This window comes from Bombina bombina, chromosome 4 (genome assembly GCF_027579735.1).
Source record: "Bombina bombina isolate aBomBom1 chromosome 4, aBomBom1.pri, whole genome shotgun sequence".
Taxonomy (NCBI): domain Eukaryota; kingdom Metazoa; phylum Chordata; class Amphibia; order Anura; family Bombinatoridae; genus Bombina; species Bombina bombina.
The window spans coordinates 453,091,638-453,163,726 of record NC_069502.1 but is presented as its reverse complement, the minus strand read 5'-3'; the positions used below and the strand labels follow the sequence as shown (position 1 = coordinate 453,163,726).

Genomic DNA, 72,089 nt, shown 5'->3' with positions numbered 1-72,089 from the left:
TAGACAGTAAGCAAAGTCTTTACATGGAGACCAAGTCCTTTGTTAGAACTGTTAGACAAATTAACCGGTCTTACCGGTCAGCTGACTGTGAATATGGTACGATACCTCTGCCCCTTTTGGTCGGTCCTCAGGAGGCGTCTGGAAGGCGATCCACTTTTTGCACTTCTGTGTTTTCCAGATACCAGCCTCTTCCGACCTCTATCTGCTCCCTCACTTCGACCACGGGCTGCAGCTGATGACGTCACACGTGATTTGTGCGTTCAGTCTCCCTCTTTCTCTCGCTGTGCTTTTCTCTGTCTTTCAGGTAAAGGCAATGACGAAATTGTTTTCCTTTAGTCTGGCTCCACTTACAAAGTCTGTGCTCACTAGCCCCAATCGAATGTACAGCAAGAAAATGAATTAAGGAGCACCAGACAATGGTTGTGAAAAATAAAACTTAGCTTTTATTCCGCTTCAAGCAGTTTGCAACAAATTTGCAATAAAACAAATAGATCCAAAGTTAGCATAGCATTGTGTATCAAAGGTAGCGTCCCAGCTTACGCGTTTCGGCGATAGCCGTAATCATAGATTGTCAATTCTATGATTACGGCTATCGCCGAAACGCGTAAGCTGGGACGCTACCTTTGATACACAATGCTATGCTAACTTTGAATCTATTTGTTTTATTGCAAATTTGTTGCAAACTGCTTGAAGCGGAATAAAAGCTAAGTTTTATTTTTCACAACCATTGTCTGGTGCTCCTTAATTCGTTTTCTTGCTGTACATACCACTGTATCCTCCCTGAAGTGCTGTGTTGGATATCAAAACTTTTTTTTTTTTTCTGGGGAATGCAGCAGGAATGTGAAGCAAGAACAGAGGAAATTAACACAGGCTTTCTGGCTAGTAAGGACATTGGGTTATCAAGGAATTTCCCCCCTCTTATGTATTCAATTCAATGGAATATTTTTCTATGTACAATCCTATTAACCTATTGAATGTCTTTGATACAGTTAATTTCAACAGCAGTGAAATGGTTAATGCTCTTAAGGCTACTACAATCTTTAGAGCAAGGGTGTCCAGCTTTTTTTATGGTAACTTTTTTTTTTAACAATTTTTGGTCACTTATTAGTGCCCTTGGTGCATTAGAAATGTGTATGTTTTAATGAATTATCATGGCAAGTAAGGTGTGCAGTACTCATGGAACCTTATTTGTGATGCTCACGTTTGTTAAACATCCAAATATATATGCAAATGAGTGATAGCACCAGGACGCTCCCAGAGGAAGAGGCACTTATTGCCCATGGTTTAGGTTGGATTCTCACTTAGGTCCTGATTCTCTAAAGCTCTCTCATCTGCCAAGATTATATAAGTAGTCTTGGAAGTACTGTGAGGTCCCTCAATTAAATTTAGAAAAGCAAATTTTAGGTTGAGAGCTGTTTATCTGAAAAAGGGCCAGATAATCTAAAGATCTCCTATTTGGCAAGATTAACTAAGGAGTCTCGTAAGTACTGTGATGTAAAAGGTACATTTTATCTTCAGACCTGTTTTCTCGCTATGCAGGGTTATGGATGTGAAGCAGAGACACCTACATTACAATAGAATGCTAAAAAAAAGCCCCCAAAGATTTGTGTGCTTTCTTTCTATGATTGCAAATGTTCATCAGACCTCAAGTATGGTTCATGGTGAAGCAGAGACACATATACTATTATATAATGCTCAAAAGAGAATGCCAGGAATTTGTTCTTTCAAATTAATTTCTATGCATTTTGACTGCTGCACTTGAAAGTCAGAGGGGCTTTAAGAAACATGTTTCCTCCCCATTTGACTTAGGGGGTCAGAGGCCCCTTTCTGAAAGGGATGAAACCCCTCTTATCTCTCTAGGATGGAGGTGAGAATTGATGATCACATGCCTTACTAGATGTGATTTTGTATGAAGGAGACTATAAGGAAACCCCTATGTGCAGGATTTTCAAGAAGGTTGTGCAAAGATTTCCATAGGCACGACCAAAGCAAGAATAAAAGATGATGTCTAATTATTTCAAGATTGGTGTAAGGCAAGATAAAAAGATGGCAGTTAATTAATTCAAGGTTGATAAAGCAAGAACAACTTATCTTAACATTATCTTACTTGTTATGTTTATTAATTTTATTGCATTTTCTCACAAAAGTGAGTACACCCCTCACATTTTTGTAAATATTTTATTATATCTAATCTTTTCATATGACAAAACTGAATAAATGACACTTTGCTACAATGTAAAGTAGTGAGTGTACAGTGTATAACAGTGTAAATTTGCTGTCCCCTCAAAATAATAACACACAGCCATTAATGTCTAAACTGTTGGCAACAAAAGTGAGTACACCCCTAAGTGGAAATGTCCAAATTGGGTCCAAAGTGTCAATATTTTGTGTGGACATCATTATTTTTCAGCACTGCCTTAACCCTCTTGGGCATGGAGTTCACCAGAGCTTCACAGGTTGCCACTGAAGTCCTCTTCCACTCCTCCATGACGACTTCACAAAGCTGGTGAATGTTAGAGACCTTGCACACCCCCACCTTCCGTTTGAGGATGCCCCACAGATGCTCAATAGGGTTTAGGTCTGGAGACATGCTTGACCAGTCCATCACCTTTACCTTCAGATTCTTTAGCAAGGCAGTGGTCATCTTGGAGGTGTGTGTTGGGGTCGTTATCATGTTGGAATACTGCCCTGCGGCCCAGTCTCTGAAAGGAGGAGATCATGCTCTGCTTCAGTATGTCACAGTACATGTTGGCATTCATGGTTCCCTCAATTAACTGTAGCTCCCCATTCCTGGCAGCACTCATGCAGGCCCAGACCATGACACTCCACCACCATGCTTGACTGTAGGCAAGACATTCTTGTCTTTGTATGCATCATCTGGTTGCTGCCACACACGGTTGACACCATCTAAACCAAATAAGTTTATCTTGGTCTCATCGGATCACAGGACATGGTTCCAGTAATCCATGTCCTTAGTCTGCTTGTCTTCAGCAACTGTTTGTGGGCTTTCTTGTGCATCATCTTTAAAAGAGGCTTCCTTCAGGAACGACAGCCATGCAAACCAATTTGATGCAGTGTGTGGCGTATGGTCTAAGCACTGACAGGCTGACCCCCACCCCTTCAACCTCCTCAGCAATGCTGACAGTGGCAGCACTCATACGTCTATTTCCCAAATACAACCTTTGGATATGATGCTGAGCATGTGCACTCAACTTCTTTGGTGAACCATGGAAAAGCCTGTTCTGAGTGGAACCTGTCCTGTGAAACCTCTGTGTGGTCTTGCCCACCGTGCTGCAGCTCAGTTTCAGGGTCTTGGCAATCTTCTTATAGCCTAGGCCATCTTTATGTAGAACAACAATTCTTTTTTTCAGATCCTCAGAGTTCTTTGCCATGACGTGCCATGTTGAACTTACAGTGACCAGTATGAGAGAGTGTGAGAGCGATAACACCAAATTTAACACACCTGCTCCCCATTCACACCTTAGACTTTGTAACACTAACGACACCAGGGAGGGAAAATGGCTAATTGGGTCCAAATATATGTGTATATGTATGAGTGCAAACTTATCTTTTAATATATTTGTTGTATTTGGTGCAACTTTTTATATAGTCCTAACCCTTTACACTAGGACTTAAATTTTGCGCTAAATGTAGCCACCAATAAGCAAGTGCTATTCAGGGTGCTGAACCTAAAATGGGCCGGCTGCTAAAGCTTCCTGCTTTTTTAATAAAGATAGCAAGAGAACAAATAAAAATTGATAGTAGGAGTAAATTGGAAAGTTGCTTAAAATTTCTTGTTCTATCTCAATCATAAAAGAAAAAAATTGAGTCAGTACAGAGAGAAATATACAATAGCTGTGGCTGTCCCTCTGGGCTCCAACATCTCCATTTCACAGCAAACCAAATATTTATCTTCCACTGCTACATGTTCTGCAAGTGGACATGCTACAAGAATATGGACTGCTGGTCTTCACAATAGTGAAGATTTACAGATGTCTGTAGAGGGCCAGTGTTCTCATGAGTAGTCTTTCCTACACCGGTTAACATTCCATATCAAGCCATCATCTCCCCAAGGCAGCAGGACTTAGCTTTTCAGATGTACCATAAATCTCAGATGTCCAGGTCTTATCTTAATTCCTCTCTGTTATGGCTTGTAGCTTATGACTGGTCTAACTGGTACCCTCCATCTTCGGTGAAGCTATTCATCCAGAAATTGCTTCCACTGCGTACAGTGAGGCCTATTTAACAAAGGTCTGTCGGACCTGATCCGACACTGCGGATTATGTCTGACAGACCTTGCTGAATGTGCTCTCTGTATTCAGCATTGCACCAGCAGTTCTTGTGAGCTGCTGGTGCAACGCCGCCCCCTGCAGACTCACGGCCAATCGGCAGCCAGCAGGGGGTGTCAATCAACCCGATCATACTCGATCGGGTTGAATTGTAGCGATCTCTGTCCGCGTTATCAGAGCAGGTGGACAGGTTATGGAGCAGCGGTCTTTATCCGGAGCTTGATAAATGGGCCTCTATGGCTCAAAGTGAAGTGAAGTTGAGACGTCAAGCAAACTTCCTCATTCTGCCTCCAATTGTATGCAGAACTGCTTATTGTAGTTATCCAGCAGGCTCTCTATTGTACTTAATAGAGAATGAAAGGCAGCCGCCATCTTTGAATTAAACTCCTCATTCTTTCAGCATTCCATTTGTCAAGTTTTGCTTGATTAGCCAGGAACTTAAAAATGTGTCTTATCTTTGTGTTAAGCTGCATTCATTTAGTTGTAACTATCGAAATACAAAACCATTTATTGAGAGTTTCCATACATAAATAATTAATGAAACAAACAGTTAATGTTTTAGCAGTTAATATTAAAACTTCGCTTTTAGACAACATATATACAGTATGCGTATATATACCCTTAGAATGTAAGCCTATGAGTCTAGCTGTTTGTAGATCGCCTTCATAAGAGCCGACTACAACAGTGCAACTCTCTGCAGGACCCTCTACCCATTTGATCCCTATATTTGCTACCTTGTATACCGCCTATGTTTATAGCACTGCGGAATCTGTTGGCACTCTACAAATACCTGATAATAATAATAAAATACACATATAACACATATATGCCTTTAAGAGTATTGCCTTTAAGAAATAAGTTACACTGTTTCACTATGCCTGTCTGTTCTCGTAGCATTGTTCTTATCTAGAAAGAGGGGGACCGCATTCCAATGTGAGGCACTACTGTTAGAATTTTCGTTTGTTTTGAGAACACTTATTTTGCTACACGCTTGCTACAAAATAATATGAGTGACATAACTTTAGCCATGCCTACTAAACTGTACTTTAATTAGTAAGGGGGGCAGAAGAGAATTTAGGCGAAATTACCTTTGAGAATCTGCTGCATGGTTTCAACTGAGTGATGAGGCTGTATATAGCTGTGATGATCTGCCTGTGCACTCTTGTACACTGATATTAATGCCTTATTCGAAACCCAAAGATAAGTAATGTGTTTATAGGTTAATCACAGCCTTGCTTATAAGCTGATTACTAATTTATGTAAATGAAATAAGTTCATAATAAACATGCATCCTTGTGTGCCATGTCATATTCCCTTTTTCAATACTTTAGTGAGACCTCATTTGCCTCATTTTTTACCTGAAAAGGATCCCCTCTGTTAAGTTGTTTTCTCTTATATGTTTCCTTGACTATATTTAAGATATTTTGAGAAATCTACTGAAAATAGGCAATTGTATATGTACTCTTGGGCCCAATTATAACTTTTGGCGCATATGTAAAGCACATGAAACAACATATAAAATTGTCAAGATCCTAAGATAGGCGTGTGTGTTTAAAAGATATTCTAGTAAAACACACCTTTTTTGCCTTGGAAAGGCACATAAAAAGTGCATCCAGCACAATTGAAAGTGCAAAGGTTCTATTGGAGTATTGTACCTTAGTATGTGCCCTCTTTTCTGTGTAAATTCTTTAAATTTTAAGGGAAACAAAACCCAGACTGTATATCCTAGTTCGGTTTACCACTAATCATAAATTGTTTAAATGGTGTATTTATGCTGAGGTTCCGGGAGATTCCTTTGTGTCTTTTTGTTCCTGAACTACATTTGTGAAACATGTTCATAGTTTGTTACAACATAATTTAGTGTTAATTACATGTGAAAAGGATATACTGTATAAGTATCTTTGTTGATAACATCAATTTACTGGGGTTAGCTAATGAGACAAAGTATAGTTGGTGATGCTTATTAAGTCGTACTAATTAAGATATATACCACCCAGTGACACCCTGAACCTAACTAGTTGTTTGGCTGATTTTTATTCTTTCCCAAGCTCTGATAGTAGACTAAGATAGATAGATAAGGAGGTATATAGCTTATCTTTTATAAGAGCTTAGGTGTGAGCTGTAAATTTATTTTGTGGTGTGTTTTTTGTTTCTCGCACTTTTTTGCACTTTTTTATTACCCTAGAAAGTAATTTTTGATAATTACACTGTAAATTACATTAGGAACTTTGGGTATCCAATTTTTTAATCACACAGATCACAAGAGAGTTTGTTGTAGGTGAGAATAATCACCCTTAATTTGAGCTTCCTCTTGGGGGGCCATTATGCGTAGTTAAAATAATTTACTGCCCTTGTAAATATTCACTTGATGCACACAGTGGAGGGGGTGTGGTACAGCCACCAGAGTTCTGTTCATCTGATAGAAATCCTCCTCTTCAATGGAAAGGTATATATCACAAAGTAAAAATAATTCACCCAGCATGCCGGCTAAACAGCGAGAAAACCCCCCCACAAAACATAAGTCATCATAATTTAGAAACGTATGGATTTAAATATGACTAACATAGATATGCAGGAATTAGTTTCACAAATTTCTAAAAGTATGGTTCCGCAACTTGAGAATATGAAATTGGAAATAAAATAAGATATAAACAGTTTAACAAACAAACGGCTAGATTTAGAGTTGGGCGGTAGCCATCAAAACCAGCGTTAGAGGCTCCTAACGCTGGTTTTTACCGCCCGCTGGTATTTGGAGTCAGTCAGGAAAGGGTCTAACGCTCATTTTGCAGCTGCGACTTTTCCATACCGCAGATCCCCCTATGCCATTTGCGTATCCTATCTTTTCAATGGGATCTTTCTAATGCCGGTATTTAGAGTCTTGGCTGAAGTGAGCGTTAGAAATCTAACGACAAAACTCCAGCCGCAGAAAAACGTCAGTAGTTAAGAGCTTTCTGGGCTAACGCCGGTTTATAAATCTCTTAACTACTGTGCTTTAAAGTACACTAACACCCATAAACTACCTATGTACCCCTAAACCGAGGTCCCCCCACATCGCCGCCACTCTATTAAAATTTTTTAAACCCTAATCTGCCGCTCCGTACACCGCCGCCAGCTACGTTATCCCTATGTACCCCTAATCTGCTGCCCCTAACATCGCCGACCCCTATATTATATTTATTAACCCCTAATCTGCCGCCCCCGCTATCGCTGACACCTGCATATTTTTTTAACCCCTAATCTGCCGCTCCGTACACCGCCGCAACCTACATTATCCCTATGTACCCCTAATCTGCTGCCCCTAACACAGCTGACCCCTATATTATATTTATTAACCCCTAATCTGCTGCCCCCAACGCCGCCTCCACCTACCTACAATAATTAACCCCTAATCTGCCGACCGGACCACACCGCTACTATAATAAATGTATTAACCCCTAAAGCTAAGGGGCTTAGTGTTAGGTTTATTTAAGGGGGGTTTGGGTTAGATTAGGGGTATGTGGGTGGTGGGTTGTAATGTTGGGGGGGTATTGTATGTTTTTTTTACAGGCAAAAGAGCTGAATTCTTTGGGGCATGCCCCGCAAAGGGCCTTTTTCAGGGCTGGTAAGGTAAAAGAGCTTTGAACTTTTTTAATTTAGAATAGGGTAGGGCATTTTTTTATTTTGGGGGTCTTTGTTATTTTATTAGGGGGCTTAGAGTAGGTGTAATTAGTTTAAAATTGTTGTAATATTTTTCTAATGTTTGAAAATATTTTTTATTTTTTGTAACTTAGTTCTTTTTTATTTTTTGTACTTTAGTTAGTTTATTTAATTGTAGTTATTTGTAGGTATTGTATTTAATTAATTTATTGATAGTGTAGTGTTAGGTTTAATTGTAGGTAATTGTAGGTAGTTTATTTATTTAATTTATTTATTAATAGTGTAGTGTTAGGTTTAATTGTAACTTAGGTTAGGATTTATTTTACAGGTAATTTTGTAATTATTTTAACTATTTTAGCTATTAAATAGTTCTTAACTATTTAATAGCTATTGTACCTGGTTAAAATAATTACAAAGTTGCCTGTAAAATAAATATTATTCCTAAAATAGCTACAATATAATTATTATAATTATTATAGCTATATTAGGGTTTATTTTACAGGTAAGTATTTAGCTTTAAATAGGAATAATTTATATAATAAGAGTTAATTTATTTCGTTAGATTTAAATTATATTTAACTTAGGGGGGTGTTAAGGGTTAGACTTAGCTTTAGGGGTTAATCCATTTATTAGAGTAGCGGCGAGATCCGGTTGGCAGATTAGGGGTTAATTATTGTAGGTAGCTGGCAGCGACGTTGTGGGGGGCAGATTAGGGGTTAATACATATAATATAGGCGTCGGCGGTGTTAGGGGCAGCAGATTAGGGGTACAAAGGTATAATGTAGGTTGCGGCGGTGTATGGAGCGGCAGATTAGGGGTTAAAAAAATATGCAGTTGTCAGCGATAGCGGGGGCGGCAGATTAGGGGTTAATAAGTGTAAGGTTAGGGGTGTTTAGACTCGGGGTACATGTTAGAGTGTTAGGTGCAGACGTAGGAAGTGTTTCCTCATAGAAAACAATGGGGCTGCGTTAGGAGCTGAACGCTGTTTTTTTTTCAGCTCAAACTGCCCCATTGTCTTCTATGGGGGAATCGTGCACGAGCACGTTTTTGAAGCTGGCCGCGTCCGTAAGCAACGGCGGTATTTAGAGTTGCAGTGTCGGTAAATATGCTCTACGCTCCCTTTTTTGGAGCCTAACGCAGCCCTTCTGTGAACTCTAAATACCAGCGGTATTTAAAAGGTGCGGGAGAAAAAAAGCATGCGTAGCTAACGCACCCCTTTGGCCGCAGAACTCTAAATCTAGCCGAAAGTCAGGCAATTCGCTGCTAGAATTTTGGAAGTTGAGTCAAGAGTCTCTGAGGTCAAAGATAGAATTAACCATTATGACCAGATAAATTCAGCCCACCATAATATATTGACCACTCTACAGGCTAGGGTAAAAGACCTAGAGGATTGCTCTAGGAGGAATAATATTAGAATAATTGGTTTGCCAAAAAGTCTGGAGTTTCAGGATCTTATGCAATTTGTGACTTCTAAACTGCCACAATTACTTGGGATGCAACCTGGGCATCAACAATATATGGTAGAACATGTACATATGATAAGCCCTATAAAGCAAAACCCTGATGGATCTATTAAAGCAAGACCAGTTATATTGAAATTTAAAAATTTCCAGGATAAGGTTATATATCTTCAACAATATAGAAAATAATAATTTTAATTTTTAATAGGTCTACAGAGGGTCCTGATTTTCCAAGACTTCTCAATGGAAACGTTAAATAAAAGACGAGGGATATCCCCATTTTGTTCAAAATTCATTAAGGCTAACATTGACGTGAGAATGATTTACCCTGCAAATCTAATGCTTAAAATAGACGTAGCAACAAGAATATTAAGTAATGTGGAAGAGGCTCAAATTTCTCTTGTAAGGTGTATCTAGTCCACGGGTTCATCCATTACTTGTGGGATATTCTCCTTCCCAACAGGAAGTTGCAAGAGGACACCCACAGCAGAGCTGTCTATATAGCTCCTCCCCTAACTGCCACTCCCAGTCATTCTCTTGCAACTCTCGACAAGAAAGGAAGTATCAAGAGATATGTGGTGACTTAGTGTAGTTTTACCTTCAATCAAGAGTTTATTTTTAAACGGTACCGGCGTTGTACTGTTTTACTCTCAGGCAGAAATTAGAAGAAGAATTCTGCCTGGAGGTTTGATGATCTTAGCGGTTTGTAACTAAGGTCCATTGCTGTTCTCACACATAACTGAAGAATATGGGAAATCTTCAGTTGGGGGAACGGTCTGCAGATTACCTGCTTTGAGGTATGTTCAGTATTTTTATTTCTAGAGAGATGAATAAGTTCTAGAAAATGCTGACAGAGCCTTGTGTATTTGAGGTAAGCCTGATGCAGTGATTTAACAGCGACTGGGATCATGCTTACAAAACAGGGTAATACTCATGTTAATAATCATATTACTTAGTGACAAAACGTTTACATGATTTCATAAATAGGAAGTTTTTTCTCTGAGGGAGATAAGTCTTTATTTGGGGCCTAGTTTCCACATGGCTAGTCAGATACTCCTAGGAGTATTTTCTTAAGGCGCTCTGGCATCCAGTAAATGGTGGGAGGGGCCTATTTTAGTGTTCTAACTGCGCAGTTTTAATTCAGACTGAGACATCCAGCTTCCCTAGAGGAGTCCTCTGGCATCTGAGGACCATTTCAAAGGGGTTATTTCTGCACAAAATCGTTTTTGAGGGCAGGTAGGAGCATCAGCAGAGCTGTGGCAAGGTGCTCAATTGACTTTTAACGTTTTTTTTAACGTTTTTCAATCCGGTTTGGGGCCTAAGGGGTTAATCATCCATTTGCAAGTGGGTGCAATGTTGCTTTAGTACCTTACACACACTGTAAAAATTTCAAAGACTTTACTGTATTTTTACACTGTTTTTCGTTCCTTTTGAAACTTCAAGAGTGGCGCAGCTTCAGTTTCCTCTAATGCAAAACAAGAGGGAAATTTCGCCCAGTCCAAACCAGTCTGGAGACCTAACCAGGCTTGGAACAAGGGAAAGCAGGCCAAGAAACCTGCGGCTGCCTCTAAGACAGCATGAAGGAGTAGCCCCCGATCCGGGACCGGATCTAGTAGGGGGCAGACTTTCCCTCTTCGCCCAGGCTTGGGCAAGAGACATCCAGGATCCCTGGGCATTAGAGATTGTTTCCCAGGGATATCTTCTGGACTTCAAAGCTTCATCTCCCAAGGGGAGATTTCATCTCTCACAATTATCTGTAAACCAGATAAAGAGAGAGGCATTCTTACGTTGTGTTCAAGACCTACTGGTTATGGGAGTGATCCACCCAGTCCCAAGGGAGCAACAGGGGCAGGGCTTCTATTCAAATCTGTTTATAGTTCTCAAAAAAGAGGGAACTTTCAGACCAATCTTGGATCTCAAGATCCTAAACAAATTTCTCAGGGTCCCATCCTTCAAGATGGAGACTATCCAAACCATCCTTCCTATGATCCAGGAGGGTCAATATATGACTACCGTGGACTTAAAGGATGCTTATCTCCACATTCCGATTCACAAAGATCATCATCAGTTCCTCAGGTTCATCTTCTTAGACAGGCATTACCAGTTTGTGGCTTTTCCCTTCGGGTTAGCCACGGCACCAAGAATCTTTACGAAGGTTCTATGGTCTTTACTGGCGGTTCTAAGACCACGGGGCATAGCAGTGGCTCCTTACCTAGACGACATTCTGATACAGGCGTCGACTTTTCAAATCGCCAAGTCCCATACGGACATTGTTCTGGCCTTTCTGAGGTATCACGGGTGAAAGGTGAACGAAGAAAAGAGTTCTCTCTCCCCTCTCACAAGAGTTTCCTTCCTAGGAACACTGATAGATTCAGTAGAAATAAAAAAATTTCTGACAGAGGTCAGATTATCAAAGCTTCTAACTTCCTGCCGTGCTCTTCATTCCACCTCTCGCCCGTCAGTGGCTCAGTGTATGGAAGTAATCAGCCTAATGGTAGCGGCAATGGACATAGTTCCGTTTGCCCGCCTACATCTCAGATTACTGCAACTTTGCATGCTCAATCAGTGGAATGGGGACTACACAGATTTGTCCCCTCTGCTAAATCTGGATCAAGAGACCAGGGATTCTCTTTTCTGGTGGTTATCTCTGGTCCATCTGTCCAGGGGAATGAGTTTCCGCAGGCCAGAGTGGACTATAGTGACGACAGATGCCAGCCTTCTGGGCTGGGGCGCAGTCTGGAACTCCCTGAAGGCTCAGGGTACATGGACTCAGGAGGAAGCCCTCCTTCCAATAAACATTCTGGAACTGAGAGCGATATTCAATGCTTTTCAGGCTTGGCCTCAACTAGCTGCGGTCAGGTTCATCAGTTTTCAGTCGGACAATATCACGACTGTAGCCTATATCAACCATCAGGGGGAACAAGAAGCCCCCTGGCAATGTTGGAGGTTTCAAAGATAATTTTATGGGCAGAGGTTCACTCTTGCCATCTCTCAGCTATCCATATCCCAGGAGTAGAGAACTGGGAGGCGGATTTTATAAGTCGGCAGACATTTCATCCGGGGGAGTGGGAGCTCCATCCGGAGGTATTTGCCCAGCTAATTCAACTATGGGGCAAACCAGAACTGGATCTGATGGCGTCTCGTCAGAACGCCAAGCTTCCTTGTTACGGGTCCAGGTCAAGGGATCCCCAGGCAGCGCTGATAGATGCTCTAGCAGCGCTCTGGTCCTTCAGCCTGGCTTATGTGTTCCCACCATTTCCTCTCCTCCCTCAAGCAGGAGAGAGCTTCAGTGAATTTGATAGCACCTGCGTGGCCACACAGGACTTGGTATGCAGATCTGGTGGACATGTCATCCCTTCCACCATGGTCTCTGCCGCTGAGGCAGGACCTTCTACTCCAAGGTCCATTCAAACATCCAAATCTAATTTCTCTGCGGCTGACTGCTTGGAGATTGAACGCTTGATTTTGTCAAAACGTGGTTTCTCCGAGTCGGTCATTGATACCTTAATTCAGGCTCGAAAGCCTGTCACCAGGAAAATCTATCATAAGATATGGTGTAAATATCTTCATTGGTGTGAATCCAAGGGTTACTCATGGAGTAAAGTCAGGATTCCTAGGATATTATCCTTTCTCCAAGAAGGATTGGAGAAGGGATTGTCAGCTAGTTCCTTAAAGGGACAGATTTCTGCTCTGTCTATTCTTCTACACAAGCGTCTGGCAGATGTTCCAGACATTCAGGTGTTTTGTCAGGCTTTAGTTAGAATCAAGCCTGTGTTTAAACCTGTTGCTCCACCATGGAGTTTAAATTTAGTTCTTAAAGTTCTTCAAGGGGTTCCGTTTGAACCTCTGCATTCCATAGATATCAAGCTTTTATCTTGGAAAGTTCTGTTTTTGGTAGCTATCTCTTTAGCTCGTAGAGTTTCAGAGTTATCTGCCTTACAGTGCGATTCCCCTTATCTGATCTTCCATGCAGATAAGGTAGTTTTGCGTCCCAAACCTGGGTTTCTTCCTAAGGTGGTATCTAATCAGAATATCAATCAGGAGATTGTTCTTCCATCACTGTGTCCTAATCCTTCTTCAAAGAAGGAATGTCTATTACACAATCTTGACGTAGTTCGTGCTTAAAAGTTTTATTTACAAGCTACTAAGGATTTTCGTCAAACATCTGCATTGTTTGTTGTCTACTCTGGACAGAGGAGAGGCCAAAAGGCTTCGGCATCTTCTCTTTCTTTTTGGCTGAGGCCAGCAGCCTCCTGAAAGAATTACAGCTCATTCCACTAGAGCAGTAGCTTCCACATGGGCTTTTAAAAATGAGGCCTCTGTTGAACAGATTTGTAAGATGGCGACTTGGTCTTCGCTTCATACTTTCTAAATTCTACAAATTTGATACTTTTCTTCCTCTGAGGCTATTTTTGGGAGAAAGGTCTTGCAGGCAGTGGTGCCTTCTGCTTAAGTTACTGCCTTGTCCCTCCCTTCATCCGTGTCCTAAAGCTTTGGTATTGGTATCCCACAAGTAATGGATGAACCCGTGGACTGGATACACCTTACAAGAGAAAACAAAATTTATGCTTACCTGATAAATTTCTTTCTCTTGTGGTGTATCCAGTCCATGGCCCGCCCTGTCACTTTAAGGCAGGTGTTTTTTTATTTTTAAACTACAGTCACCACTGCACCCTATAGTTTCTCATTTTTTCTTGCTTGTCTTCGGTCGAATGACTGGGAGTGGCAGTTAGGGGAGGAGATATATAGAAAGCTCTGCTGTGGGTGTCCTCTTGCAACTTCCTGTTGGGAAGAAGAATATCCCACAAGTAATGGATGAACCCATGGACTGGATACACCACAAGAGAAAGAAATTTATCAGCTAAGCATAAATTTTGTTTTTGTAAGAGCTTTGGAATTGTTTAACCTCAAGGGGTACTTAAGCTTTACAGGTCAGATAGGATAGGGTGAGATCATTGGTAACAATTCAAATATGATTTTAAGGCAACTTTTACATGATTAACACATGGATTCACTCACCAACACTCACAACCACTTTGTGCTCGGCCAGGGAATCTAAATAGTATACACTGAAGTAGGACAGGATCCGGTGTTGATCCGTGGTATCCAACAACAAAAACAGCCAACAGCAGAGATGAGATAAATCACCAGTTTAATGCAAAACAAGCATAACGTTTCAGCCCCTCACAGGAGCCTTGGTCACATGCAGCAGGTCAAACAAAGACAGGCATAAAATATGACCCAGAGAAAGTGCCTTAAATACCCCCACCCTCCAATCAGATACGTAACACAGAACCACCAAATCATATATACCAAAACACAGCTAAAGTGCATAACAATCTAAGCTGACCACGAACGGCCACTCGTAACTTAGACTACAGTGTGTCAGCAAACAGCAGTGCACAACGTATAACCCATGCACATGCGTACGTGATGGTGCCTTTTCGCAAATCGTGTATTGCCAGTGAGATCAAAATACAAAGGCCTCAAGCCACTATGCAAAGTCGCATCTGACCAATCATAGCTGAGCAAACAGCTCAACCAGTAGCTATGCATCAAATAACCATGGCAACACAACGGAGCGCAATACATATTAGATGGCTGTTGAAAACATGGAAACTTAGACACCAATATGGCAAAAAATTAAAATCAAAAGAGATAGCATGTTAGCACATACATAGATAATAGTTAAAAGTATACATAAAAAATTGCATATCAATATCATGTAATCATGACAATCGATCTGTTGGTTCTGTGTTAATAAACCCGTATCTGATCCTATTATATTTTAAGTTAAAAATTAAAACAATGAACTGGCATGATAGAACGACACAGGCATGAGATCAACAAAAATATTTGAGAAGCCAATAACAATTACATTGTATAAATTAAACCAATCAAACATATGTATAATGAGGCATCAACACCTAGTGTCATGTTATAACAGCCAGTTAGCCATAGTACACAATAATCAGCAACATGCTCAGGGACCATGGTAGAAACTGGTCTCCTAGATGAGAGGAAGCCCACAGTCACTTATAGAAACAACTATAATCGATGATCACATTAAGGCCTCTAGGAGTGATGGTATCAAGGCGATGAATCCAACGTGACTCCATCTTCAAAAGGGCCTTAGCCCGATCGCCCCTACGTCTAGATTTGGGAATGTGGTCAATAAGAATTGTCCTCAGGGTAGAGATGGGATGACCCGCTTGTTGAAAGTGGCGTTCCACTGGTTGGTCAGAAGACCCCTTATCAAGAGCTACTCTGATAGCTGTTTTATGGTTCGCCAACCTCTCTCTGATGGAGGTAATGGTCTTCCCCACATTGTATAAAGAACAAGGACAAATGATCATGTAGATCACATAATCTGAAGTGCAGGTCAGCCGATGTCGTATATTGAAGGTCTTGTTCGTATGGGGGTGATGAAACCTGTTACTAACGATCATACCATTGCAGGTGATGCAATTGCCACATCTGTAACACTCCTTCTTTCCTGGGGGTAACCAAGTGTGGTTCTGATAGCTTGCAATGGGATCAGTCCTCACCAGGAGGTCTCTCAGGTTCTGCGCCCTCTTGTACACCAATCTCGGGGGAGGCAAATCGCCAAATGGTAATGAAGTATCAGTTGTTACAATGGGCCAGTGTTGCTTAATCGCTTCTGACCAACCGGTGGCACGCCACTTTCAACAAGCGGGTCATCCATTCTCTACCCTGAGGACAATTCTTACTGACCACATTTCCAAATCTAGACGTGGGGGCAATCGGGCTAAGACCCTTCTGAAGATGGAGTCACGTTGGATTCATCGCCTTGATACCATCACTCCTAGAGGCCTTAATGTGATGATCGATTATAGTTGTTTCTATAAGTGACTGTGGGCTTCCTCTCATCTAGGAGACTAGTTAATACCATGTTCCCTGAGCACATTGCTGATTATTGTGTACTATGGCTAACTGGCTGTTATAACATGACACTAGGTGTTGATGCTTCATTAAACATATGTTTGATTGGTTTAATTTATACCATGAAATTGTTATTGGCTTCTCAAATATTTTTGTTGATCTCATGCCTGTGTCATTCTCTCATGCCAGTTCATTGTTTTAATTTTTAACTTAAAATATAATAGGATCAGATACGGGTTTATTAACACAGAACCAACAGATTGATTGTCATGATTACATGATATTGATATGCCATTTTTTATGTATACTTTTAACTATTATCTATGTACATGCTAACATGCTATCTCTTATGTATTGCGCTCCATGGTGTTGCCATGGTTATTTGATGCATAGCTACTGGTTGAGCTGTTTGCTCAGCTATGATTGGTCAGATGCGACTTTGCGTAGCGGCTTGAGGCCTTTGTATTTTGATCTCCATGGCGATACACAATTTGCGCAATGACATCATCACGTACGCATCCGCATGGGTTATACGTTGTGCATTGCTGTTTGTTGACACACTGTAGTCTAGATTACGAGTGGCCGTTCGCGGTCAGCTTAGATTGTTATGCGCTTCAGCTGTGTTTTGGTATATATGATTTGGCGGTTCTGTGTTACGTATCTGATTGGAGGGTGGGGGTATTTAAGGCACTTTCTCTGGGTCATATTTTATGCCTGTCTTTGTTTGACCTGCTGCATGTGACCAAGGCTTCTGTGAGGGGCTGAAACATTATATATATATATATATATATATATATATATATATATATATATTATTTAAAAAGAATTCTGCCTCCCTCTTTCTTCTTTCCTCCCTCTCGCTCTCTCCTCCTTGTCTGTCGAGCCCTACTATTGGTATTGAGCTAGTTTCTGAGTTTATATCCTAATGGAAACAACGCTTAAATTACTATCTTGGAATGTGGGAGGCATAAATTCACCAATTAAGAGAAAGACCATTATTAACCAGCTGGGAATACATAAACCAGATATAGTAATGCTACAGGAGACCCACTTAAATGGAAGTGAAATAAGTAAATTAAAAATAAAATGGGTAGGGGAGGTCATAGCGGCTCCTAGTGATGGGAAGAAGAAGGGTGTAGCAATTCTTTTGAATAAAAGTTTGATTTCTTATATAATAGCTAAATCAATAGACCCGGGTAGTAGATATTTAATTATCGAGAATAAAATCGATAACAGGTTCTTCAATTTATGTAATATTTATGGACCAAATTTAGTTGATAGGGAATTCTGGAATTAATTGTCACTTTAATTGTTTAAATATATTGGGAAGAACTTAACAATTGCAGGAAATTTAAATCTGATTACTATGCCTAATCTAGATAGACGGGGTAAACACCCTATAACCCGGACAGATAGGAAAACATGGATACTCAAAAAGTTCTGTAAGAAACTTGAGCTACAGGACTTATGGTAAATCCAGAACCCGGATGTGAAAGCATTTACGTGTGTTTCTAAGTTCCATTAAATGTTATCTAGAATAGACATGTTCTTGGTGTCAGAGACTTTAATTGGGTTAAAGATGAAGACTGATATTCTTGATATTACAATTTCAGATCACACGATCATATCACTCGAATTTAAAACTAAAAATCTATAAGCGCCCAATAATAACGGTCTGTTTTTAAAAAAAATATTTGAAAATTTGATATTTCAAAACTGGCTAAAAGGGAAATGGGAGGAATTCTTTGCTTTTATTTCTGGGTACTTAGATAAAATTGAGATATTTTGGGAGACAGCCAAAGCTGTTATGGGAGGTGAGATTAAGGCCTACCTCTGTCGGTTGAAGAGGAAGCACAAACAAATAGAAACACACTTGCATGTAGTGTTAGGAACAAATATAATGCTTATGTCGCTAATACAACTAGAGTATGCTGGGACAGATACGTTTATACAAAGTCTCAAAGAGATACATTCTTAAAACAACAAACAGCCCAAGAGTAGATAAGACTCAAAGCTATTTACGGGGGATTTACAGGTAGATCAGCTAAATATTTAGCTAGGATAACTAAGCAGAGGACAAAAAATGTTGCTATTCCTGGTGAGTCTGGAAACGGGCATCAAGCTCCATTCGGAGCTTGATAATTTGGCCCCTCAGTCTGAACTTCAAATGAATAGTAGATTTATTTTCAGACAAATGTCAAAGTTATGTCTATTTCCACTCCTACTGTCCAGCCATCAGCCAATCACAAATGCATATATACGTATATTCTATAAATTCTTGCACATGCTCAGTAGGAGCTGGTGACTCAAAAAGTTTAAATATAAAAAGTCTGTGCACATTTTTTTAATGGAAGCAAATTGGAAAGTTGTTTAAAATTGAACACTCTATCTGAATCCCAAAAGTTTAAAGGGACATGAAACCCAATTTTTTTCTTTCATGATTTAGAAATAACATGCAATTTTAAATAACTTTCTAATTTACTTCTATTATCTAATCTGCTTCCTTCTCTAGATATTCGTTGCTGAAAAGCATATCTAGATAGGCTCAGAAGCTGCTGGTTGGTGGCTGCACATAGATGTCTCGTGGGATTGGCTTACCCATGTGCATTGCTATTTTTTCAACAAATGATATCTAAAGAATGAAGCAAATTAAATAATAGAAGTAAATTTGAATGTTGTTGAAAATTGTATTCTCTGTCTGAATATTGAAAGAAAAAATGTGGGTTTAATGTTCCTTTAATTTTGACTTGAGTGTTCCTTAGTAATAGTAAATAAGCTCATGTTACTATAGAAGTAAAGCTAGGCAAACCTTCCTGTAGAGACACAAGTCTCCGTGTAGCGCTGCAACAGCAAGCAATACTTAATGCACTAAAGAAGTTTAAAAAATAAATAAAAGGTAAATCCATTTAAAATGATGAATAATACATATTGCAATGATTTCTATAAAGTACAAGCCACTGCTGTGTTTTTTGTTTATTACAGCAATGAAACATATTATTTCATATCCCTTTAACATTTCATTTAGGTGATATATGTGTAAGATATGTCAGCAAACACTTCATTTCACAATCTGAGTACAAAAACTTTATTTAATAGATGTTACAAGTCGTTTTTTTTTTAGCAAAATGTGTAGTGTTTTTTTTTTTTAGAATCAAAGATTTTTATTGAGGCAATACGAGAAAAAGAAAGAACATGTACAGAATATACTTTTTGCATTACTTTGGTAAATTTTGCATACAAGACATTGTTTATCCATTGAACAATGAAACCTTTTCATGTAAAAGAATAAAGAAATCTTAATTCAGATATCATACATGTATCTCACCAAAAGAACGTAATGAAAATGAAGGGCATTGTATGCGAATACAAAATCAAATACATATAATCAAGCATTACCTCTTTTTTTCTTTTTGTTTCTTATATAAACGCATAATCAAGTGATAGAATTTAAACAGCCTGAAAATCTTATACTTCTTATAGGATGGTAGATTAATTATAATATGGATGTATTAATTATCTGGAAATGGACAAATTATAGGGTGTCACAACAAGTTGCTCCTACTAAATACACGTTATTGGAGGGCAAATTGCCTCATTTTCTTTGTAGACAAAAGCATAAGAGCAACTTATAACAGTACAATATCAATAGCGGGTAAATACCGCTTGTTTGTCCACCTAAAATAAGGGTGGACGGTAGCTAAATATATGGGAGATGCATTAGAGAGTTGGGAAGGGGAATGGGCCGTTATAAACTAATATTAGGGGCAGGATGGAGTGTTTTCTAGCAGACACAACAAAAAAAAACCCGCAGGGGTGCATGTGCGTTACTGTCCCAGTTAACTAGCTTGGTAAGAGGTAAGCTTATTAGGAAAAACATTGAGCTAGAAGAGCAAATAGACTAATATAATTCTGGAAGAGATTGGATCTGTCTGAGGGAAGTAGTATAATGTAGAACAGGAATAGAACATCAACAGTAAGCAGAAGAAAACAGCATTAAACCAAATTACAGTATACAGGCATCCTGCATCTCTAACATGTCACAGTCCCATAGATCCTGAACTTGGGCATAAGTTATTCATATAGCTAATATGTAAAGTGGAAGGCCTAGCATTGTTGCTAAGGTATTAGGTATAATGGGTGATTAAAGTCTATAGGTGTGTTTTGTCTGAGTTATTATAAAATGTCTTAAGATGAGAGGGTCTATTGGCAGGAGGGATGTATAAGGTCACAAAATGTAAAAGTTATTAGGAGTTAGCACTAGGAATTAGAGCAAAACAGAAAAGTTAGGTGTCCATTCAGGACGCACTAAAGCATAAATTGGGCTATATGAGTTCCCAGTTAAATAACAGGAATAGAAGTCTATGGGGGGGGTATATGGGAGTTTAAGAGGTGAAAGGGGACTTCACTAATTTCAACTAATGGTGATTAAAAAGAAAGCTAACCACTCCGGCTATAAGTCCTATCACATTATAAGTATGTGTGTGCTGTAAACAACCGGCTCTGTAAATTATTTTCACTAAAGACATCTCTATTGCTGCTATACGTATTTATATATTCATATATATAAGGGCTGACCACTAACTACCCAGCCGCCACCAAATATATACATGTAAGTCCCAAAACCAACAGATAGGTATCCTATGTTATGACATAGTCCAGAGCAGATATTAATGACCAGATATGCGAACAAGTGGATAGGGAGTATATAATAGCATGAACCTAAACTTGGACATAGGCTATTCATACAGCTAATAGGTAAAGCAAAAGGCATGGCATTTTTGATAAGGTGTTAGGTATAAAGGGTGATTAAAGTCTATAAGTGTATTTTGCCTTTATTATAAAATGTCTTAAAAGGAGAGGGTCTATTGGCTGGAGGGATGTATAAGGACACACAAAGTAAAAGTTATTAGGAGTTAGCACTAAGAATTAGATCAAAACAGAAAAGTTAGGTGTCCATTTAGGACGTGCTAAAGTATATATTGGGCTATATAAGTTCTCAATTAATTAATTAATGGGATCAGAGATCTAAGGGGGAGTATATGGTAGTTTAAGAGGTGATAGGGGACTTCATAAATTTTGTCAAATGGTGAGTAAATAGGAAACTGAACACTCTGGCTATAAGTACTATCACATTGTAAGTGTGTGTGTGCTGTAAATAACCGGCTCTGTAAATTATCCACACTATAGACATCTCTAGCGCTGCTATACATATTTGTGTATTCATTTATAAAGGCTAATTGCTAATTACCCAGTCGCCACCAAGCATATATATGTAGATCCCAAAACCAAGAAATAGGAATCGTATATTATGATATAGTCTAGTACAGATATTAATGACCAAAAATGCAAACTAGTGAATAGGAAACATATAGAAACATGAAAACATATGCAGAAATTAAATTTCAGCAGTTAGCCCATAGTTTTATACCTATGGTGCATGATATCTCCTATTTTAAGTCTAACCAACACCCAAGCGGTTCAGTTCCGAAGGATCGCCACACATGTCCCAGACTTTGGCGGTTATTATGAAGAAGGCAAAAGAGGACATCCAGGATGGCTCTGCTTTAAGTTCATGCAGGGGTATAAGTGCTGAAGGCTCTAACCTCTCCTCTGACAACTTTAGGGCAGCATAATCCAGAGGATCTCCCGTATGCCCCAAGCAGGAGCCGGCCGCATCCCCCGACCGGGGCACCAGGGGTGAGGAGAAGAGAAACATTTCCCCAAAAAGGGCTGATGCAGAGATGGGTAGCTGAGGGTGAGGTAAGCACATCATCTCAGGGATCAAGATAGTGCGCAAACTGTCGGAGCTTCGTGGGGTTGCACCGGAGCAAAGTGAGTGAGTCTCTCCAGGAGCCTCTGGGCAACGTACCAAAATTCCTGTGCTGGGATCCGGAGACTGTCCAAGTACTTCTTGTATGCCGGTTGAGGTCTGCTGTGCAGGTGGTTGAAGTGCAGCTGCGTTAGTGGACTCATACGCATCTCGGGGTGAACGGGCGCCATTTTCCAAACGGGCCTCTATGAGACAAGCCTTGAGTCCGGCGTATCCAATGTCCATCCTCCGCCCTAGCTCAAAGAGTGCAGCTTCCAGAGTTAGTTGAGAGTCCTCCATCCTGCGGATCGGTATGTAATCAGGCCCGTTATACCCGGTAAACCGGGGGGGGGGGGTTAGATGATGATTTATAGGCCGCCTCCTCACTCGATTCGTTGGGAAGAGTCCTAGGTGTGCAAATTTTTCAAAAGTAGAGTTCTCAGTTCGAGAGTGTTATTGTTTTACACACCCGGGTTGTCTGTACTAATACTTTAATGGTCAAGTGAGCTGTAGGAGATCGTGCAGGATCAAGTGCTGATGGCGGCCCAAAGTAGTTATTGGCTAATTCAGGTCCTAGGTAATATTATGTGGTCGTCTGAATCCATTTCAGTAACACAAGATAAGGAGCAATAGATTGCTATAGGAAGGATAAAAAACTAGATCCACATAATCTGTTAATCTTATGAATTAAATTGATAACCTCAGGAGCTTCATAAAAAGTGACCGATCATGGCCTCCTCTTAGCCACGCCCCAAATGTGTAGTGTTTTGATCTGTAATTACCGGTAAATTTATTTATCCTTTGCTATAACTGTTTGCAAGAGACTGAAGTGTGCATGTTATATACAGGCAGGCTAATGAGCTTACCAAACTCTTTCAAGAAAAAGAGGTACATTTCAAAACAGATATATATATATATATATATATATATATATATATATTAAATTACTGAATAATTAAAGCTTAATTTTGACTTTCATGTCACTTTAAATATTTTTTATATTTCCTCTGATATGGCGGATTGAGTTACCTGAACAAATGCTGGGACAAAATTATATTTTTAAATGCTTTATAACAAGTAATTTGTATGCAGAACTTTAGCAAAGTTTGTACTTAGTTGCTGATTTATACTATGCAGACATAAAAATATTCAAAAGGACCACTCAAGGGGGGGGGGGGGGGGGCGATAGCTGAAGCGGCTGGACGTGTGGTCTCTGGGCTCCTGACTTTATGCTTTAATAATTGGGGTTTTACAGCATCTATATGAATAATCGTTATTTGAAAACATTCATAGCCTGAACTGTATTGCCCACCACTACTAGAGTATGGATTTCTGCCCTGGGATCGGAGACCCAGCCTATGCCTTTCAGCGCAGCAACATGGAGAGTGGCCATGTGGTATCTAAGATTGCTTAAATTGCCTACAGACCTGACTGGAACAGTGGTTATGGTCTGAAGTGGTCCTGCACAAATTATACAAGCTGCAACTCTACAGAATGTAAAACCTGCAGGGCACCAAAGCGTGGTCTACAACTTATAGTGCTTATGTGGCATAATACCCCCCCGGGTAACCGGGTTACTGAGCTGACAAGTAACGCTGCTACGAGTTTCTTTATCTATAATTTACTCACTACTTCACCCTACACACTATCTAGGCTGAAACATGTAAAGTTGACTTTACTTGAGAATTGTGCTTCTTCCACCCTCATCAGAGGACTTTAAATAAAGCATCTGACATATCAGCTTTGTCTGCTGGCTTGAAGTTCCTTTAAAATGGCAAAGGCTGAACCTTTTCTACAAGAAGTCGAAGCACTTCTGGACGCTCACTTCTCAAAACTTAGGACAGCGATAAGGGAGGAATGGTACTCATTGAGAGATATTTGCAGACCCTTCATAAAAAGGACACTGCCATCGACCGAGCCTCTACTTGCCCCCTATTCACACAGTACGGGGGACGCTGCAGTGGTAACTTCCTTGGTCTTGCAAGCTACAGGAGTCTATATAGATCTAGGGGGAGACTCTCACCTCGAACGGATCTGTCAGGGATTTATCTCTTCTCACACTGTGCCTTTAAGAATGTGAGCTCACTACCCCTATTTAAGGCTCCTCCCAACAGAACTCATTGCTTGGTAATTTGTTGCTCAGTGTCAAGCTGCTTCAGAAGAGACCTAGCCGTTTATACAACTTTGTATTTTCAACTTATTGCTCACCCTGAGTTTCTGCCTACTCGAATCAACCTGCAGATTCTCTTTTGTGCTTGAAGTTTTGCTCCGTTTGTTCACTAAGAGATTTCTCAGTCTCTCTCCTGTATTGAGGTTGTTCCCTGCAGCGTGTGACGTCACGCCCGACATTCTCCCGCCGCGGTTCTCAGCCAGGCTCTCTGTGATACCGCTGGGACTTGTTGCTGTCTGGTAACTGTATCGCTCTGTGCTAATATCATCTCCAATATTACTGGTCTGTATATATTGCATTGTATGAACTGTGTGTATTGCTGCAACCTCATTACACTTACGCTTGCTATATATTAATTGTGAAACTCTCACTTGCTGGATATTCATATTCGCTTCAGATATCAAATATGCACTAAACCTCTTACTGCTACTTACCAAATTACAAACAAATAACTGTGACAAAGATTATTACAACTACCATTATTCATTATCGGACTGCCTAAGCATATTTCAAACTTTACAACAATTAACCTCTATTGTGCTTGAAATGAACTGTTTGCTTTAACTTAAACTTTATCTGTTTCATCAGTTAAACACAGCATATATTACTCTGATTGAACAACTCTGGAAATTACTAATATTCATTATCAAAGTATGGTTTACAAAATGACCAGAGGTTGATTTATTCACTTATCAAAGTACTGTGTGAATTTAAGTGTGTTTGCTAAAGCCTGCTGCATAAACTATTTTCACTGCTAGACTGTTTGAATTAAGGCACCTGCACTAATTAACTCTTTCACTACTGCTGTAGTCATTCCTATAAGACTTACTCTCTTTTCTGCTACAAGCAGTTATTGTTGCGTGAAGGTTCCGTTTTCACTCAGCTACCCTGCTGTAGTGACCCTCAGATCAATGAGCATATCAGGGTTCCCTTAAGTTAAATCTGTGGGAATCCGAGGTAAGGTGTGAGACTGAGTGGTCCTGCATAAAGCAGTAAGCTGTAATTGTAGTGTTCTCTAAAACAACTAAACATATCCTAACATATTACCAAGCCTTAAAAAAAAAAGGAATACTACTAACAGCTAAAATCATGGATGTAAGTGAACTGTCCAGGAGAGTTGGATCTTTAGCTCAGAGTATGGATCACATGATTCAAGGCTTAAGGGATATACAACTAGAGAATCAGAGTATAAATTTTTTTATTAATGATCATCTTGCTAACAAAACTCCTAATGTTGAGTCAACTCCAGAACCCATTGTTAGTCCACCTGAAAAGTTCTCTGGGGACAGAGCTATGTTTAGGGATTTCAGGAATTCCTGCACTCTGCTTTTTACTTTGAAACCTAAGTCATACCCAACTGACAGGATTAGAGTTCTAACTGTAATTTCATTTCTCAGAGGTGAGGCCAGGTCTTGGGTCAATGCTTTTTATGAAAAAAATGATCCTATCCTAAATTCCCTAGAAGATTTTTTTTCTGCTATGTCTCTTTTATATGAAGATCACAATAGAAAAAATACTGCTGAAACTGCCATTAGGTCTCTAAGGCAGGGCAAAAGAATGGTAGAAGACTACATTACTGAATTTAAAAGATGGGCTCCTGACACCCTGTGGAATATTCCTGCTCTACGCAATCAGTTCCGTCTGGGACTCAATGATGCAGTTAAGGATGAGTTGGCAAGGGGTGTGATTCCAGAGGACTTGGATGAATTGATGACTCTCTCTATTGGCATAGATTGTCGACTTAGGGAAAGGAAGTCAGAGAGATCTTATTCAGAGACTACCCCCAGAAGAACCCCCAATTATCATCACTCAACTCCTTCCAAAGCATTCACTAGACCCATAGAAGAACCCATGGATGTTGCAGTCATTAGGGGACCCTTGAGACCTGAGGAGAAAGCTAGGCGTAAGCTACTAAACTTATGTCTATACTGTGCTGAAAAGAACCATGCAGTTAGGGACTGTCCCTCTCTGATTCGACAAAAGAAGGGTAAGACTTCATTCAATAACCATACAGTTAATTTGGTTGACAGCATAAAATCTCATCTATCTATTTATGTCTCCTTACAGTGGTCCCATCAGAAGATAAACGTTCAGGCCATAATTGACTCTGGGGCTTCTGGGAATTTTGCTGATAACACTTTTGTTGTTAATAATCACATCCCACTAATAAAGAAGAGTGTTGCATTAGCTATTCGTCTGGTTGACGGTTCATTCTTTAGCTCTGGTCCCATAACTCACCACACTATCCCACTCAAAGTGGTTACCCCTTCCGGACACACAGAGCTTATTTGTTTTGATGTTCTTCCATCTTCTGTTTATCCACTAATCCTTGGACTGAATTGGTTAATAAAGCATAATCCCACTATATCATGGTCCACAGCATCAGTAGTTTTTGATTCAAACCACTGTAAACAATCCTGTTTTGGGGTACACACACTTTGTCATATCACTGAACATAAGTTACCAGAATGTTATAGTGAATTTGCTGATGTTTTTGACAAAAAGGAGGCTGAGTCTTTACCTCCACACAGAGACTATGACTGTCCTATTGATCTTATACCTGGAAGCTCCATACCATATGGACATATATATCCATTGTCACAGCCAGAATTAAATCATTTAAAAGAATATTTAGATGATAACCTGAAAAAAGGCTTTATTAGACCTTCCACATCCTCTGCGGCTGCAGCAATGTTCTTTGTAAAAAACAAGGATGGCAGTCTCAGACCCATCATCGATTATAGGCAGTTGAACAAATGCACAAAAAAGAACAGATACCCCCTGCCCCTCATACCTGAACTTATTGAACGTTTACAAGGTGCCACAGTTTTTACTAAACTTGACCTCAGAGGTGCTTACAATCTGATTAGGATGAGGGCAGGGGATGAATGGTTAACTGCATTTCGTACTAGATACGGTTTGTATGAATACACTGTAATGCCCTTTGGGTTGTGCAATGCCCCAGCGACTTTTCAATGTTTTATAAATGATGTCTTTCATGATTTGTTAGATATTTGTATTGTCGTATACTTGGATGACATCTTGGTTTACTCAAATTCTCTACAGGCTCACATTGTACATTTCAAACAAGTATTGACACGTTTAAGGGCACACCATCTATATGCAAAGCTTGAAAAGTGTATTTTTAATACAAACACCATATCATTCCTTGGTTATTGCATCTCACCAGCTGGAATTTCAATGGAGTCAAGCAAAGTAGAAGCTATCACTAATTGGCCTATTCCACGTAATAAAAAAGATGTTCAAAGATTCCTTGGCTTTGCGAACTTTTATAGAAAGTTCATTAAAGATTTTTCTCTTATTGTCAGACCTCTCACTACACTTACACGTAAGCAAGTTAAGTTTGTATGGAATCAAGATGCTGATCATTCCTTTAATACTCTAAAAACTAAATTTGTTTCAGCCCCTATTTTACAGTTTCCAGATCCCACATGTCAATTTACGCTAGAAGTCGATGCTTCTGAGTTTGCTGTGGGGGCTCTGAAAAAGAACCTTTACATCCTGTCTCCTACTATTCTAGAACTATGAGTTCAGCAGAGATTAATTATGGAATCGGTGATAAGGAACTTCTTGCAATCAAATCAGCTTTGGAGTTTTGGCGACACCTCCTAGAGGGTGCAACATATCCAATCACCATCTATACTGATCACCGTAATTTAGAATATTTAAAATCAAACAAGACCCTTACTGCTCGCCAGGTTCGATGGAGTTTGTTCTTTTCTCGTTTTGATTACGTCATTACTTATAGACCAGGATCCAAAAATATGAAAGCTGATGCTCTTTCTAGAAAAGACCCTCGTCCTACTGATGTGGTTTCTCCTTCATCTATCATACCTCCGGATAGAATTATTTGTTTAACAACTGAGTTTAAAACCATCTTACAAGAACATCTGAAGGATGATTCATCTTTGGGTCATTTGGATGTACTAAAACATTCAGACAACTTATACTACCATGGCACTCTATTATATATACCTCCTTCTCTCAGGAATGAGATACTTACCTCTGCTCACGACTCTTTATTGGCTGGTCATCCTGGAGTTCATAGAACTGCTCATTTGATTAAAAGGAATTACTGGTGGCCAAAGATGAATGATACTATTAAACAGTATATTGATTCCTGTATGGTATGTACAACTAAGAAACATCAGCATAAGAGTCCCTATGGTTACCTTCTCTCTTTACCAGTACCAGACAGACCTTGGGCAGCGATTGCTATGGATTTTATTGTTGATCCACCTTCATCAGCTAATTATAACACCATATTAGTAGTAGTGGACTTATTCTCTAAAATGGCACATTTCCTACCACATAGAGGATTGCCTACATCTTCAGAAACTGCTTCACTATTTTTGAATCAAATTGTAAAACTACATGGTCTACCTGAAACAATTACCACAGATAGAGGTAAGCAATTCACCTCAAGGTTTTGGAATCAACTGTGCTCCTCTCTTAACATTACTAAACGTTTGAGTACCGCTTATCATCCACAAACCAATGGTCAAACAGAAAGAACAAATCAAACATTAGAGCAGTACCTTCGTTGCTACTGCACTCAACAACAAGATAACTGGCATTCTCTACTTGCTACTGCGGAATTTGCCCATAATAATGCCGTAAATTCATCATCTAAAATGACACCATTTTACATCAACTACGGATTTCATCCCTCATACTACCCAAATCGGATCAACAATTCCGACATGCCTATAGTTAATGATCTTGTTAACACCATTGCCACCAATTTCACAACATTGAAACAAGTTTTACTAGAAGCTCAGGCTGTTCAGAAACACCATTACGATCTACGTAGATCCAAGCCTCCAGCTTACAAGATTGGTGACAAAGTCTGGTTAAGCACTAAACATTTACGCTTACAAGTTCCATCTAAAAAACTCGCTTCTCTATATTTAGGGCCTTATCCAATACAAAAGGTCATCAATGTTAATGCTGTAACACTTAAACTACCAGACTCTCTAAAAATACATCCCACATTCCACGTTTCTCTTTTGAAACCGTACAGTACAATCAGAGACACGACTCAGAATGACACGGTGGATCCTTCAGTCATTGATGGCATGGAATATGAGATTGAGTCTATCCTAGACTCTCGTTACCATCGTAATCAACTTCAATATCTTGTCAGTTGGAAAGGGTTTGGTCCTGAGGAGGACTCTTGGGAGCCTTCTAATAATGTCTCTGCACCACGTCTTGTCTCCTTGTTTCATCGTAGAAATCCTGATCGTCCTGGTCCTTGATCCGCGGAGCGGCTCCTTGGGGGGGGGGGGGGTGTCCTGTCAGGGATTTATCTCTTCTCACACTGTGCCTTTAAGAATGTGAGCTCACTACCCCTATTTAAGGCTCCTCCCAACAGAACTCATTGCTTGGTAATTTGTTGCTCAGTGTCAAGCTGCTTCAGAAGAGACCTAGCCGTTTATACAACTTTGTATTTTCAACTTATTGCTCACCCTGAGTTTCTGCCTACTCGAATCAACCTGCAGATTCTCTTTTGTGCTTGAAGTTTTGCTCCGTTTGTTCACTAAGAGATTTCTCAGTCTCTCTCCTGTATTGAGGTTGTTCCCTGCAGCGTGTGACGTCACGCCCGACATTCTCCCGCCGCGGTTCTCAGCCAGGCTCTCTGTGATACCGCTGGGACTTGTTGCTGTCTGGTAACTGTATCGCTCTGTGCTAATATCATCTCCAATATTACTGGTCTGTATATATTGCATTGTATGAACTGTGTGTATTGCTGCAACCTCATTACACTTACGCTTGCTATATATTAATTGTGAAACTCTCACTTGCTGGATATTCATATTCGCTTCAGATATCAAATATGCACTAAACCTCTTACTGCTACTTACCAAATTACAAACAAATAACTGTGACAAAGATTATTACAACTACCATTATTCATTATCGGACTGCCTAAGCATATTTCAAACTTTACAACAATTAACCTCTATTGTGCTTGAAATGAACTGTTTGCTTTAACTTAAACTTTATCTGTTTCATCAGTTAAACACAGCATATATTACTCTGATTGAACAACTCTGGAAATTACTAATATTCATTATCAAAGTATGGTTTACAAAATGACCAGAGGTTGATTTATTCACTTATCAAAGTACTGTGTGAATTTAAGTGTGTTTGCTAAAGCCTGCTGCATAAACTATTTTCACTGCTAGACTGTTTGAATTAAGGCACCTGCACTAATTAACTCTTTCACTACTGCTGTAGTCATTCCTATAAGACTTACTCTCTTTTCTGCTACAAGCAGTTATTGTTGCGTGAAGGTTCCGTTTTCACTCAGCTACCCTGCTGTAGTGACCCTCAGATCAATGAGCATATCAGGGTTCCCTTAAGTTAAATCTGTGGGAATCCGAGGTAAGGTGTGAGACTGAGTGGTCCTGCATAAAGCAGTAAGCTGTAATTGTAGTGTTCTCTAAAACAACTAAACATATCCTAACAGGATCACAGCCACCGTGGATATGAGAGCCGATCTCGCCAACACTGCTGTTGTGCGGCAACCTGAGACACGAGAAGCGCATACTCCTTTACTAAATGGAGGCCGCAAAAACAGGATCTTCCTCATCCCAGCTGCCGTTAAGAAGACCCTACAGCCTGACAGATGGGACCTGAGAGGGGGACAGTTTGCGGTGCTGCTTGATTCCACCAGGGGCATTACTGGCATCTACAGAGCCGTCTCATTGAATATGCTGCGGTCCGCTATTTGTGCGCAACACCGTCCACTGAGTGACCTAGTTGACATGGCCTACACTCAGATCACAAAGGTAGGAGTGGGTTAATGAATTTGCCCATGCTGACAGACATCCGCAGTACGTATATTGTGGGAACTCTAATGTAAGTTGCGGACATGAACTGCTACCCATTCCACTACCATCTGGCTACCAGACATGTCACCTTACTCTTTGAGGACAATTTACTCCTCCTGAAATCCACGTATTTAGACTCTAACTATATCCTTATAAAGGCAATTGAGCCGGATGCTGGGGAGACTGTCTTATTACATTTCAAAGCTAGATCCCCAGTCACATGTATCGCTTGCACCATTTCAGGCAGTAGTGATGTATTTACTTGTAATTGTCTAGATAGATTACATTTACTCTTATTACATGTTCGCCAGTATAGCAACAATCAAAGGTTTAAGGGGTCTCCAGTTCTTATAATCAAATTGAATTGTCAATGGGTATTGAGTATATAAGCCATTTTACCGTGTCCCTCCTTGTTGTTTTATTTTTTGCTGTGCTGCCGGCGGCCGAGGTGGCATGGCATCCACATTGTATATCATGCATAAGGAGGTCTATCTTATATATTAATAAGACCTAGATAAGTTCAGTTGAGATGCCAATTAATAGAATTTCTTTGTATATATCTGTACTCTGTAGTGGACCATCCTCTTATGTTTTGTGAAAATAACAGCATCTTCAGTCTCCACAGGTTTGACAAATAGAAGAAAAGGGTCTGTTAATACTAAAGTCTACAGAACTAGTGGGGTGGAGTTTAGTGATTAACACGGATATCATGTTAAACCAGAAACTCATTTTACCTATTTGTGTTGAAGCATTTTACATAATCTGTTGTTGTTATATATATATTTAATGTTTTTTGCTATACCAAGCCCAAAAGTGGCTATAGACTCAACTTACTACTCAAGTTATAAATTATACCACGTGGCCCAAGGTAGCTACCATTTTACATGATTTTAGTATATCAGTTGGTCCAAATGTGGCCGGTTAAGTAGTTACCACATATCTAGATTATATTTAAAAAAGAGATACCATATGTCCATGTGTGTTCATTTTGAAGGTGTATTTAACAGGATCGAAACTAGAGCAATGTTCTTGACTAAGATTTATTTGAGTCCCTCCCTGATTGCAGCTTTATAAAGATGTTATGTCAACCTAGCAATATAATATTGACATTCTGTGTTTATGTACACTTTGCTTATAAATGAGGTTGAAAAGTTCAAAGTGTACATGTTCAGGACTTAATTGGGGACTGTACTGCATCCTATTTTAAACAGCCTATTTTTGGTTAGTTCATTGTATCACACATGTACACTGTATCCGCCTTTTTCTTCCTGCTTTGTATTGTACATCCATTATTGTATGTATTTGATGATTATCTCAATAAAAATTATTTTTTTTTTAAAAAAAAGGACCACTCAAGTCAAAATAAAACATTCATGATTTAGCTGGAGCGCACAATTTAAAACAGGTCCTTTTAAAAAGGTTTCCACAGAACCTAATATTTAATGTCCCTTAAGCAAAATACAGTATAAACATTATTTAACCTGTAGACGCTGATAAGACGTTCCATGCTGTCCAAACAGCATTGGCCTTTAACGCCATTAGGACAGCATGGAACGTCCTACCTTTTTTGGCGCCTCACACCCTCCTCCTTTTAGTCTATACATTGAAGATTGCGTGATCTTGTTTCTCAAGCAAGTGTTAACATTGGAACCCTGTTCAATCTTAAACACTTACCCCTGGTATGAAGGGGTTAACAAAGAAAGAATGGGAGTAAAACGTTTTGCCATAAATCTCAACTTCTCAATGCATGTAGAATTTCTTGACCCTTGGACTAGCCATTAGGTCTCATTCATCCACAAAGTGGCATAACTAAAAAAAATGTGTGAAATCACAAAAAGACATGTATTATTTTAATAATTTAAGTAAATTTCCTCAGAAACACACACACACACACACACACACACACACACACATATATATATATATATATATATATATATATATATATATGTATTTATTTTTGCATTCAGATAGTACAGGGGACCCAGTCCAGAAAACTTATCATCAGAATGTGTTTATAAATATGCATGTATATGTTGGTGTTGTACCTACACACCAATGCCAGGTTATTCTCACAAAGCACAGTTGATTCCTGTATCCCCTTCCCTCCTCCTGGCCAGCATTTCACTGCCTCCTCAGGAGAAAGACGCCTTTCATTACAAAACCCCATTTAATTGCCTTGAAACTGAAGAGGCTTTTCTGTAAATGTAAACGTGCTTGATAGAGTGTGTGAGGGGCGTCCAAAAGGTGTTGAAAAGTGGGCATTTTAACCCCTTTGTGTCTCTTCATATACTGTACATTGCTTCTTACTAAGTTGTTGCCTTCCCTAGTATTTAACTGGTTAATGTGTGTGTATGGATAGATAGAAAGATGGATAGATACAGATAAATATACATAGAGATATATAAATAGATATAGATAATTGGCAGATGCATTACAGCTTGCTGATATTAATAGCAACAGCAACAAGTGTTAATTTTTATGGGAGTTGTAGAACAATAATATTGAGCACATCTAATTTTTTTTACTTTAGGCCAGATTACAAGTGGCGCACTAACAGTTGCGCACAAGCGATATCAGGTGTATTGCGGCTGTTTGCATGCATCGGAAGTAGAGCATTTATTACATCGCTTGAGCACAATAGAAGTTAATGTGCGCCGGGTTAGCATGACCTCAGAGCTCTGGTTAACTGTTATGCTTGAATAAACAGTTGCACAAAACACATCATAAATACATTGTACAGTTACACTTATAATAGCACCATCTAATAAAAATTAGTTAAACAAATATTGCACAAAAAAGTTTGAAAGGCTCAAAGATATGAGGTGTTAGAAAAAAAAAAAAGAACTGCAAAGGGCTTTAGATAGAGATACATACATAAACATGTCTAAATATGTGCATGTATGTATATAAATATGTTAATATGTGTGCACATATGTATTTATATGTGTATATATGTATTTACAGACATATATACACATATGTACACATATATATAAGTGCATTGGAGCAAGTAGATGAAAACATGAAAATATTTATGCAATATTCATATTTATTAAAGGTTTTAACTATATATTGTACCAAAATACCATCAGATATATGTAGAAATATGTATTTACGAATAAATAGAACATATTCTGCTATGTGAAGAATATTGGAATGTGAAATATTTATATTTTCATGTTGGGTTAGCACACTTGAGAATATGCGATCGGGTTAGGGTGCGAGTAGGTTTTTTTCACTTTTTTTGCTCCATTGACTTATATGGGCGAACACGTTAACGCATGTGCATCATCCAAAATTCAATACGTTCTCCGTATTCAGCATTGCACCAGCAGCTCACAAGAGCTGCTGGTGCAACGCCGCCCCCTGCAGACTCGCGGCCAATGGGCCGCCAGCAGGGAGGTGTCAATAAACCCGATCGTACTCGATCAGGTTGATTTCCGGTGATATCTGTCTGCCTGCTCAGAGCAGGCGGACAGGTTATGGAGCAGTGGTCTTTGTGACCGCTGCTTCATAACTGCTTTTTCTGGCGAGTCTGAAGGCTCGCCAGAAACACGTGCCCAGAAGCTCACTACGGAGCTTGTTAAATGGGCGCCTATGACTCCATTTTTAGGAAGAATATTATTATTTTTGTGTTTAATAACCATAAATTATATATATGTCCCTTAATGCTACTAAAATATTGAACTGCGGCCCCCATGCGTTAGGTATTTGGCTATCACAGCTTTATAGTGAAATTGAGTGTGGGTCATATTGCGCTAAGCCAGCATTAAGTCATCTTTCCATATCGTGCTTAGTTGGGCACCAGGGAACACACAGAGCTAGATTACAAGCTTGCTAAAGTTAGTGCATGCAGAAAGAGTATGCTATGGAAAGAGCGCTACAATACCCTCGTAAGGTATGTGTGGCTTAAGGTGGTGTCCACAAAGTGTATATAAAAAATGTTATAAAGTACGTTCTTATAGGTGTGTATGAAAATATTATTTAATAAACTATTTCTAAAATACAAAAATTTCTGTTTTACAATTCTAAAAAATGTTATATTTTCTAAAAAACAATGTGGCACATTCTAAAAAACAATGATGAATCTTTCTTACAATTTAAAAGTATGGATAGTTGACTTCTAAAATGCAATCAGTAAGTATACAAATGCAATAAATAGATGATCATCTATGAATATAAACAATACTTATAATACATGGATTTAAAATATATAAAAAAAATGATGCGCTATCTATGTCTTGAAAACAGTAATTAAATGTTTACAAATTGAATTGGTACATGTCAAAACATTCAATAATAACCATTAGCTTTATCTAAAATTACAAGATAAAGCACATGTTGGTGATATACTCACCCTGGACTGAATAACTCCTTCAGACCAAGACAGGTTAAAAAGAGTTTGTTTATTGATTACACACTGCAGTATGGAGAGAAACAATACAAAGTTTTCTCTGAGGGGGTCAGTCCCCTTCCCTACACTCATTTTTTTCTTTGCATAAATGTTTTGTAGATTATCTATTTATAGCCCATAAAGTTGTTGTTTTTTTTTTTTTTTTTTTTTTAAATGTATAGGTTTGCTTATTTGCAAATAACACTGCTCTGACTTTCAGACTCCCCACAGTTTTATGGGAATACCATCAGTTACATACTCCAACTTGCTCCTGTTTATGTCCTTTTCAACAGAGCAAACTGAGAGCTCTGTGTAAGTTTTTAAACAGTTTTATACTTGATTTTTATACCAGTATCTGCATCTTATTCTTTATAGTAGTGTCTATTACATGCAGTTATATGAAAATGAGTATATATGAGTGTATACTGTCCCCTTAAATGACTGCTGCAGTCTTACGTCTACCCAGGATAGCCCCTTCCTAAGATTAACAATATTTTCTTCACTGGGAATACTATCAGTGCTCACACAAAAAATAAAGCTGTCTAATCAGGACTTATCCAAGAGATTTTCCTAAACATATAATCAGAACAGGTAACTATGTGTCCTTTTAGGGTGTCTGCCAGGTCACAGTTTCGGATATAGGTTTGTCACAGTTCCCCTTGCATTCAAACACTGACTGGTTAATGTCTGGTGGGACTTGCAGTCAGGTTGGGGCGGCTAGAACTGTAAACCCAGTTTCCTAATCCCAGTTGCCTTTAAATAGACACCCTCCTAGGTCACAAGTTTTAACTTTTTTACAAAAACAATTTACACAATACAACACATAACATTAATAAATCAATAAACAAAGCCTCTAAGGATAGCGTCACCCTGAACGCCAAACAGCTCTGACCCCTTACCCAGAGACACTCAATTACTGTTAAACTAAAAACAAAAATGTTCTTACCATTCAGAAGACCGATCTAAATTGAGTGTCCCTAGAGCAGAAAGTCTTTGCCACTTGGACTGCTGTCTGAGATTTTGCTATCCGGCCGACTACGCCATGTGTTGGTGATATACTCACCCTGGACTGAATAACTCCTTCAGACCAAGACAGGTTAAAAAGAGTTTGTTTATTGATTACACACTGCAGTATGGAGAGAAACAATACAAAGTTTTCTCTGAGGGGGTCAGTCCCCTTCCCAGGTATTTATACATTCCACATCTAGGCTATTTACAGTTTATGATTAGCTAGCTAAAAAAATGCAAGGGTTTTAACAAATATGGTTACATCATAAGTAAATAACAGTTACACATCAGAATTGTGTTTGACAATACATAAAAAAAAACAAAGGTCAGGGATACATTCCCAATGTTTACAATGAGTTGTGTACATACATTCATATATTTGGCCTATCAAGATAACCAGGATTTAAAGGGACCCTTAACACTTGTCTTCTAATAATCCCCAAAACCTACTTTTTCTTATAAATAAAAATAAAATAATCACTGCAGTTTATTTTATCTGTTCCTCTTACCCCAAACTTTTCAAATGGATTGTTTTGAAATACAGTGTTGAGCCAGTGCCACATTTCCTATGTAAGCTGCCATATTGTAGCGTGCGTTACAGGGCTCATTAGTCACATGACACAGCATATTGGCTGTTACAGTACTTAGAGAATATAACATTTGCCTGCAGTGTGTGAGCTGCAGTGAGACACATTTATTTCTCAGTTAGGCTGTAAATAGATTTCATTTGCCAGTCTATTGTATATAATACACATTAAGCAGCAAATGCTAAGTGCATTACCTATTTTTTTTAACTTCCCCCTACAGTTTTACTTTTTCAAACTCCACAAGTTTTCTGCTCTAAGCAGAGCGTTCAGTCACTGTTGTTGTCAATTACTGACATCTAGGGATGGGCGAATGTTTCGCAACATTCGAAAAACGGCACGAATTTTAACACATTCGTTCGTTCGAATCGAATTTCGAATGTTTACATAACATTCTAACATTCGAAATTCGAATGTTCGGTTTCGAATTTTACGATTACATTCGAAAATATTCGAATTCGAAAAATTCGAATTTAGATTGTAATAGTATTTCTAATGCTTTTTCTTTAAATGTAATATTCGAATTATGCAATATTCGAATTCGAAAAATTCGAATTTAGATTGTAATAGTATTTCTAATGCTTTTTCTTTAAACGTAATATTCGAATTATGCAATATTCGAATTCGAAAAATTCGAATTTCGATTGTAATAGTATTTCTAATGCTTTTTCTTTAAATGTAATATTCGAATTATGCAATACGTGTATTCGAATTCGAAAAAAATCGAATTTAGATTGTAATAGTATTTCTAATGCTTTTTCTTTAAATGTAATATTCGAATTATGCAATATTCGAATTCGAAAAATTCGAATTTAGATTGTAATAGTATTTCTAATGCTTTTTCTTTAAATGTAATATTCGAATTATGCAATATTCGAATTCGAAAAATTCGAATTTAGATTGTAATAGTATTTCTAATGCTTTTTCCTTAAATGTAATATTCGAATTATGCAATATTCGAATTCGAAAAATTCGAATTTAGATTGTAATAGTATTTCTAATGCTTTTTCTTTAAATGTAATATTCGAATTATGCAATACGTGTATTCGAATTCGAAAAATTCGAATTTAGATTGTAATAGTATTTCTAATGCTTTTTCTTTAAATGTAATATTCGAATTATGCAATATTCGAATTCGAAAAATTCGAATTTAGATTGTAATAGTATTTCTAATGCTTTTTCCTTAAATGTAATATTCGAATTATGCAATATTCGAATTCGAAAAATTCGAATTTAGATTGTAATAGTATTTCTAATGCTTTTTCTTTAAATTTAATATTCGAATTATGCAATACGTGTATTCGAATTCGAAAAATTCGAATTTAGATTGTAATAGTATTTCTAATGCTTTTTCTTTAAATGTAATATTCGAATTATGCAATACGTGTATTCGAATTCGAAAAATTCGAATTTAGATTGTAATAGTATTTCTAATGCTTTTTCTTTAAATGTAATATTCGAATTATGCAATATTCGAATTCGAAAAATTCGAATTTAGATTGTAATAGTATTTCTAATGCTTTTTCTTTAAATGTAATATTCGAATTATGCAATACGTGTATTCGAATTCGAAAAATTCGAATTTAGATTGTAATAGTATTTCTAATGCTTTTTCTTTAAATGTAATATTCGAATTATGCAATACGTGTATTCGAATTCGAAAAATTCGAATTTAGATTGTAATAGTATTTCTAATGCTTTTAAATGTAATATTCGAATTATGCAATATTCGAATTCGAAAAATTCGAATTTATATTCGAATTCGAAAAATTCGAATTTATATTCGAAAAATTTGAATTTATATTCGAATTCGAAAAATTCGAATTTATATTCGAATTCGAAAAATTCGAATTTCGAATGTAGACATTCGATATAATTATAAACATTCGAATTCGAAAGTGACATTCGAAAACTGTAAATAACATTCGATTTTTGAATTTTTAAGAATATTCGTTCTTATCGACATTCGAATTTAGAATTCGAATTTCGGTAATAACATTCGTTCTACATTCGAAATTCGAAAATTTGCACATTCGCCCATCCCTACTGACATCATGCTCCAGGAGGGGGGAGAGGGAGGGGGAAACTATAACGGAACGGAGTGTAGTTTGTGGAGATGATTTCTGCCTTTCATGACGTTTGATCCTGGTAATGTGAATCACTAAGGGCTGACAGCTTAGTGTTCGTTTAGCAAGGATCGTTCGTATGCATTATTTATCAGTGTGATCTACTCCCCCTCCCTCTCCCCCCTCCTGGAGCATGATGTCAGTAATTGACAACAACAGTGACTGAACGCTCTGCTTAGAGCAGAAAACTTGTGGAGTTTGAAAAAGTAAAACTGTAGGGGGAAGTTAAAAAAAATAGGTAATGCACTTAGCATTTGCTGCTTAATGTGTATTATATACAATAGACTGGCAAATGAAATCTATTTACAACCTAACTGAGAAATAAATGTGTCTCACTGCAGCTCACACACTGCAGGCAAATGTTATATTCTCTAAGTACTGTAACAGCCAATATGCTGTGTCATGTGACTAATGAGCCCTGTAACGCACTATACAATATGGCAGCTTACATAGGAAATTTGGCACTGGCTCAACACTGTATTTCAAAACAATCCCTTTGAAAAGTTTGGGGTAAGAGGAACAGATAAAATAAACAGCAGTGATTATTTTATTTTTATTTATAAGAAAAAGTAGGTTTCAGCCATTTTCATTAGGTGTTTAATGTCCCTTTAAGTATTTACTGATACTAGCTGAAATGCAAGGAGAAAGAGATTAGATTTAGAAAAAATAAACAGACACTCTCAGAACTAGCTATATTTTATGGTCTCATTAACCAGAGTTGCCCTCCTGACTAATAATGCCCACATACAAATTAACCCATTCAGACCTCACAAGGCACTGCAAAAAACAGAGACAGATATTGCTTATTATTTTCAACACACAGTTCGTGTGGTTCCACTAAATACTGGTTGTTAGTTGTGTGAAAATCCAGAATATCCAAACAAAAAATTAAAAACTGAAAATTGAAATCCAAAATGTCCAAATGTTGAAAAAATGTGAAAAATGTAAAAAAAATTGTGAAAAATGTGTCTCAAAACTGTAAGTGGATCTTCAAGGGTTAGTTTTAGTTTTTTTTTTTAAGGGTTTATTGGGTGGGTTTTATTTTTAGATTAAGGTTTGGGCACTTGAAAAAGAGCTAAATGCCCTTTTAAGGGCAATGCCCATCCAAATGCCCTTTTCAGGGCAATGGGGAACTTAGGTTATTTTAGTTAGGATTTTATTTGGGGGGTTGGTTGGTTGGGTGGTGGGTTTTGCTGTTGGTGGGATGTTTGTATATTATTTTTACAGGTAAAAGAGCTGATTTCTTTGGGGCAATGCCCCACAAAAGGCCCTTTTAAGGGCTATTGGTAGTTTAGTTTAGGCTAGGTTTTTTTTTGGGGGGGTGGGGCTTTTTTATTTTGATAGGGCTATTAGATTAGGTGTAATTAGTTTAAATATCTGATAATTTCTTTTTTTTATTTTGTGTAATTTAGTGTTTGTATTTTTTTGTAATTTAGGTAATTGTATTTAATTTAGGTAATTTATTTAATTGTAGTGTAAGGTTAGGTGGTAGTGTAACTCAGATTAGGTTTTATTTTACAGGTAAATTTGTATTTATTTTAGCTAGGTAATAAGTAAATAGTTAATAACTATTAAGTAACTATTCTACCTAGTTAAAATAAATACAAACTTACCTGTAAAATAAAAATAAACCCTAAGCTAGCTACAATGTAACTATTAGTTATATTGTAGCTAGCTTAGGGTTTATTTTATAGGTAAGTATTTAGTTTTAAATAGGAATAATTTAGGTAATGATAGTAGGTTTTATTTAGATTTATTTTAATTTTATTTAAGTTAGGGGGTGTTAGGGTTAGACATAGGTTTAGGGGTTAATAAATTTAGTATAGTGGCGGCGACGTTGGGGGCGGCAGATTAGGGATTAATAAATGTAGGTAGGTTGCAGCGATGTTAGGGGTGGCAGATTAGGGGTTAATAATATTTAACTAGTGTTTGTGATGCGGGAGTGCGGCGGTTTAGGGGTAATATGTTTATTATAGTAGCGGTGATGTACGGAGCGGCAGATTAGGGGTTAATACATTTATTTTAGTTTTTGCAATGCGGGAGGGCCTCAGTTTAGGGGTCAATAGGTAGTTTATTGGTGTTAGTGTACTTTTTAGCACTTTAGTTATGAGTTTTATGTTATAGCTTTGTAGCGTACAACTCATAACTACTGACTTTCAGTTTACGGTATTGATCTTGGCGGTATAGTGTGTACTGCTCACTTTTTGGCCTCCTAAGCAGACTCGTAATACCGGCGCTATGGAAGTCCCATTGAAAAAGGACTTTTTGAAAGCTGCTGTAATTACGTTGCGTTACGGCCAAAAAAGTGTGCGGTGCCCCTAAACCTGCAAGACTCATAATACCAGTGGTAGTGAAAAGGCAGCGTTATGAGCCTTAACGCTGCTTTTTCACTCATACCGCAAAACTCGTAATCTAGCCGAAAGTGTTTTAGTGTGTGAATGCTGTAAATATTTTACATTCCAATGTTCTTCATATAGGGGAAAATGTTCTAAGTATTTCTGAATAGATATTCCTATATATATATATATATATATATATATATATATATATATATATATATATATATATATATATATATATAGAGGTATATATATTTTACAAAAAATCAATTATATATATATATATATATATATATATATATTTAAAATGAACTAAACAGTAAAATATGCATAATTCATGTTGAGTATAGTGCACTTGGTTAAACATGGTCAGGGTAGCACACATGTAAAAGGTGTTGTGTTTTTTAATTTTCGACCTCCATTGAAGTCTATGAGGAGAAAAAGTTAGTGATATCTGAAGTCCTCAAGTTAGCCCACATCGGCTTTTGCTTACGCCCAAACATTTTTACTTTCAACTTGTAATTCACGCATGTTAAAAGTTTACTTCTGCTGGTGTTTGCGTGAGAGTGAAAGTGCTAAATAGGGCACCACTTGTAATCTGGCCCAATGTATTTTTTTAATAAGAATACCATTTTATTGGTTTTAGAGTAGAATATTGATGAACATTGAGACATTACAGCTTCCTTTGATAAAGCTATTCCTAGTAATTAAATTATTTGAAAACTTAAATGTCAAGAAGTCACTGAAATGATTACTAGTTATAAACAATCTAAGAAAAAAAATATCTGTGCCATAGCCATATTCTGTGTATGCCTCTAGTGATTGTTTTATTTTTCCAGTAATTTAAAATATTATGATAAAAAAAATAACATTGTGTTTTGTGTCCATAGGAGGAAAATCGTTTATAAAAGTTTATGCCTCTCCTTCTGCCTAGTGATTGCACTGACTGTCCTGCAGAGAGGGACAGCTCCAGGACTATTCATGGAGGGATCACTAAAGTTTTCCGGATCCGGATCACAGGAGCTTATGAATGCTCAAAAGAGGGACACCCATCCAATCCCTAGTAGTTTTTGGGCAAACAAGGTGAAGAAACAGGTTGCACATGATCTTCTGAGCACTGAGAGCAGCACTGTAGAGTGGGATGTAAACTCTATCAACTGCACAACAAACTGGAACCTCACACATTTGGATTGGTTCAAGACAATAGAACCAAACTTCCAGCAGTTCTTGCTTTATCGACATTGTAGATATTTCCCTATCATTATTAACAATCCACAGAAATGCAGTGATGATGTCGAGCTTCTCATTGTGGTGAAATCAATTATCACACAACACGACCGCAGGGAGGCTATCCGCAAGACCTGGGGGAAGGAAAAGGAGGTGGATGGCAAGAAAGTGAGAACTTTATTCCTTTTAGGAACAGCCATGAAGGAAGAGGAGCGGGCCAATTATCAGAAACTCCTTGAGTTTGAGAACTTGATATATCGGGATATTTTGCAATGGAACTTCCTTGATTCTTTCTTTAATCTGACCCTCAAAGAGGTTCACTTCCTTAAGTGGATGACCATCTACTGTCATGGGGTGAAATACATCTTCAAAGGGGATGATGATGTTTTTGTTAGCCCAGATAACATCCTGGAATATCTTAGCATCAACGAAACACCTGACCTATTTGTGGGAGATGTTCTTTTCAAAGCTTATCCCATCCGCAAGAAGGAGAACAAGTATTATATTCCCACTGCTCTTTATAACAAAACCAGCTACCCACCATATGCTGGAGGTGGGGGTTTCCTTATGGCAGGTCCATTAGTGAAGAGGTTGTATAAAGCATCAGAGAGCCTAGAGCTGTACCCCATTGATGATGTATTTCTCGGGATGTGTTTGGAGGTTATCAAAGTCAGTCCAATTAAGCATGAAGGGTTCAGAACTTTTGGCATTGTAAAAAACAAGAGCAGTAAGATGAACAGGGAGCCATGTTTCTTCAAGAGCATGATGGTGGTACACAAACTTTTACCAGATGATTTAATGCATATGTGGAAACTTGTTCATAGTAATTTGACCTGTTCAAGAAAATTAAACATCCTTTAGTGTCTGTGCCAGTTAAAGTTCAGAGTGGACATGTGTAACTTATTTCATTGTACTGTAATCAGGAATTTCCCTGGCAGGTATAGGGAAAAGCCTTATATAATTGAACTGTTTTATTTGTAAAGCTCATATGGTTTTATAGGACTTCAGACCTTGTGTGCCTTATTTGAAGAGATCTCATGGAATCTTCTTCAGGGACCGAGATGTGCACATTAGCCAACTATAGGGCCATGGAATATTCACACAAGTGCTACGTTTGTGGAGAAGGCCTAATTATGGACAGGAGCACAAATGGGACCATGAATCTATAACTCTGAGTTACCCTGACAGAAATAACCAAGAACAAAACTCTGAACTAGCATATGTCAGGAGTCATATGTGCTCTAGTTTCTTGGGTCAGAATGAAGTAATGGAGAAAGTGACCCAATGACTTTGATCCCTATGCGGTTTGCAGTGAAGCATAATCTCTAAACTGATGCCAAAACCATAAAAAAAACTCTTGTCAAAAGAGACCTCACAGAAACTTTTATTTGATTATTTGACTTTAACCTTGATTGGTTTGTTGAAGTAAATGGTAAAAATACGTATTAATTTATGAAAGTAAAATTTAAATTAAATGAATGAATATGAAAATCTCCATGGATTTCAGTGAATTGTTATTTGGTAAATAGTAATCACATTAACTCTTTCAGTTAGTGTTTCTCAACTATTTAATTCTGTGCATCGAAAGTCACTGTGGCCACGGTGCAACTTTGAAACCTTTCTTCCCTCATTCTCTTTCTGTGATTAAGGACATGATTCCAGTTTGTCTTCTGAGCTTATATCTTTGAGTTTATTTGTAATGCGTCGAGAGGATCAGTCAGTGCTTTGTTTCTATTTACAGGGACAGAAAGGACAAAAATATAATGTGCATGGGCACATTTCAATTTGAAATATAAACATTTTTGCAATATACTTTCAGCAGGAAAAATGCTTCAGGTAAAGGTTGTTATTGTTTCTGTGGCATACGCACATATCCTGCGAGGGCCCCACATGCACCAGTATTCAAACATGATGCCTGCTCACAGAGCTGGTGGTGTTGTGTATTGCTTCTGTAGACTTAATTTGTGTTGTACAAGTCACTGCTGACTTTCAGAGAAGATGTGGTGTTCACTACTACTAGTGCATGGGCCTTCACAGGATATGTGAGTATGCCACTGAAATCCAGTAATAACTTTTACTAGAATCATTTTTGCTAATGAAATTATATTGCAAAAATGCTTATGTTTAAATTTGAAGTGCACCCATGCACATTTCATTTTTAACCTTTCTAGCCCTTTTATGTATTGTAACCTCTTGAGTGCATATTATTAAAATAGGATTGCATTAGAATTTATTATAAAGTGATTTTGGGTAAGGAGTGTATACTTCAGAGATTTGATCAACTTTAGAGTGGAACCTTAAAGGGACATTGTTTCTAAAACAGAATATTTCAAAATGCATTAGAGGTTTTTTTTTATTATTATTATTATTTTTATTTTTTTGACAAATTAATATTTCTGTCTTGAATAAACTAACAGATGCTTGCAATTCTGTGGGAGTTTCCTTAACAGTCAGCGATCATTAGCAGGAAGTACAAAATTGATACTAAAGTATTAGATTTAATTAAAATTTGAACAATTTTTAATTAAAGCTTTGTCAAGCAAATACTACATTTTTAACATGTATAAATGCTGCTCTTTTATATGTATGGAAGAAATGTTTGGTATACAATGTCCCTTTAAATTAAAGGGATAGTAAACCCACATTTTTTAATTCATGTTTCAGATAGAGCATGCAATTTTAAGCAACTTTCTAATTTACTCCTATTATCAAATTTTCTTCTTTCTCTTGGTATCTTTATTTGAAAAAGTAGTAATATAAGCTAAGGAGCAGGTCCAATTTTGGTTTCAGCACCCTGGCTAGCGCTTGTGATTAGTGGCTACATTTAGCAAACCAATAAGCAAGTGCAACCCAGGTTCTCAACCACAAATGGGCCGGCTCTTAAGCTTACATTTCTGCTTTTCAAATAAAGATACCAATAGAATGAAGAAAAATTCATAATAGGAGTAAATTAGAAAGTTGCTTAAAATTGCATGCTCTATCTGAATCATGAAAGAAAATAATTGGGTTTACTATCCCTTTAAGGTGACCAGATTTTTAAAATGAAATCCGGGGACATTTTTAAACCCCTTACAGTAAATTATATTTTGCCCCTACAATCATCACTTGCAAAACTAACCAGCCAGGTCAAATCCCACTTATGTGTTTAATCCCTGCTTTGTTCCCCACAAAAAAAAAATAAAAAAAAATAAAAGGTCTAGTAAAATTTAGAATGCTGGGGGGGTTCCCACATTGCTTCCCTATCTTCTACCACCAGTCCAAACAGCGTGATCCATTAATCAAGGTTGAGGATTCCAGGCCTGTATAGGACCAGCTCAAACACCTACATAAAAAAAGTAATTTTTTTGATAATCTTATTCTTTGATAGAGAACTAGAATTCCTTTTTTTCCCAATAACACAAGTAAAAATGTCAAACTAATACTATAACATACCCCTACAAGCAACGCAGTACCCTTTCGGTTTTTAACAAATACGCATTACTCAAAGCCAAAGATACACATCTCTTTTACATGTTTTAGTAATAATGCCTCATGATAGGCCACTAGTAAAATCAATCACCAGAAGATACTCCTACTTTGTTATTTTTGACCAATCAAAATCTTAGAAAGATTACGTACTTCTAAACATTACAATTAAACATACTAGACCTACCTAACAAGGGCTCAGCCTCTCGATTCCATTGCGCCTGCACATATATAACATGCTTCCATTATTAACTAAACACTAACGACCAATGATAACTTATCTTGCACCTTTGAGCCCTTTGCAAAGCGGGGCTGGCAACCCCATGCAGCACCTCACAATCTATAAAGAGAGGGGTCTGAAGCTTTTAGCTTTAGTTGCGCTGTGAGCGCCAGCTGTGAAGTATCCAGGGGAAGCGGAGCCACTGCTGTAGCTCTACGCAACTAACCAGTGTCTAAAACAGATTACTCTATCAACTTCCCACAAACACATCTAACATGCACGGGGCTCCAACCGTCTTTCCGGGGACATAATTTGTCTGGGGACAGTCTCCTCAATCTAGGGACTGTCCCCTAAAATTGGGGACATCTGGTCACCCTACTTTAAATACTGTTTTAATATCAGGACAGGTAGCATAGTCAAACAATTTTTCTAGGGATGGATCAAAAAATATGAGCCAACCATATTAATATCTATATAGACAAATACAATACATAGTGTCACCTTTAAGGCCTACCAGTTTTATAATTGTAAAATAGGTTGTCCAGCTAGAAGCAACTAGATGCTATAGCCACAGGCCCGAGGGAGTAAAGCTCCAAATGTATCATAGGACCTTTTATATAAAAAAAATATATATCTCATCCTAACAAAATGTCAGTATGTCAGCAGAACATATGCAGTTATTTTCCAGTGGTGGTAGCCATTTTGGAAAGGTTGCCTGCAGGATGGATAAATATATATATATATTTCTCTTGTTAAGTGTATCCAGTCCACGGATCATCCATTACTTATGGGATATTAACTCCTCCCCAACAGGAAGTGCAAGAGGATTCACCCAGCAGAGCTGCTATATAGCTCCTCCCCTAACTGCCATTACCAGTCATTCTCTTGCACCCAACGAATAGATAGGATGTGTGAGAGGACTGTGGTGATTATACTTAGTTTCATACCTTCAATCAAAAGTTTGTTATTTTATAATAGCACCGGAGTGTGTTATTCCTTCTCTGGTAGAATTTGAAGAAGAATCTACCTGAGTTTTTCTATGATTTTAGCCGGAGTAGTTAAGATCATATTGCTGTTTCTCGGCCATCTGAGGAGAGGTAAACTTCAGATCAGGGGACAGCGGGCAGATTAATCTGCAAAGAGGTATGTAGCAGCTTATTATTTTCTGACAATGGAATTGATGAGAAAATTCTGCCATACCGATATAATGTAAACTCAGCCTTAAATGCAGTAGCAGCAACTGGTATCAGGGGTTACCTTAAGAAAATGTTTGTTCAACAAGGTTTTATATTGCAACCTCTTGCATGCATTGCGCCTGTCACGGCTGCAGCAGCATTTTGGTTTGAGTCTCTGGAAGAGACACTTGAATCAGCTCCATTAGATGAGATTACACACAAGCTTAAAGCCCTTAAGTTAGATAACTCATTTTTTTCAGATGCCGTAGTACATTTAACTAAACTTACGGCTAAGAATTCCGGATTCGCCATTCAGGCACGCAGAGCACTGTGGCTAAAATCCTGGTCAGCTGACGTTACTTCTAAATCTAAATTGCTTAATATACCTTTCAAAGGGCAGACCTTATTCGGGCCCGGGTTGAAAGAAATTATCGCTGACATTACAGGAGGTAAAGGCCATGCCCTGCCTCAAGACAGAGCCAAACCTAAGGCTAGACAGTCTAATTTTCGTTCCTTTCGTAATTTCAAAGCAGGAGCAGCATCAACTTCCTCTGCACCAAAACAGGAAGGAGCTGTTGCTCGCTACAGACAAGGCTGGAGACCTAACCAGTCCTGGAACAAGGGCAAGCAGGCCAGGAAACCTGCTGCTGCCCCTAAGACAGCATGAATCGAGGGCCCCCGATCCGGGAACGGATCTAGTGGGGGGCAGACTTTCTCTCTTCGCCCAGGCTTGGGCAAGAGATGTCCAGGATCCCTGGGCGTTAGAGATCATATCTCAGGGATACCTTCTAGACTTCAAATTCTCTCCCCCAAGAGGGAGATTTCATCTGTCAAGGTTGTCAACAAACCAAATAAAGAAAGAGGCGTTTCTACGCTGCGTACAAGATCTTTTATTAATGGGAGTGATCCATCCGGTTCCGCGGTCGGAACAAGGACAAGGGTTTTACTCAAATCTGTTTGTGGTTCCCAAAAAAGAGGGAACTTTCAGGCCAATCTTGGATTTAAAGATCCTAAACAAATTCCTAAGAGTTCCATCGTTCAAAATGGAAACTATTCGGACAATTTTACCCATGATCCAAAAGGGTCAGTACATGACCACAGTGGATTTAAAGGATGCTTACCTTCACATACCGATTCACAAAGATCATTTCCGGTATCTAAGGTTTGCCTTTCTAGACAGGCATTACCAGTTTGTAGCTCTTCCATTCGGATTGGCTACGGCTCCGAGAATCTTCACAAAGGTTCTGGGTGCTCTTCTGGCGGTACTAAGACCGCGAGGAATTGCGGTAGCTCCATACCTAGACGACATTCTGATACAAGCTTCAAGCTTTCAAACTGCCAAGTCTCATACAGAGTTAGTACTGGCATTTCTAAGGTCGCATGGATGGAAGGTGAACGAAAAGAAGAGTTCTCTCTTTCCACTCACAAGAGTTCCCTTCTTGGGGACTCTTATAGATTCTGTAGAAATGAAGATTTACCTGACAGAAGACAGGTTAACAAAGCTTCAAAATGCATGCCGTGTCCTTCATTCCATTCAACACCCGTCAGTAGCTCAATGCATGGAGGTGATCGGCTTAATGGTAGCAGCAATGGACATAGTACCCTTTGCACGCCTACATCTCAGACCGCTGCAATTGTGCATGCTAAGTCAGTGGAATGGGGATTACTCAGACTTGTCCCCTACTCTGAATCTGGATCAAGAGACCAGAAATTCTCTTCTATGGTGGCTTTCTCGGCCACATCTGTCCAGGGTGATGCCATTCAGCAGGCCGGACTGGACAATTGTAACAACAGACGCCAGCCTACTAGGTTGGGGCGCTGTCTGGAATTCTCTGAAGGCTCAGGGACAATGGAATCAGGAGGAGAGTCTCCTACCAATAAACATTCTGGAATTGAGAGCAGTTCTCAATGCCCTTCTGGCTTGGCCCCAGTTAACAACTCGGGGGTTCATCAGGTTTCAGTCGGACAACATCACGACTGTAGCTTACATCAACCATCAGGGAGGGACAAGAAGCTCCCTAGCAATGATGGAAGTATCAAAGATAATTCGCTGGGCAGAGTCTCACTCTTGCCACCTGTCAGCAATCCACATCCCGGGAGTGGAGAACTGGGAGGCGGATTTCTTAAGTCGTCAGACTTTTCATCCGGGGGAGTGGGAACTTCATCCGGAGGTCTTTGCCCAAATACTTCGACGTTGGGGCAAACCAGAGATAGATCTCATGGCGTCTCGACAGAATGCCAAGCTTCCTCGTTACGGGTCCAGATCCAGGGATCCGGGAGCGGTTCTGATAGATGCTTTGACAGCACCTTGGACCTTCGGGATGGCTTATGTGTTTCCACCCTTCCCGATGCTTCCTCGATTGATTGCCAGAATCAAACAGGAGAGAGCATCAGTGATTCTAATAGCGCCTGCATGGCCACGCAGGACTTGGTATGCAGATCTAGTGGACATGTCATCCTGTCCACCTTGGTCGCTACCTCTGAAACAGGACCTTCTGATCCAGGGTCCCTTCAAACATCAAAATCTAATTTCTCTGAAGCTGACTGCTTGGAAATTGAACGCTTGATTTTATCAAAACGTGGTTTTTCTGAGTCAGTTATTGATACCTTAATACAGGCTAGGAAGCCTGTTACCAGAAAGATTTACCATAAGATATGGCGCAAATACTTATATTGGTGCGAATCCAAGAGTTACTCATGGAGTAAGGTTAGGATTCCGAGGATATTGTCTTTTCTACAAGAAGGTTTAGAAAAGGGTTTATCCGCTAGTTCCTTAAAGGGACAGATTTCAGCTCTGTCCATTCTTTTACACAAAAGTCTGTCAGAAGTTCCGGACGTTCAAGCTTTTTGTCAGGCTTTAGCTAGGATCAAGCCTGTGTTTAAAACTGTTGCTCCACCATGGAGTTTGAACTTAGTTCTTAATGTTTTACAGGGGGTTCCGTTTGAACCCCTTCATTCCATTGATATCAAGTTGTTATCTTGGAAAGTTCTGTTTTTAATGGCGATTTCCTCAGCTCGAAGAGTCTCTGAGTTATCTGCCTTACATTGTGATTCTCCTTATCTGATTTTTCATTCAGACAAGGTAGTTCTGCGTACTAAACCTGGGTTCCTACCTAAGGTGGTCACTAACAGGAATATCAATCAAGAGATTGTGGTTCCATCTTTGTGTCCTAATCCTTCTTCGAAAAAGGAACGTCTGCTACACAATCTAGATGTAGTCCGTGCCCTGAAATTTTATCTACAGGCAACTAAGGATTTTCGACAAACGTCTTCCCTGTTTGTCGTTTATTCTGGTCAGAGGAGAGGTCAAAAAGCTTTGGCTACCTCTCTCTCCTTTTGGCTTCGTAGCATATTACGGTTAGCCTATGAGACTGCTGGACAGCAGCCTCCTGAAAGAATTACAGCACATTCTACTAGAGCTGTGGCTTCCACTTGGGCCTTTAAGAATGAGGCTAACAGATTTGCAAGCCTGCAACTTGGTCTTCTCTTCATACTTTTTCCAAATTTTACAAATTTGACACTTTTGCTTCTTCGGAGGCTGTTTTTGGGAGAAAGGTTCTTCAGGCAGTGGTTCCTTCCGTATAAAGAGCCTGCCTGTCCCTCCCGTCATCCGAGTACTTTAGCTTTGGTATTGGTATCCCATAAGTAATGGATGATCCGTGGACTGGATACACTTAACAAGAGAAAACATAATTTATGCTTACCTGATAAATTTATTTCTCTTGTAGTGTATCCAGTCCACGGCCCGCCCTGTCACTTTAAGGCAGGTAATTTTTCCATTAAACTACAGTCACCACTGCACCCTATGGTTTTCCTTTCTCTGCATGTTTTCGGTCGAATGACTGGTAATGGCAGTTAGGGGAGGAGCTATATAGCAGCTCTGCTGGGTGAATCCTCTTGCACTTCCTGTTGGGGAGGAGTTAATATCCCATAAGTAATGGATGATCCGTGGACTGGATACACTACAAGAGAAATAAATTTATCAGGTAAGCATAAATTATGTTATATATATATAAAATAAAACTTTTTTTAGTTTTCTATTTCAGATACATTTTAATCCAAAGGTTATTCATCCTGAAATAAGGATTAGTTTTTAATTATGTAGCATGAGGCTGTATATTCATGGCAGTAATGTTTAATATTGTTTTGTTAAATTCATTCTATTAATCCATTCACAACGTCATGCTCTTCCAAAAGTATCCGTAAGATTATTTTGGGCATTTTTTCTTTCTAGAAGATATTATCACATATTATTGGTTTTGTATTCCTCAAAATTGTGAATTTGTATATGCAGTAACATACAAAATCGAGAAATAGAGCCCTTTGTATCAAATGTCTTGCTGACCTGATCCGACAGTGTGGATCAGGTCCGCAAGACCTTGCTGAAAGCGGAGAGCAATACGCTCTCCGTATTCAGCATTGCACCAGCAGCTCACAAGAGCTGCTGATGCAATGCTGCCCCCTGCAGACTCGCGGCTAATCGGCCGCCAGCAGGGGGTGTCAATCAACCCGATCGTACTCGATCGGGTTGAATTGTGGTGATGGTTATGGAGCAGCGGTCTTTAGACACGGCCCAAAAGTTCCATACGGTGCTTGATAAATGGGCCTCATAGACTTTAAAGAGACATAAACCCCAAATTTTTCTTCTATGATTCAGATAGAGCATACAAATTTCAGATTTACTTGTATTATTATAAATTTAGTTTCATTATCTTGTTATCCTTTGTTAAAGTAGCAGCAATTTTAAGCTAGCTGAACACATTGGGTGAGCCAATGACAGGAGGCATACATGTACAGCCAATAATCATCAGCTAGCTCCCAGTAATGCATTGCTACTCTTGAGACTAATTACAGGTACCAAGAAAATGAAGAAAATGAAATAATAGAAGTACACCGAAAAGTTGTTTAAAAATTGCTTGTTCTATGTGCACCATGAAAGTTTAGGGCTAGATTACAAGTGGCAAGCAAAAGATTGCACGAGGGTTTTTTCGAAAATAAAAACTGTCACAAAACACATCAAAAATACATTTCAAGTCTCAAACACTAAAATACACAAAGCATTAACAGAATATAAAGCCCATAACGGCCACATTATACTACTACAAGAAACACACTTCACCAAAGCCTGTACACCTAAATACCGGGACAAAACATATCCACAACAATACCACTCCACTAGCAGGAAAAAAAAAAAACATTTTGGGGTTTCTATATTGCTCCATGCTTCACTTAATTTCAAGGAAGAGGAAGTCATAGCTGACGGTAGATATCTAATCCTAAAAGGATTGATTCACAAAACCCCAGTCCTCATAGCAAATATATATCTTAAAGTTTTTGCCAGAGGTCTATTAATTATAGAATCAAATAAGAAAATTCAGGAACCAAAGAATAGGAACACTTCAAAAAGACATCACTAGTATAAAAGCACAATCAATTACCCATCCATGACGAAATTTAGCTAAACACCTAAAACAAAAAAATGATGAATTATACAAACTGTTGACAGAAGAAGTAACTAGATCTGTTAAACTCTTAGACATCCATTACTTTGTCGACGCCAATAAACCGGACAAAATGTTAGCAAATAAATTAAAAAACATAACGAGGACAACGCTGGTACCTCAAATCCTAAAAACAACTGGCGAACAAACAAAGGACCCTCATGAAATAGCAAACACCTTTGCTACATTCTATCAAAACCTATATAACCTCCCGGTATGACAAACAAACACAGATAAGACAGAAGACCTCCATCAATTTCTAGATGACAGTACACTACCAACAATATCCACAACTGAAGCAGAGCAGTTAAATGCCCCAATCACGGTACAAGAGGTCCTAATAGCAATAAAAGATCTTAAAACAAACAAAGCCCCAGGACCTGAGGGTTATTCAGAATCATTCTATAAAACCTTTTATGATGTGCTGATCCCACAGCTAGTGAAGACATTTAATGCCTTCATGCAAGGCAACATTTTATCCCAAGCCATGCTGCTGGTGAGGATATCAGTTATACCAAAACCAGGAAAGAACAAACAATTTTGTCAAAACTATAGGCCCATATCCCTTATTAACCAAGACATCAAATTATTTACAAAGATACTAGCAAATAGACTGAATTCTCCCCTCATCAAGCTCATCCACTCGGATAAAGTAAGCTTTGTTAAGACTAGAGAAGCCCCAGATAACATCAGGAAGCTAATAGACCTAATTTATTTCGCCTTGGTCAACAGAGTGCCTTCTCTCTTCCTATCGTTGGATGCAGAGAAGGCATTCAACAGAGTGAATTGGGAATACATTCATGCAATAAGGTGGGAATTACTGGTTCTTTTCACAAGGCCCTTTATTCACTGTATTCCTCAGCCGGCATCATACATCAGACTAGAAGGTTATCAATCAAAAAATATAACTATTAGAAATGGCACAAGACGGGATGCCCCCTATCGCCACTCCTATTCACACTTTGTATTGAACCCCTTGCCATCAAAATTAGACATAACTCTGACATCTCAGCAATTCAAATAGCTGAAAAATCCTATAAGGTAGCCCTATTTGCATACAACATCATCCTTTCATTAACTAAACCACTACTTTCTTTACCACCTTTGTACCAAATTTTACAACAATTTTGCTTCCTTTCAGGATACAAAATAAATGAAGATAAATGTGAAGCAATTTGTACAAATTTTCCACCCGGCACAAGAAAATTACTAAAAATAAACTTTTCCTTTTGATGGGAAAAAAACACCATAAAATACCTAGGCATAAATCTATCCTCGGATGTCCACACTCTGAGGCCTACTTATCAAGCCGTCAACTTAGTTGCATTCGACGGTACCAATACGCTCACCTGACATCGCCTTACATCGCGGCCGCGGACCTGAATACGCTCTCCATATTTATATCAAAAGCTGTCAAAAAGCCACGCACCAAGTACGGGGCGATGATCAGTGGACTGTTGTTAACTAAACAGTCATCAATCTCGCTGCTCTTGGGCTTTTTCACAGCTTTATTTTTATACCGTCACTAAACACCACCACTATACTAAACTGTTTAACCCCTATCCCGTCGATCTCGAACCCTGCTGCAACTAAATAAAGTTATTAACCCCTAAACCCCTGGCCTCCCACATCACTAGCACTTACTAAACCTATTAACCCCTAAACCGTCAGCCCCCACATTGCCATAAACTAAATTAAACTATTAACCCCTAAACCTAACAACCTGCTAACTTTACATTAAATATTAACTCATCCCTATCTTATAATAAATCAAACTATATTAAACTACTAATTAATCTACCCTAACTATTATACTAAAATTACATTAAACTATATTAAACTAATAATGAACCTATTCTAACTATTATACTAAAATTACTTTAAACTATATTAAACTATTAATCTACCCTAACTATTATACTAAAATTACATTAAACTATATTAAACTAATAATTAACCTACCCTAAATATTATGCTAAAATTAAATTAAACTATATTAAACTAATAATTAATCTACTCTGTTATATAAACTACAAATTAAATTAATACTCACAAACGAATAGCACCAAAAAGTGCAAGGAAGCAGACTGGAACCTCACAGTTGCCCAGCAAACTGAACAGACGCAGAGATAATTTTGTAGTACTTTTTCACTAGTGAGGTCCTCCTGGTTCCTAAAGGGAAGGATATAGAGCCAACATAGCCCAGTACAGTTTGTACAAATATATGTGTATCCAGGGAATATGCACACTTACATGTAGCAAAGCACCTCCAGGTGCAATATACACAGACTGGGACTTCTCAGCCGACCAGCTGACTGTTTCAAAGGTTTCAGCAAATAAGAAAGCTCCCAAAACTGATAGATGGATTCCCAGATAAAATCCAGCAGCAAGTGTATTAGTTAAAAAGAATATTTTTATTTTAAAAGCAACATGTTTCTCAGCCTACAACTGGCTGTTTCCTCAGGATTGACCTTTCATCATATTGGCTGATCCAATAGCGCCTTGAGACCCTCACGGGTAATTAGTTTGCGATTTACAAGTACCCAATAGAATAGAAGAATAGAATAGAACCAGCCAATAGGATTGAGGTTGCATTCTATTGGCTATTTTAATCAGCCAATAGAATGCAACCTCAATCCTATTGGCTGATTGGATCAGCCAATAGGATGAAAGCTCAATCCTATTGGCTGATTGCAACAGCCAATAGGATTTTTTCAACCTTATTTCCGATTGGCTGATAGAATTCTATCAGCCAATCGGAATCTAAGGGACGCCATCTTGGATGACCTCATTTAAAGGAACCTTCATTGTTCAAGAAAAAGACCGTTGTAAGAAGAGGATGCTCCGCGTCGGATGTCTTGAAGATGGAGCCGCTCTGCGCCGGATGGATGAAGATAGAAGATGCCGTCTGGGTGAAGACTTCTGCGTGCTTGGATGAAGATTTCGGCCGCTTGGATGAAGACTTCTGCCGGCTTTGATGAGGACTTCTCCCGGCTTCTTTGAGGATGGATGTCGGATCTTCAAAACTGTAAGTGGATCTTCAAGGGTTAGTGTTAGGTATTTTTTAAGGGTTTATTGGGTGGGTTTTAGTTTTAGATTAGGGTTTGGGCAACAATAGAGCTAAATGCCCTTTTAAGGGCAATGCCCATCCAAATGCCCTTTTTAGGGCAATGGGGAGATTAGGTTTTTTTAGTTAGGTTTTTATTTGGGGGGGGGGGTTGGTTGTATTGGTGATGGGTTTTTCTGTTGGGGGTGTATTTGTATTTTTTATTTACAGGTAAAAAAGCTGATTTCTTTGGGGCAATGCCCTGTAAAAGGCACGTTTAAGGGCTATTTGTAGTTTATTGTAGGTTAGAGGTTTTTTTATTTGGGGGGGCTTTCTTATTTTCATAGGGCTCTTAGATTAGGTGTAATTAGTTTAAATCTTTGATACATTTTTTTATTTTGTGTAACTTAGTGTTTATTTTTTTTGTAACTTAGTGTTTGTTATTTTTTGTAACTTAGTTGTTAGTTTATTGTAACTTTGTAATTTTTTACAAAGTTACAATAAACTAACTAGGGTTAGGTGTTTAAATATATAATATAGTTCATTTAATTTGTAGTTTAATGTAATTTTAGTATAACAGTTAGGGTACATTAATTATTAGTTTAATATAGTTTAATGTAATTTTAGTATAATATTTAGGGTAGGTTAATTATTAGTTTAATATAGTTTAATGTAATTTTAGTATAATAGTTAGGGTAGATTAATTAATAGTGTAATATAGTTTAATTTAAATCTAAAGTTAAGTTTAAATTTATTATAGTGATGAGTTAATATTTAATATAAAGTTAGCGGGTTGTTAGGTTTAGGGGTTAATAGTTTAATTTAGTTTATGGTGATGTGGGGGGCTGGCAGTTTAGGGGTTAATAGGTTTAGTAAGTGCTAGTGATGTGGGAGGCCAGGGGTTTAGGGGTTAATACATTTATTTAGTTGCAGTGGGCTCTGGGAGCTGCGGGATAGGGGTTAATAACTTTATGTAGGTGTCGGCGGTGTCAGGGCAGTAGATTCAGGGTTAATAAGTATAATGTAGGTGGCGGCGGCGGGGCGGCAGATTAGGGGATAATAAGCATAATGTAGGTTGTGGCGGTGTAAGGGGCGGCAGATTAGGGGTGTTTAGACTCGAGGAACATGTTAGGGTGTTAGGTGTAAACATAACTTTTATTCTCCCATAGGAATCAATGGGATATCAGGCAGCAGTGAACATGAATTTTTGCTGGTTTCAGACTCCCATTGATTCCTATGGTATCCGCCGCTTACAGGGCAGCGGATTGAAAACCAGGTACACTGGGCCGGAATAGTGGCGAGCGTACCTTGTAGGCATTTGTTAACTAGCAAAAGTAGTCAGATAGTGACGAATTTGCATTAAACTTTTGCCAGGCTGTAGGCTTTGATAACTAAGGGGAATCAAGCTCTCCACAATTACGCTGCGGAATTCCAGCGTCTTTGTGGTTGATGGCTTGATAAGTAGGCCTCTCTGTATCAGTATAAATATAAACCACTATTTGTACAATTAAGGCAACTAATGATCAAGTGGGATAAGCACAAAATCTAATTCTTAGGAAGACAAGTAGTTACCAAAATGACCGTCCTTCCAAAAATGTTATACCTCTTCAGATCATTGCCCATATCAATTCCCATACAAGACTTAGATAAACTACAGAAAGATATACTACACTTCATTTGGAACAATAAGAAAGCAAGAATTAGCAAACATATTCTAACCAGACATAAATGTTGAGGAGGAATAGGAGTCCCCAGCCTGACATCATACTATTACGCTGCTAGAATGGCCCAGACCACACATTGGTATGACAACAATAGTGACATTCAATGGGTACACTTGGAAGCAAACATTATACAAACAGACAACATCACACAACTTCTTTGGATGCCTAGACGTAGTAGACCCCCTCAGGAGAAGAACTATGTAGCTATCTCTCATATATTATATTTTTTGGACAAGACTACAACTAAATACTCACTTTATGACCCCAAATCTATAATCCAACCATTAATAGTCCATAAATCTTCATTTGATAGAACAGTACAGGAGAAATGGAAAAAATAAGGGACTATATAGAATCACTGACACTCTAATTAATGGGAAATTTATGACCATACAACAATACAACGAAATAGACCATTTAGACACACACAAGTGGTTTTACTACCTCCAACTAAGATCCAGAGTACTGGAAATTCTAGGCCCTAAACTAACCGTCACAACCACTACAATACCATTGGAAACATTATGTCTTACAAAGACGAGACGAAAAGGCCTCATAAGATTACTATACCCCTCCTTTAACCTATTACATGCAGACAAAAATACTAGGCAAATGAGGAAGTGGGAAGATGAGCTAGGGACAAAATGGCCCCTACAAGAATGGATTACAAACTTGAAACACGGCACAAAATTTACATGTAGCACTAACCTCAAAGAAAATTATATAAAAAAAGCTTTTCAATGGTACTTGCACCCAAGCAGAATACATAAATCAGGACAGACCTCAAATAACCTATGCTTCAGAAATTGTTGGGAAGAGGATACATACATTCACACCTGGTGGTACTGCACCAAAATACAGAATATATGGGTAGAAACAACTAAATTAATTAGTACCATACTGGAAAATACTGGAATTACTATAAATCCCGAACATGCACTTTTCAACTTCCCAATTCCAGAACTTCCCACCAGCAAAACAAATCAATAGCTTCAATCTGTACGGCAACAAGACTCTGTATCGCCAAGTTCTGGAAAAAAGAGCCCCCTAGCTTCAAAATAATAGAACAAAGGATAGACTACATATATCAAATGAGCAGCTCTGCAACTGACCTACTATCCACTAAAGACCACTTTATAAATATTTGGGAACCGTGGATAATGTTCACTGAAGCTAGACAGAGGGAAATTTCTCGAACACTAAAGCCCTAGAGAAGTATGAGTGAGAAACCTGAGTGGAACACACATATTTGAGACATACATGTTCAATACACCTTATACATGAAACTGTTTAACTGTATTGATGTAACAACAATGATTCCTTCTGCTGTTCAGTTATCCTTTTTTCCTTTTTTTTTTCCTCTGTTGTACTTTGTTTGAAATGTTATAACTTGTTACAAAACTCAATAAAATATTATCATTAAAAAAATACATTACAAGTACTCTTACACTTATAATAACACTGTCTAATAAAAATTATTACAAAACCTATTGTAAACAAAAGTTCAAAGATATGAGATCTCGGGTGTTAGAAAAAACACAGGCAAAGAGCTTTAACATAGAGATACATACATATACATGTCTAAAGATGTATTTGTATGTGTATATATATATATATATATATATATATATATACTGTATATGTGTATATATATGTATATATGTATTTATGTATTTATATGTCTATTTATGTGTTTACAGACATATATATACATATAAACACATAAATATATGTGTACACACATACTGTATATACATATATTTAAGTTTATTACAGCCTTTTGCCATTAAGTAAAACATATTTATGCAATATTCATATTTAATAAAGGTTTAAACTATGTATTTACTGTAAATATTTAACATTCCAATGTTCTGTACATGGGGGAACATGTTCTTTGTATTTTAAATTAGATATACCTATATATCTCTATATATAAATACCAATATAAAATTATATATATATATATATATATATATATATATATATATATATATAGGTATAAATATATTTATGTGCAAATATATGTAGAAATATTAAATTATGAATAAATAGAACATTTTCCGTTACGTAAAGAGCATTGGAATATGAAATATTCATATTTTAATATCTGGTGAGCGCTAATGAGAATATGTGATGGTGTTTGTGCGAGATTGGGATGTTAGGTTTTTTCCAAATTTTATTTTTCCCCATTGACTTTCATGAGGGAATACGTGAACGCACACGCAATTTTCTAAGTTTGTATTTTTGCTCTAGTCGGGTTACCTCTAGAGCAAAAACAGTTTAATTAACATGTAATACCAACGCAACCCAGCTAGTGCAAAAATCGTAATTCTAGTGGCATTATCGCTATTGCGGAAACGCAAAATACTACTCCACTTGTAATCTGGTCCTTTAAGCCCATTGTTCCCTTGCAATTGTACACTGAATCAACCCCTTACTAAGTTTGAAGAAGCTGAATAAACAGAAGATTGTTTGGAGTGGAACAGATCTGCACAAGGACCTTACTGTGGGCTGGATTGCGAGTAGAACTAAGGTTTTTTTTGTGCACGTCGGGTACTGCGCTTATTACAAGTTGAAAATAATATGTTTTCACTTGCTCGCTAACCTTACCTATGCAAAAAGTCGAAGTGTATATATATATAAACATCTAAAGCCTTACATCTCTTAACATTAGAATGCAACCCTCTTACATTGTGTGATATTACATTTAACGACATCCTGTTTTTTGAGATGCTTACAAAAAACAGACAATGGAGCTCACCCAATTCTAGCAGGCTGGGCCCCCTACCCCACGGCAGCACAGTGTACATGGATATGAGCATTATTGGATTGGAAAAACAATAGATAAACATTAGTATAACAAAGAACCATAACAATAGAACATACAACATGAGACTATATTTGGTCAGAACCTCAAGCTTAGGCTCAAACATTTGGTAACAAAAAATCCAGAATAACATAATGAAAAGAGGCATAAGGAAAAGAGAGAAGAAAAAAAGAAAAATAGAGAACAGAAAAGAAATGGACAACAATAAATGGATTTCAGGCATACATGACTAAAATATACATGACTAAAGTATTTAGTACGTTTTAAATGGAAAATAAGAATAACAAAGGTTAATCTATCTGTCTAGAGAGGCATATAGTAATATTTTATAACAAAGACATTAGCAGGGTTCATGTTCTGCAAGCTGAAACAACCCTTCAAAGGTTGTGCTCCTAGGACAAATTAAATAAGTTTCACAGCCCCCTCTAATAGGGATTAAGCTGTATTGTATGCAAGCCAAGAAGCTTCTTCAAACATCTCATGTCGGACTCTCTGCTCCATGACTGTGCTTTTGTGCCCTTCCATGTTTGTTAACTGGTGTCCAGCTACGTTCCATAGCTTTTCATTGTGGCTTAGGTGATTAATCTGTCGATGTCCGTGATTTAGTAATTTGTAGCTTATTTAAGATAGTTTGACCTTCCTCCACTGTGGCACAAGAGAAAGAGGTTTTGTCCACCGTAAAAGATAGGCGGAAAGGAAAGCCCCAACATAGTAGCACTCAGCTCCTCAGGGATGGTTGGCCTCACAGGGCGATCTCGGAAAAAAGGTAACTGGGATATGACCCACTAGCACTACCGCTGGCAGGAAAAAGGAGAGGAGAGAGTGCCAATTCTAGAAACGTATTCAATTTTAATAGCATTGCGCACATATTTTATGGTATGTGGCGCCAAAAGTGGAGCCTCTCCTTTGGTGAGTTTATTAGGTAGTCCACGCACCAGCTGTTTCTTTTGTACCAACCTTATAGCATGTATATGTATACAGGGAGTGCAGAATTATTAGGCAAATGAGTATTTTGACCACATCATCCTCTTTATGCATGTTGTCTTACTCCAAGCTGTATAGGCTCGAAAGCCTACTACCAATTAAGCATATTAGGTGATGTGCATCTCTGTAATGAGAAGGGGTGTGGTCTAATGACATCAACACCCTATATCAGGTGTGCATAATTATTAGGCAACTTCCTTTCCTTTGGCAAAATGGGTCAAAAGAAGGACTTGACAGGCTCAGAAAAGTCAAAAATAGTGAGATATCTTGCAGAGGGATGCAGCACTCTTAAAATTGCAAAGCTTCTGAAGCGTGATCATCGAACAATCAAGCGTTTCATTCAAAATAGTCAACAGGGTCACAAGAAGCGTGTGGAAAAACCAAGGCGCAAAAAACCTGCCCATGAACTGAGAAAAGTCAAGCGTGCAGCTGCCAAGATGCCACTTGCCACCAGTTTGGCCATATTTCAGAGCTGCAACATCACTGGAGTGCCCAAAAGCACAAGGTGTGCAATACTCAGAGACATGGCCAAGGTAAGAAAGGCTGAAAGACGACCACCACTTAACAAGACACACAAGCTGAAACGTCAAGACTGGGCCAAGAAATATCTCAAGACTGATTTTTCTAAGGTTTTATGGACTGATGAAATCAGAGTGAGTCTTGATGGGCCAGATGGATGGGCCCGTGGCTGGATTGGTAAAGGGCAGAGAGCTCCAGTCCGACTCAGACGCCAGCAAGGTGGAGGTGGAGTACTGGTTTGGGCTGGTATCATCAAAGATGAGCTTGTTGGGCCTTTTCGGGTTGAGGATGGAGTCAAGCTCAACTCCCAGTCCTACTGCCAGTTTCTGGAAGACACCTTCTTCAAGCAGTGGTACAGGAAGAAGTCTGCATCCTTCAAGAAAAACATGATTTTCATGCAGGACAATGCTCCATCACACGCGTCCAAGTACTCCACAGTGTGGCTGGCAAGAAAGGGTATAAAAGAAGAAAATCTAATTACATGGCCTCCTTGTTCACCTGATCTGAACCCCATTGAGAACCTGTGGTCCATCATCAAATGTGATATTTACAAGGAGGGAAAACAGTACACCTCTCTGAACAGTGTCTGGGAGGCTGTGGTTGCTGCTGCACACAATGTTGATGGTGAACAGATCAAAACACTGACAGAATCCATGGATGGCAGGCTTTTGAGTGTCCTTGCAAAGAAAGGTGGCTATATTGGTCACTGATTTGTTTTTGTTTTGTTTTTGAATGTCAGAAATGTATATTTGTGAATGTTGAGATGTTATATTGGTTTCACTGGTAAAAATAAATAATTGAAATGGGTATATATTTGTTTTTTGTTAAGTTGCCTAATAATTATGCACAGTAATAGTCACCTGCACACACAAATATCCCCCTAAAATAGCTAAAACTAAAAACAAACTAAAAACTACTTCCAAAAATATTCAGCTTTGATATTAATGAGTTTTTTGGGTTCATTGAGAACATGGTTGTTGTTCAATAATAAAATGAATCCTCAAAAATACAACTTGCCTAATAATTCTGCACTCCCTGTATAACACACAAACAGTCTATAAGCTTATTCCCTTATTTACTCTCTCTTGGGTAGCTGGGTCCACCAGCACCTTCTTGTCTTTAACTTGCGGGGAGTTCTGGGGTATAGTGAATGCGTATAACACTGCTTCTATAGGCCTCAGCTCTCACACAGGAAGATGTCTCTATACTTTATTTGGAGTTCTGTTGTTATTTTAAGAATATGATTCATTTTATTAATAGCAACCGCTGTAAGTACTATCGCTTAATATTATGCGATTTGTCTTATTAATGGCGTTTCGTGCCAAATTTCTAGCGTCAATTTACAGTTGTAAAAGTCTCTCCCACTAATTTTTGAGTGAAGTTGGAACTCCCTTTACCCCACTTAAACTGTTATGTGGCCCAAAACTATTCCTTGAGTGATCTTGTAGATCTCATCCATACAATTTACCTCGGGCTCCAAAGTGATGCGGTTTGTGGGCCTTAGCTTAAAACAACCGATCTACAAGTTCTCTCGTCCTTTGATATGCAGAGTTCCTCTTGATTGGTCTGCCTTTAAAACCGGGGAAGTTGTTTATTTGTGTGGGCGCTAACGTCACCCGTAGTAGGCCCAGGCCGCGGTCTTTCCTGCTGCCGATCCGGAGGTGTGCTGTTGGCAGAGTTCGTAATGCGCTCCGCTTAGTAAACACAGTCAGCCCACTGTTCCTAGTGCTCACCTGCACTGATATTAGTATATTTACTCCTCGGTTTCGACTGAGAAAAAGCTTTTATTTATCAGCTTTCTGTGGAGCTCAAGTATGGTGTGACTGCATTCACCGGCAGTTGGCTCCGCCTTCTCGAAGTGTATATATATCACGATTTAATATATTTCCTCATAGACTTCAATGGAGTGTGCGAAGTAGAAAAAAAACTAACACCCAACAAGTCGCACAAACCCAATCGCATTTTCAAGTGCACTAACCTGACATGAAATATGAATATTTCCCACTCCAATTTTCCTCACATAGAATATGTTCTATTTATTCATAAATACATACACACACACACACATATATATATATATATATATATATATATATATATATATATATATACGTATACATATTTAGACATTTATATGTATGTATCTATATGTTAAAGCCCATCGCAGTTCTTTTTTTTCTAACATCTGAAACCTCATATCTTTGAGCCCTAATAACTTTCTTTTTTAAGCAATATTTTTTTCAATAATTGTTATTAAATGGTGTTATTATAAGTGTAACTGACTAACTGTAATTTTTTTAATGTATTTTAAATGTGTTTTGTGCAACTTTTTATTCAAGCATAAAACCAGAGCTTTGAGGTCCCTCATTAAATTCCATTTTCTGATATAGGGCTAGATAACAAGTGGTGCGCAAGTTAAAGGGACATTATACACTCATTTTTTCTTTGCATAAATGTTTTGTAGATAATCTATTTATATAGCCCATAAAGTTTTTTTTTTTAAATTAATGTATAGTTTTGCTTATTTTTAAATAACATTGCTCTGATTTTCAGACTCCTAACCAAGCCCCAAAGTTTTATGTGAATACGCTCGACTACCTACTCCAGCTTGCTCCTGTTTGTGTAAAGGGTCTTTTCATATGCAAAAGAAGGGGGAGGGGGGGGAGTGTCTTATTTGTCACTTGCAGTGGGCTTTCCAGCTACCTTTTCAACACAGCCAAACTGAGAGCTTCTAAGTAAGTTTTTAAACAGTTTTATACTGGATTTTTATATCAGTATCTGTGCATATTATTCTTTATAGTAGTGTCTATTACATGCAGTTATATGAAAATGAGTGTATACTGTCCCTTTAAAACTAAACACTTACCGTCAAGCGCAAAATAAATGTGAGCTCATCTGGTTAGTTAGACCTCATAAAGCGCTAGATTACAAGCGGAATGCTCGACTTTGAACTTTTTAACGTGTGTTACAAGTTGAATGTAAAATATTTTGAGCAAGAAGTAGGTGTGACCCTACAACAAAAGTGTGTAATATTACTCATCATCTCAATAATAGCCTTCTAGTTTGAACAATTAATAGTGAATAATAAGTATTGATAGCTAACAAGTGTGAATAATGTGACAGAAAGATATTTCCCTAAGGGGAAACAGCGATACAATATAAACTTTAAGGTTAAAATTGGGACAAAAATGTTAAAAACTAAAAGGGGTAGAAATCAATCCTGAAGGTAAAGGATCATAATGGTATACTAAGTGATAGGTAACGTATGGGCCCAATATATTGTAGTATAAAATACAGGAACTTATGTAACATTGGGTATATGCGGCGTGCTTTGTGTTGGTATAGTGTAATCACACTAGCACTAAGGAAATATCAGTGTAATATCAAGAACCACTCTTATGATCTGGTTGAATATAACAATAAAACCTGCACTTAAGGGTAACCTACTATTGCTACTACACAAGGTTAAAAGGAATAATTAACTATATGAGAATATAGCAATGGTATAGTGTGTAGATAAGTAACCACAATAGATGTTCAGCTCAGACACTCAATAGTTTTGCTTAAACTGAAATATTGATGTCAATAAAGATAGTCACTGACAGTTCTATGGATTGGCAGGGATTTATATATCACAGAGAGACTACAATGGTTAGTGCTCTCGACAATGTTTATATATAGGATGGCTGTGGCTTGCAAATGGAACTATCAAATTGCAAAGCAAATAAAGGGAAAGCGCTGGTGTGCAGTGTAATTCTGAATTGGCTGTTGGATACTGCAACTTGTATAAATACTAAGTAGCCCTCATAGCGTAAATATAAATTAGCTAAAAAGTGCCACAGTAGATTGCTTGTTAGGTTAGTTATAGGTGTAGATAAAACGGCCCTGATTATACTTGGCAACAGTGTGCCGTTTTGAAATGAATACTAAGAAAGATTAACAGTGTGCAAAGTGGTTACAAATTAGCTGTTAAATGCAGCAATTGATGTTGGTACTGTGTTCTCTTAGCGTGTGTTCGTTTACCAAAATCACTCCACAGTTACACGCTTGAAAGACTTATTGTTAGCAACGGAGTACAGTATTGAATTGTATACAGAGAAATATTAATATACAATGTTATTATAAATTTGGCTCTTAGATACAGCGACTTCCATAAATAATGTAAGGCAATACTGTGGGACACTCTTAGCGTGTCTGAATGTTAAGCTAAAAAATCTCCACGATTGAAACGCTCAGAGGGCTGATTATTGGTGCAATAAATATACACAATTGTTTATCTCTCTGTGATATATAAATTGCATAAATTCGAATTGAATTGATGGCACCACTCATAAGTATTATGTCGGGTCTTTTACCGTTCTGTAATAAGGTCAATGGCCCTAGTATTCTACAGTTATGTGTGGTTAGGTGCTATGTATCAACAAAGTTACATTACAGGTTGGTTAGCTAGAGAAACTAACCGCAAAAAGATACTTTATAAGCACTCGAAAGACCCCCAATTATATGGAGTTGGAAAAAGAATCACACAAATTAAAACATAAATCTTTGGGGGCGGAGCCAACTACAGAAAGAGCTGGACGTGTTTTTCTGAGGCTCCTAGCCCTTGGATATAAAAATATGATTTAATATACTCATAAAGAGTTTAAACTTTTGCCTGCTATATCAGGGAGTATCTACGAACTATTGTGCCTCTAAAGATCCTTAAGACAAGTTGGTGGCTGAATATATAGCGGTCATTTCTACTTAAACTGCGCCACGTGGATTTTCCCGATGCCATCTGCTATTAATAACATGGCTGCTATAGAGGCCCTTAACTCCTGGGAACGCAGCACTTTACAACTCCTAAAGAAGCATCATCAGTGCTTGAAAGAAGATTTAAGGCTGCTACTTTCCACCTGCGCCCCACTGCCAGAATGCCCAACTATGGACACTGAGCCCGTGCATTACAGAAGAACCCATACTACATTTACATTGAGGGCTTGGGAAACAGCACGGAAACCCTCTGACTCACTTGCATTACTCTCCCGACATAGTAAGCTAAGTCAAATGCCGGACCAGTTCCCTGAGATGACACAGCAGTCAGTATTAGGAGATACGGCGACATCGCATTCAAATGCCGGGAACTCGCAGGCTGACACACTAACCGAGAATATATCGGCTCCTTCAGTCCTCATAGCCCGGCCTCAATTTCGGTTTCCCCCAGACCGCTGTGAACCGCGAGAGAAGATCTTGTTGCTCCTGGAGGAGAAGGAACGCAGTAGCAGCCAAGTTGGGACAGAGGCGGCACATCTCCTTACACTGGCGACAGGTGCTGATTTTGGGGTTATCTTACTGGAGACAGATCCCCACATCCCCTCGAGCCTGTGTCATAGAAGCAAAGTGTGGGGCCTGGGTTGCTGGCTCTATGTGTCCTACATTGTAGTGCCGCTGTTGAGAGCAGGAGGTGCACCCGCTACAGGCATCGGTTAAAGACCAGTGATACTCATAACAGCACAAACTGAATCGGAGAGTTTATGTGCTGAGACCCCTATTATGTACGCCACAACCGATGCCACGACAACACACAATTCACATACTATGTATATCCACACCAAATATATTTAAGGGGGACATGATCTATTCATACGAAAAGGGGACATTCTCCACTATTGGGAACTGTTTATGATGGCAGTTGGAGTGGTTGCATTTTCCTCCCCAGTATAGTCGGTACAGTTTCCCTAGACCTTAGCTGTGTGTTTGATCTACTTTTTCCTAATTAGTTATCTAAGGAGTCTGAATATAGATAAATATATTACTTAGGTCTTCTATACTGGAAATGAACATTCTTTGTTAATCCTCCTGTTTATGGTTTAAAATCGACAACCCCCTCACATTTAGTTATTACCTAGTTATCCTTGTTTACTTTCAATTGCCTATTTATTGCCTGATAAAATTTATTTGCATTCTGCTGTGGCTGTTCACTATGTAGAGGTTCTAGTATGTAGCTGGTGGGTAGAGGTTCTTATACCAGTAATGTTTATTGCTCTCATTCTCATGTGTGGGCAGATCCAGAGGAATTCATAACTCTTAGTGTTTTATTCACTCAGGCGATCTTATGTTTGTGCATATAACTTACAGCTGTTGATATTAGCTATGAGCTAGTTGAAATTTTTGTCCTGCACACTGGGATATTACCTAGCAGTCTGTATGTAATATTTTAAGCAGTGAGGTTCACTCTAATTGCAGATTAGCTTCATGCGCAGCTGTATAGCCCCTGAAGTTAGGTATGCTTAATACTCCCTACATTCAAGCTTTTCCGGCTTTATGATATATCCCATATCCCTACGTATACTTGCTGGAAACCTAGTTGTGCAATACTGCCTATACAATCCCTCACTAGATTTATGGTCAGGCGACATACCTCCATATCTCCTATTTACTCTAATAAGTTATATCCCTGAGTATCTGGTACTCTAGTATGGACCTACTATTGTATTGTTTAATGTACCTATGCTTATAAGGGGGTGTTTTTCCGTGTTTTAACTATATATTTATTGATGGCAGACTGTGTTATGTATCCATATATGTTTTGGAGAAAGCAACCTAAGTGATGTCTATTACTTTATATGTGAGTCTATATGTGTATATGTTTCTAAGCGCAAGGACATAGGTGTGTTTATTTATTCTGACTGGATTAGCTCTAATTCTCACTCAAACACTACAACCAGTCCTCCTACTGCAGTAGTGACTGATTGATCATTATATCTAAGAGTGATAGCTCTCTTACTCAGAGGTTCAAAGTCTAAGCTAAGATATATATATATAGTTTGTTTTTTTCATTAGCCCGCAAAGATGTGTATATGTTTAGGCACTAGTAGATACACTTAATGTATTGCATACTCATTGCTCTTCTAACTGTTTATGGAATCATGATCTGCTTATGCTTTATTATATTTATGTTCCTAGGGCTTATGTTGAGTTTTATATTAATACAAAATTATTTGTCTCTGGTGGGCTCCTCCCCTCCCTTTCCCGCCGGCACTGGTTGCCTGCGGGTCATATCCCTATACCTTTTTCCCACATCGCCTATAGCTGGTAATTCCCTAGGAGAGGGGCTCACCTGGAAATCTCTTACGTTCCATACACGCTAATGTCCCCCTCCCCACTTTATAGTTCAGTGGTTGGGGCACACAGTTATCAGATTCTCATAGGCTGAAGGTTAGTCTCAACATATAGGTAATATTTATTGCTACATACCAATTACTTTCGTTGCCCACGAGTATAGCAGTTAATGTATGTATGAACATCTATATCTGTATATGCATATGCTATCATCATTAGTGACTGTAGAACTGTCATCACTAGCTCTTTCATGGATTTTTCCACATTATCAGTATACATCACTTGTCCATGATAAGCCTCTCTCCTCCCTTTCCCGCCGGAGCTTGTTGCCGGCGGGTCATATCCCCACTCCTTTTTCCAGCCTCATCTATATGTGACACTCCCTTAGGAGAGGGGCTCATCCGGAGATTCCCTATACCCCGAACATTCTACAGCCCCCCTCTCCACATAATAATACAGTGTGATTAGTAAGGCCCCTTACTTCCCATAATTGAGCTCTGGTTTTATCCTGGTCCCATATTCTACGCATTTGTCATTACCTTCTCATTATTTGAGCATAACACTATATTTAGATAATTACTTCGCTCTGATGGAGCCATGCCCATCCCAGTAGTCATGTAAATAACAGGTCCCCCCTGTGAAGCCCACCCTTATATCCATCCAATAAGTCTTTCCATACCTGCTCTCATGTCCTATTTGGCTCCGCCCCCCCATTCCCCTCCCCACTCCACTTTGAGCGGCTCTTGCCCGCTGCGTCCCCTTATCCCTCTCCCCGCTAAATTGGTCCATAAGTGGCCAAACACAAGCCAATCCACGTTTATCCTACTTTTACTAGATTATATACCGCTATAAATGCTTTTTCATGATAATGTGGAGAATATACTCTATTTCCCCCCTCCCTTTACCCCCATAAAACCAACCCTTCCTTGCTTTTATATTTTCTAAATTAATATTTTATGGTGTATTTATCCATCACAAGGTGGGGTCACTTCTAGTCTACATTTCAAATAAAAATTAAAAACTGAGGTCTTAATCTAGTTAGTCCAAACCCTTTACTAATACCTTTAATAAACGGGATTTATATGCCCCTTCTATTTAGATTTATTGCCTAGTAAACCACCATGCTCCTTCATAACACTAACCAGTTATTGCTTCTCTATTCTTTTACTACTCATTATAGAGTACTACTCTTGAAATTTCTGAATGTATACAATGATGGCATAACTTGTGTTGTTTACCTGGCAAGATCATGGTATTAGTGCTGTACTTCTCTCCTTTGTTACTATTGTTGGACGTTTCATTATTGTTATATTTGTCTATGACTTCAATAAAAAATTATTTAAAAAAAAAACAAAAAAAAAACATAAATCTTTATTAGAAATATTAAAATCTGGGTTAGTTAAAACTAAAATGCTGGTCTGGGATTCCCAGTACAAAGACTGGATATTATACACTAGAACCTCTTATTATAGTGCTGTCTAATGGCAGATTTGGAAGACACTGGCTTGGGTTACATATGTCTAGACAATATGGAATAGGGTCAAGAGAGTATAGTTATGTGGAGTTATATAATCTCTGCAAAAGCAGCTGTCAGTCACTCCTATTGTATCATGAATGACATAATTAATCACAGGGGAAATTTGTGATAGTGATATCTATGTTAAACGCATAGGTAAAGTGGTGCAATGGAGCAGTAGTATATAGAAAAATGATACCACCTAAATTGATAAATATATTGTACTGACCATAGTTAACATTATTCACATCGAAATTCTTAGTTAGAGTAATATCAACTGTCCCTGTATAAGGGGTTGAATACTTGGTAAACGCATAGAAAAACTAACTATACTTAGGATAGTACCTAGAGTACTAGATACTAAATAGTGACAGTTGTACTGCCTGTATCAGACTGTTTCGGTAGTTATACTGCAATAAGTAGTTTAGGTAAAATAATGTATTAAGCAATACATATCATACCAGTGTATATTTATGTCACGTAGGGTTAATATTGGTATAATCACCTTAATTGGTTGGTAATAGTAAGTTAGCTGTAATGTTGTTACTACGATTGGGCTACCAACTAAATCAATTTTAACTAAAAGGTATCCTTAGTTGAAGATTACATGTTAGGCAAAAAAGTGTTTAAGTGCTTGGTGTTAACTTTTGCAGATGTTGTACTGCCTGGCTTTACCCACTCTTTGACCCTGATTAGATATTGAATTTAATAAAGCACATCAGGTATAGCAGAATAATTATATTGATCTTAAAGGGCTAACATTGACCCATATAAAAGATATATATTAGCTATAGTTTTGTATTGCTACCTGGAGTGCTGGTAAAACAAAATGTGCAGCCAGTGGCTAGTTTAAATTAAACATTGCATTAACATCCTTGCAGCGTTCGTATAATATGGACCACTGCCAATTCTAACGCTCATTCATGCTAAGTGTCAAAAACGGAAGACACCTAATATTATACTAGCTGCTTCATTGCAGCCTCAAATCACTTGGTGAAAAAGACTATGAAGCAGCTAGTATAATATTAGGTGTCTTCATATGTAACCCAAGCCAGTGTCTTCCAAATCTGCCATTAGACAGCACTATAATAAGAGGTTCTAGTGTATAATATCCAGTCTTTGTACTGGGAATCCCAGACCAGCATTTTAGTTTTAACTAACCCAGATTTTAATATTTCTAATAAAGATTTATGTTTTCATTTGTGTG

The 72,089-nt window shown here is 38.2% G+C and overlaps 1 protein-coding gene across 1 annotated transcript; it reads left to right on the top strand.

Moving 5' to 3' along the window:
* The first annotated feature begins 30,779 nt into the window (after nt 1–30,779).
* On the top strand, nt 30,780–44,299 carry B3GNT7 (UDP-GlcNAc:betaGal beta-1,3-N-acetylglucosaminyltransferase 7). Its single transcript, XM_053711923.1, has 3 exons — nt 30,780–31,082; nt 31,698–31,771; nt 42,468–44,299. The coding sequence occupies exons 1-3, from the start codon at nt 30,780–30,782 to the stop codon at nt 43,663–43,665; spliced, it is 1,575 nt and encodes a 524-aa protein (XP_053567898.1). The 3' UTR covers nt 43,666–44,299.
* Nucleotides 44,300–72,089: the final 27,790 nt, after the last annotated feature.

Coding starts and splice junctions, on each gene's coding strand:
- B3GNT7 (XM_053711923.1), top strand. CDS start 30,780: ATGAGAGCCGATCTCGCCAACACTGCTGTTGTGCGGCAACCTGAGACA. Junction 31,083..31,697: donor CCTACACTCAGATCACAAAG/GTAGGAGTGGGT, acceptor TGTACTCTGTAG/TGGACCATCCTCTTATGTTT. Junction 31,772..42,467: donor TTGACAAATAGAAGAAAAGG/GTCTGTTAATAC, acceptor TTGTGTCCATAG/GAGGAAAATCGTTTATAAAA.